Here is a 66004-nt window from a genome sequence, read left to right on the forward strand (position 1 = left end):
AACTGCCACCTGCCACAGCCATCTGGCTGCAACGGCTATGAATTCCTCTGAAGTCTTATGCACACATGCAATTCCCCATAGTAGGAAGTGGTTGTGCTTTGTTATTGAGGCAGAGTGTGCCACAAGGGGTTTTTTTTGTTGTTGTTGTTGTTGTTATTTTCCTTTCTGTTAGCTTTACAAAAGGCTCTTTTCCAAATTCAAATCTATCCAAGTGTAGGAAGAGTTGCTCTTGATGGTCAGTGGGGAGAGGAACAGCACGAAYGTCACAAAAGAACTGGTGTGAGATGCAAAAGCAAACACCTGAGAGTTTTTCAGGAAAGGAAGGGAGAGTTTATGGTTCCTCGTCAATTAATAACACAAGAGAGGGTTTCATAACGAAACCTAGATTGGAGTCACAGAGCTCCTTASGTCCAACCATGCCTGCTCCAAGGAATGTCACCATATTGTTCATTAATCTGATGCTTACTGAAAGGCCATATACGATCCAGTGCTACAAACCAGAGTTGTTTCCCATCTGGTCTGACAGCTACTCTGCTCCCATCTTTGTATGATGGTGAGCATTATGGGAGAAACTCCCTGCAGATCCCAAGATRTCCAGGAGCCCAGCTGGTCCTTGTCTTCCAGCTGCAGCCTGTCCTTGTCTCCATATTTGCAGTACAAATCAAACTAACAGGCTGTAATGGACACAAAGTTTTAGAGAAGAGAGGCCACATTTGTGTCTGTGAAAGGAAGAAATCGTAACTGTGAATGTTATACTCATCAGCTCCTTGCCCTCAGCATTGGTCTTCCCAGCTCTAAAGGTCACCCTGCTCAGAGATGCTGGTTATTTGAGGCTTACTTGAAAGTGCTTGTGACTCCTATATGGGGATCCAAGGTACCAAATGTGTGGCTATGGGTTTGGGTGCTGAGGGACCAAGCAGCAAGGAGGCTTCTTGAGCTGAGAGCTGCACAGATGAGATGATTCACACCCCAGACAAACCAGATGGACATGGAGCAGGACAAAAACTTCTRTGCTTGTGCAGTCACCTACCTAGGAAATCCTACAGGCTATACAGTGGGACAGGATGCTTTAACAGGCAYCAGTCTAGGAGTAAATGTCTAACTCAAGTGGGCTGAGTAATGGGAGAAAACAGCATGAATTAGTGCCGTAATTTGGGGTAGGGGAGTGGGGATGTCTGATTGCTTCAATCSTTGCATTAACAAGAAATTAGAGGGAAGGCACAAGCAAGGAATGGCTAAAGACTGTAGGAGAAGAGACAAGAGAGGTAGGTGCAAGCAGTCTTTAGCACATCTGTACTGCAGAAGACAGCCTCCTCCCAAATCAGCCTTGTCTTGTGGATCTTCACACAGCCCTGTGGACGAAGAAATTATATTTGCAGCTAGGCTATACCTATGCTGCCACAAGACCCCCTAACAAATCTTGTGCTAATGTAGATGGATTTGGAGGCCCTGCTACATTTTGGAAATACTCTGGGCCAGATACACCACTCCTTTCTCTGTCATATACTGCCAGAACAGAAAGCTGGCAAAGACAGCTAAAAAGGTTGTGCCAAGTSGTGGAGAGCATGAGCATGGAGGAGAGATTGGAGGGCTAGGGGAGGACTTTCAGGCAATGCCGTCACTAAGAAACCATAGTAGCTGGCAATGACCCAGGACAGCTGCTGRGCTTCTGACCTAGAGCAACCTTCAGATGACAGTGAGAGATCTGTGGACTCTGTACTGATAGTAGAGTGAGACCTCAATAAGCTCATGGATGAGACTTCAAATTTGCCCTACAGAGAAACTAAAGACCACTTTAACCSTAGACTGTAGGTCTGTACAGGTGGCACCCAATAAGATGGTCACTTCTCTGGGACCAAGAATGTGGCCAACTACATCTAGGTTTTCATTATCATCTCTTTCCCATCTGGATTTCTGTTTCYTCTAATCTCTGTTTTTCGCCTCTGCTTGTTCCCTGCCTTAGCTTCAATGGATGAATCTCACTGTCTGTCTCCTTCACCCTGTTTTTCATAAACATAACTTAAATTGAATTCAGACCTCATTATCTCCAAGCCATTTGGCTGGATGTGTAGTACTGCAGTGAGTTTAGATGGTGGAGTGAAGAGAGCTTATGCTTTTCCCTTTGGAAAATGCAGGGCTGTGTAAGGGAGCTGGCTCCATGCAGAAGCTGGGAACATTGTGGAAGTGGGACACCTCGTGGTGACTAGGCATGAATCCAGACAAGGAAAAAGTCGAGTGTTCAGCTGCTGCATGGCATTACACATCTTCTCTTTTGACTCTGAGTGGTGATATAGACCTGTGACATGTTGGGGGAATATGGGAATTTTTTGAGCTCTTGCAGTGTATAGACCAAAGGTGGGCAGCTCCTTCTTAAAGAATTGTGGGGTGGTTGTAAGAAACAGTGAGTGAAGGTTTTGGAGGATATGGCAATCTAATCATCCTCGTGGTCGTCAGATGGGGTATATCTCCTTTGGTTCTGCAAACAGTCATGGTCCAGGACAAGGCTCCTAATGCTATGTCAGAATCCATGGGTGGTTAGGACAGCAGTAAGAGTTAGGTGCCTGCAGATCTTTCATACAGTTGTCTTTTTGGCAGAAGTGCAGAGACCTGGCCTGGATGAGATGGAGCAAATGCAAAATGCAGAGCTGCCTGCATGGCTGCATCCATCTGGAACAGATGTTCTCCAGCTCACTGATACCATGAGCAACTGAATCACATCACCTATGTCTGGAAAATGGCCTTCATCAGGCATGTTGTTGGCCTGATTTTGCTGAGAGACTCATGAGGCTGARCTGGATGTTAGCGAGATAGAGGACATACTCGGAGGAATAGGAGAGTCACAGGCATTCCAGGTGGTCCCACCTCACGTGGCTTTTGGTGTCATCCTCTGTCACTGTATCTGCTCGGGGTGAGCCTTTCGGAGAGGATGGCAAATGGGCAAGTCTGCGGAAAGCGGTTCAATGTCCGAGTGCTCTCCCTCATGGTTTTACCAGGCCTAGCACAAGCCATTTCCTGAACCCACAGTTTTTCCATTTCACTCTTTTTTTTCCACCTAGTATTTTGCATCTAGGAAAAAACAAAACAAAAACAGAAAACYCCTGCTTTTTTCCTCTCAGCTCTATTTGCAAGCAAATGAATGGAGACACTTCTGATGAAGATAAGCTACAGGAATTTCAAAGGATTTCCAAAAACTTAATTTCAAAAATGGAGAAACTTTGTGCCCACTTAAGCCTCTGTGTATTATGTTACAATACATAAGACAAAGAAGAAAAGAAATGGAAATAACACCATTATAAAAACAAGAAGATCAAAAAGTCTTATCTGGAATTGTAAAGTCTCAATGATTCAACATTCTCTGGRCTTTTTTTGCGGTTTTCCACCAAATAAAATTCCAAGAAAGCCCAGATTTTGCAATTTATTATTATTTGAATGAAGCTCTGTTACTCCGATTAGTCAGAAAACCTGCTCACTAGCTTAGGAAAAAGCATGGGAATTTCCTCCCGCCGCAGTACTGAGCAGATGCTCCTGCAGCAAGTGCCTCCATCCCTGCTTGAATGTGAGTCACTGGAGTCACTGCCAGCATGGACATGCAGCAGAAAGGCCGAGGCTGACTGTGGCAACTCCTCCGGGCCCAGCTGGGGGGTCCTGCTGCCATACAAAAAGTCCTTGCCCAGGAGCAGAGTTGCAGGGGAGTATTTTGAAGCTCATGAGCTCTTTGCAGGTTGGGATGGGGTGCATTTGTGTAAATTCAAGAAGCAAGACAGCAAAGCTGCTCTGGTCCCATCATTTTTTTTCCCCTTCTTTCTTGTATTTGCTATCCTAATKTTATCCTCCAGAGGGCGAAAACTCTTCAAAGGAAGCTGGAAAGGCAACCAGCAGTGAAGCTGTAGCTGATGTGCTGACAGAACTGCGGTAAAAAACAGCCATAATAAATTGCCACAATTGTGCATTTTCTGCCTCATTTATATGATGATGTCTTTGACCCCCGTGCAGGAAGTTAGAGCAATGGGCTGGGGGAGAGAAGGGGAAAATGAACTCCTGCTCAGGGCTTCCTGGAAAGCTTTGGGGATGATGACATCAGCTGGTGCTTTACGTCTGGTGGGAAATCTTTAACCAGGTTGCCCCAGGAGCTGATTCACAATCCAGAAATCCTGCGTGTGGTATGATAAAATCACAATGCCCTCCAAGATGAGCCCTATGCTTCTTTTCAGATGTGATCTGCAAGTAGTTTCTTTGCAAATTGCTTTTGAAAAGAAAGGAACCCACCACCTACCAGCTTCAGAGAGGCAGAAAATCCTGCTGGCTCCGAGCACGCTGGGGCAATCTGCCTGCAAAGCCCAGAACAACAGAGAAATGGTTCTCAGGGCAGCCAGCATTAAAGCAACGGCTAAACTTGGCTCCAGAGGACTTCATGTCCTCATGCTTTGAAGAGCCTTGATTCCTGGGAAGTGCCGAGTAGCTGCTCTGAAAACCAGCTCCCCTTCACAYTTCTCCAAAGGACCTGGAAAATTACGAATCAGCAGGAATATTATACTAGAGGGGAAGTTTGTGGCTCCTTGATGAGGAAGGGCTCCTGAGAGAGTGTGGAGACAAAGTAGAATCAGATATGAGTGATTTGGTGGATGAGGAGACAACAAATTGCGCTATGGAAAATGACTGAAAAAGAAATGAGATTTCTGTGGGCCTCAATGTCTGGAATATTTCAGTGTATGTATACATACAGCTGAGACATACTATAAATATACACACACACACACACACACACACACACACACATATATATATATGTAAAAACACAATTCAAAGAGCAAGTATATACCAGTGTATGTTCATGGTGAGATGCAGAGGCCCCGAGTGAGCTCCCAGGCTGGCTTCCAGCTCTGTGTAGTGGGAGGAAGCTGCTGTCAGCTGAGAGATGCTGCTGCCCAGATTCCTACAACACTCCTCTGACCTGGCTCTGCCACAGCGATACACCAGGTAATTGAATATTTCAGTGTTATATGACTATCAGATCTCATTATATGGCACCTGAGTTATTTTTCTGGTTGAGTGATTGCCTGGAGTCTGCCGAGGCGATGATAATTATACTGCCCCTTATTAAGTCCACAATGATARCCTCAAAGGGGACATTTGATCATCACTAGCACTTTCTTCTGGAGCAACAGAGCTCTCTGAGCACAGTCCCTGGACCAGAGACCTTGCTGCCCATGTCCAGCATCTCAGCTCACCATGGGCAGCACTGGAAAAGCTCAGAGAAGAGCCACAGGGAAGATCAAACAGCTCTTGTAACAAGCAGGTCAAGGCTCTTTAGCCGTGAAAAGAGATGTCTGGAGGGGAAACGTGATGGGGTTTACCAGATCAGGAGGGGACAGACCGTTCACTGTAATAAAAGAAACAAAACTAAGGACATCAGCTGAGGTTGCCAGGCTCAAAACTAACAAGTCAATGTTTGTACAAAGTGTAATTAAGCTGTGAAAYGCCTTGCTGGAGGAAGCTTTGGATGTCAAAGGCTTATCCTGCTCTCTCTGGAGGAGCCTGGCAGTCGGGGAAGAGAAATCCGTGGGAGGTTACCAATATGCAGAAACCAGGTCTGGTTCAGGAGGTCCCCAAGCCACAAATGGTTGGAGACAGGAGAGTTTGCTGCCTGCGTTTGCTGGGTACTGTATACCAGGCTGAGGAGTCTCTCTTGCCTGCACTGCCTTTTTGATCCAATAAATCCTGAATTCTTTTTTGCACGGTCCAGCATTAACAGCACAGATGGAGCAATTATACTGGAATATGCATGACATTTGGACAAGAGGAATAAATTATTCTGGTACCCAGATGCTTTCCTATGGCTAGGACTAGCACAAATATATCTTACAAAAATCCTATCTTCTCCCCTTATCTCTTTTCAATCACAATAATTCCACAGGTCAAACGGTTGTGCAGAACTGACTTGGGTCTACAAAAGAGTTTTTAAAAGTTCCACCTTTTAATTTTTAATTTGAGTGTATCTGACATGAAAAGGGCTAAACATAAGTACCACAAACTTCATGTGTTTCATAGTCACTTCTCGGCGGGTTGCTGTACCTTGAAGTGGTTTGTACTTAATGAAGAAAAAAATGCCAACTATCAGAGAGAAGTAACAAGACTGTTGTCAGAGCAAACTCACCTTCACAGGGTTTCTAAAATGTTTTGGCTTTATTCTTTATTTTGTGTGCATCTTCAGCTTGCTCATTTTGTTTTCCCCTCTTTCTTTTTTTTTTTCTTAGAAAGAATAAAGCAGACAAGATTTTAAACCAAAGAACATGCCGAGATCGTCAGAGAGCTGTGCTAGCAAAGCTTGTCAGTTCCTTYATCGGCAGCTATTCAACCTGACAGTCTCTGAATTCAAATTTTCTTAACCAAAGCCTTGAAAACATGACATTCTGCTTAAACTACTCTAACCCTTTAAACTACTCTAACCCTTTATAGCTGTTTAAGCTGCTTAAGATTCAACTACAGTTCAGATCAATTCAGACGCTAAAGCATTTCAGAATAGCCGAATGCTATAAACACTCCTGGCTTTGAAATGATCTAAAAATTGAGAATGTTTCAACTGGTGGCATTTAAATATTCATTGCTCTAAATCTAAGAAACTTTCTTCTAAATAGGATTGAGTTGTAAGTCTCAAAGAGATTTACAGAATAAAGCTACATTTCCAGGAAGTTAGAACAGCAATTTTAAAATTATTAACTTCTCCATTCAGGATATTCGTCCTTAAGTGGCATCATTAGCAAAAGCTTCCTGAAATTGCCTTTTCTATTCAAAAAATACAAGCGCAATTATTTTGTCTTGACTTGTAAATCTCATTGTCATCTGTAAAATGAGAGATAATTTATCTCCATGACTCCCAGTGCCTGAGCTGAGCGCAAAATCTAGCAGGAGCGTAAAATAGGCAGGTTTGAATTTTTGGTGTTCATTTGTTCAGATTTACTAAGCCAGTTTTGGTGGGGATTTACAGTTATGCATACAGCTAGGCACAAATACACACATGACAAATCCACCGCTGGGAAGAGATCAAGCATTCCCAACTCCATATCTAAGGTTCTCCCGCTGAAATTGCCACCAGTGGTCAGAGGGGGGTGACACAGCACGCAGCTGAGGAGCAGAGGTCTCCAGTGCACAACAAGATACAGAATGTCTGTGTCGAAATTCCTTCCTGTTGAAAGACCGGGAYGTGATTTTCCTGGCTGAGACAGGATGAGATCTCATCGGGTCTCCTCTTCCACCATTGCCTGGCCATGGAAATGAATTAAAATCAAACTTTTCAGATGAATTGATTAACCAGATTAAATGCTGGTGAAAGATGCCAGAACAAAAGTAGTGGAAAGCCTTTATCTGCAGAAGAAGAACGAGATGGGGAGGATGGGACAGACATGTACCTCTCTGGCCAGTGATGGTGGGGAGACCAGTGCCTCAGCTCTCCTGTCTGTAAGCTGGATCCTTACTGGGAGGCTCCTTGTTATGGCCGATGGTGACAGATAATCTTCAAATTGCCCCCAACACACACTTGTGTGACAAAAGASAGCCACTCAGCTCCTGAAGATATTTCCCCAATCCAGTTCCCGCAGCTGATGATTTCCAAAGTACAATTATGTCCAGGGTGACTCACGAGGCACCAGCTTGAAAGCCAGGCAGTAAAGGGAGTAGGTCTCTAATGTGGGCCTTGGGTGAGACATGGCCTAAAGCCGTGAATCAAAACTGAGAAGGGGCTGAGAAGGCCCCTACATGCCACAGTCCCTGCTGATTAGAAAAATGACCCTAATCAGAAAAAAAAAGGTGTTTTGACAAAAAGAGAATCCAAGAAGAGACAACATTTATTCTGGGTTCCCAGCCCTGATCTAAGGGTTGTCYGGATGTTTCTTTCAATGGCCATTTCATACAAACAAACTATCTGAGAGGTTTCTAATTCCTGTCTGTCTTTTTCTGGGGGAGMAATTAGGCTCTGCATAGCTCCAGGGCACTGCCTTGCCTTTGTCCAGTGCTGTCTCTGCCTCATTTTCACCAGCATGYGTGTTTGTTAGAGTCATGCTGCTTTGGGAAATTCTGCCTAATTACAGCTAAATGCAGCTTTAATCRTAAGCATCACTTAATCTTCTCAAATTCCAGCTTGGAATTCCTGCCCCCCWGGCAGATGCTCGCTGCAGTGTCCAGGGCTGTGTGTTCGGTCATGGCACCCGTTCCTGGCTCTTAGTCAGGAATTGCTCATGCTTTGGGGAATCTAGTCTCAGAGTTTTCCTTGAACTTTAGGACTGTGAGGCCAATGGCTCTTTGGGGTATCACAGTAAGGATCTTATTAAACAGGATTTTAACAGGATTTTATTGTAGTAACAGATCACCTGTAGTAACAGATCACCTGAGCTTGCCAAATATGCTTAAACTGGCAAATGCAGGACTATCACTGGTTACTCTATATTTCTTTTAACTTCAGAACAGTGTTTCCTCCATTATAAAAGGAAAGATCTACATGTTTAGAGATGGTGATGAGAASATGCTGGCATTTCAGTTCTGGAAGTTACACCTTGTGCTGTTCTTAACAGAGCCTTGGGGAATGAGAYGAAGGAATGACACTGATAAAATATATTGCAAACCTTAATGCCACGCTTGGGACATTTCATTTTTTCTTGGTGGAGTTCCAGCTATCATGACCACCTCTTTCTGGAGAAAGGTCTTGTCTTCCTCTGAAAAAMCACATAAAATTTATTGCTGTGCAATTAAAAGCCAGAATATGAACCCAGACAACACCCTGCGAGCACTGGAATGTAAATATGCAACATTCATTTTAGACTTGTATTTTCATGTCATTGCAGGGCAGCTCACTGTGAACGTTTCACTATGACCTTCAGTCTGGAGGAAATGTGGGCCCATGTGGAGACATCCAGCACAAGACCTGTGCTTCACTGAAACCCAGTTCAAGCCCTCCAGGGGAGACAAGTGCTCACACATCTTACAGCCTTACGTAAGATATGTTAAATATGCAGTGTTTTCATGAGATTTGGCTCAGAGATGCAATTTCTGATGAAGAAARCTGGTCCCTCTGTAATTAGCAGTGCTTTGTCAGCATGAATTAATGGCTCAGTGTTAAATGCAAAACTTGTTTTCCAGGAGCCCCTCGTACCCTGAACAAATGATGAGTTGTTTTGGATGACTCATCCTGCAGATTCCCTGTACGACTCAAACAGGCTTCCCGTTATGGCACTGCAGCTGTGGAGAGCCGAAGCTGAAAAGCAGCTTGTGGCTACCTGCAGGACTTGGCATCTCACAGTGCTTCCAGATAGGACCTCACGCATCCCGTATTTACCCTGTGGTTACAGCTAGTCCTTTCCTGGTTGCATGCTCTTGGGTTTCCCCAAGACAGAGCTCGCATGAGCCCTGGAGGCAGTTTTTCAGGCAGGTCAAGCTGCTGCACCTACCCTGCAGAAGAGAGCTTTGCGTGGTGCCACAGCCTTTCCCACCGCATGATGACAGCGGTGGCTTTCTCTAGCAAATATCCAGATTATTCTAYGTCTGACTGGGAAATATTCAACGTGCTCTAATATATAAAACAACAGTCCTGCATGCTTTGTATAGAAACTCCAATGGGTCTCACTTAAGAAGGGAGCCAGGACAAGGACTTGGCTAAGGGAAACTGGGAGGGCAAGGAGGAAGCTGACCCTGCACCGGGGGACACCCTAGCCAGGCTTTCTGCAGCTGGTGTCCATGCCCAGAAACTTAAAAAAAAAAAAAGACAGTAAATGAATGAATATGAAGGGGTAAGAAAAAGGCTTACTGAACGTGCAAGGAGGAACCTGCTGCATTTGGAGTCACATAAGGGTCTTGGAGCTATTGACTTGGGTAAGCTATTCTCACCTGCCCTGAGCAGACTCACCAAAATACCTAAAAAGAAGAAAAATTTCTCTAGCTGCACTTGAAATGTCAACTCTATTTTTATTCATGTATTTCATGAATATTTTGATCTACAGCAGGTCACCATCCTACAGCTGCTCAGAAGACCCTTCAGCATAGCTTGGTGGCCCTCTAGCTTGCTTTCCAGAGACAAGGGTCTCCCTAGGATCTCTCTTGGATAGTCACTTAATCCATAAAGGAATGATTTTCTTTGTGTCACAGGCTTCTCAATCATTTAGTGGCAGCCCTGAGTGTTTCTATAGAGAATAAATAAGAATTTAAAATGYGGTGCTGTGTTTTTTGTGCAGAAGCATCCAATATGAGAAGCAAGCGAGAACAAGGATACAACTGAAGGAAATCAACTGGGTGAGGGCAAAATATTTGGATGTGAGTTGCTCCGCCAAAGCCACAGAAGTTGGAGGTCCCTGCCGTGGGCCCGCAGCGCCGTGGAGGCAGGGTGCTCTGGGGACAGTGACACCAAGCAGTCTGGCAGCAGCAGGGCTCCCTGCACAGCAAACGACTGCAAACATTTTTTTCAGCAAATATTGCCTCCTTCCTTTGCACGGGGAAGGCTGATGCCCCAGTGCTGCTCTGACAGGCTGCCGCTCTCCTACTCGGTTGTTTCGTGTGGGCATGCGTCCAACACATATTCCCAGCAGCACACAGTGACTAACCTTCATCCCCAGATGCTGTGAAGCCCTTGTTTTGCTTTGATGCTCAGGATTCGCACCCTGCCTCTTTGCTGAGTTAACCCCCAGAGGAAGTGTTTGCTTCCCTTGGAGGAAGCATTTTCACCCCTGCAAAGATCCTAACACAAACCAGAGGATCAGGTTTTCCCCGGCTGTTGCACGCTGYGGTAAGTGCACTGAAATCAGTGAAGCTGGATGCTATCTTAGGATGCAAGCCAGGTGCTATATTACTGTCTATTCCACCAACACATGTGTATTCATTTAAAATCTGATGTGTTGTACTAGTCCAGGTTTCCCAGAAGAGGTCTCAAAGGGACCGGAGTAGCTGTGGATCAGGGTGTYTGGTGCAAGCCAAGGTTTGCATGGTCGTACACATACCCTGGCACTGTATAGCTGTGCTGCTGGCATAACGTGTCTGTTGGGATGATATACTGGCATGTATTGCTTTGGAGGTGGATGCAGGAAAATCGTCCTCCCAACCCTTCCCATCCCACATCCCTGCTCCGAGGAATGTGTGCCCTAAGGTCCTCCAGGGATGCAGGAATGGAATAGCCCGTGTGAGATGCTGAGCAGGGGAAAACTGAGCAAAATGGGAATAGGAAAGGAAAGTAAGGGCGAGAGGGACAGTCAGAATGAGGCTAATGGAAATGTATATTACTTTTAATTTTCCACTTAAATAGTTCTTTCCCCTCTGCCATGAGAAATTGTCAGGGTATTCCAGAGGCACACTGAGATTGTTTTGTAGCGCATATCCATGCTCATGAGTTCAAAGATCATGTCTGCTCACGTTTCCAGTGATGTGCCGGAATTTGGGCCCAGYCAAACCAGCTTTCGTTTGCCTCTTAGATGGAGCAGACCTTGTAGGTTCGTCCCTCACACTCGTGGCACAAGCGAGTAGCTCCAGCTATCTGACTGAGTGTCACCCTCAATTTAAATCACTGCGGGAGGGAGAAGAGCCAGGGCTATTCTGTGTTTATTATATTAGTGGTCCTAATTCCAGGCTAACGGTAAGCGTGTTTTGCAGAGGCTCATATTGTTTATCATAGACAACAAATCCTGACTCAGGCTCTTACATAAAATTGATTTTTCACAATCATTGAAATTTAAAAGGGCTGAATTAGTCCAGACAAGAAGGTCTATTTAAGCAAAATGAAAAAAGTAAGCAAATGCAGGTTGGTAATGAAGGTTCTTGCTTTCAAAAGGGCAAATTGATAAACTRTGTTTATCTTCATGGAGGGAATTTTGCCAGAGCCTTGCCACAAATCCYGCTTATGCGAAGACAGTCCCTGGCATGGTTTTGGCCTGGGAAAACTTGTCCCCTTCCAGATGACTGCTGTGCTCAGGGTTAGCACAGGCCATCAGCTATTCGCTATAGACATTTAGATGGTGCCACCTTGCTTGAGAGGATTAATATTTTGGATGGGGCAACACTGAACAATTTGGCCTTGGCACTGGTTTGTTTATTAGCATATATAGTCCACAAGATTGAAGTAAAGTCAGGTGGATCAAATTGCCTGGGGACTTCAACRTGGAGAAAGCCTGTTTTCAAGTCCAAAACGTTAAAAAGATCAGGAATCTGTCAACAGCTAATATACTGCAGGAAAGGCTTTTGGGTCAAACTAGGTAACTAACCATCTCAGGGAAGATATTCAGAACAACCAGCAAGTCAGTAAAGAATTAAAATAATAAGGATTTATTAGCAACTGGGGGCCTTCCTTGGATATTGACAACTGGAAGGAAAAGGGGAGCAGCCGGAAGTTGAGCGCATCAAAACAAATAGCAAATCACTGCAAGAAGGAAGACCTACTGCACCCTGAAAACAGGTAGAAATTAAAAAGAATCCAGCTGCAGCCCCAAAACAGTGGCTGTCATTCAACAAATACTTAAGCTCTTAAACTGCTATTAATTGTCCTAACTCAGCAGAAAGCAGCAGGAAAGAGGAACGGAGGCTGCAGGAACCAGCCGAGCCCTCTAGCCCAGTTGCCTACTAGTGCAGGTTATTTTGCTTTAGGGACCTGAAGCAYTTGCCTCCCTATGGCTATTGGAGCTCCACTGCGTGCATGTCCACTGCGGCCATGTTTCACCATAACGCAATGGCCTGTGAAAGGCCAAAGGGGAGGTATCTGGGTGGAGGGAAGCTGCAAGGAACAAATCTCCAAGATCAGTGTGGAGACTGATCTTTTTTCACCTTGCATTAATAATGTGGCTGCAAAGAGGAGCCATGGGCATGAAGCTSTCTCTGTGTATTGGATGTATCAAGGGCAATGTTGACGTTGGGAGCAGAAGTACTGGTTGCATTTGCACCGTAGTGTTGAGCTGAAACTGGAAGGGTCCCGGAAGGGAATGGCAGACCCTTTCACACAAGGAAAAGGGGGGCTCTGATTCATGGTTTCTGCTGGATTTAGCAGTGATAGCTGGAGAGACACCTGCCTCCTTCTSTCCAGCTCATCACATCTTGGACTGCTCAATCTGACAGCACTCATGAGTCAGAACCCTCGGCAGCCGCTGTTTATGGTTAGGGAATGGAAATGAAATAAAATAAAATTAAATTAAAAGGGATGGCCAATATCAGCTGATATCCCAAGCTCGTAATTGCTGTGATGAGGAACAAGCTGTTTTGCTGCCTCTGCTACAGGGGTGATGAAAACTTCTGGAGGGGGAGAGCACACRTTTGGGGATAGGAACCTCTTGAATGACCAGCCCTCGTGCCTGAAAGCACTAGAGAAACTTGGCTTTCTGAGCCCAGCAAGACGGGGGAAGAAAAGAGAGGGGACAGGGTCATGATTGATAAATACCTTCAGGRGGGAGCTGGGAGGAGAACAGGAAAGGATAAGCATCAGGCAGSGAAAATATTTAATTTAGCTAAAGGACTATATTGGCACAAGAGCAAAACAGGATTATCTGTCCTTGACCATATTTAATTAGAGGAAACTTCCTGGCCATTAAAGCAGAGGAAAGCAGAGGGAAAAAAAAATAAATAAAAAAATAAAAAAAAAAACTCAACAAATCCTGCTTTTAAGATCAAATGTCATAAGAAAAGGAACTACGTAAGGAGGCAACTGCAGTGATGGGGGAAAGGGTYGATGGCCCAGTCCTCAGTCCTGACCATGCCTAATGTCTCCTTTATGTAGTTAGAATGTATCTGGTCTGGTAAATTAAACTTCACTCTCCAAAATATTGATTTTTTTCAGTRTGGTCCCCAGGTTGATTTTGGCCAAGGCCAGGCCAGCTAGAAGGCACCATGAGGCATTCATCCCATGAGCTGAGGGATAAGCGAATGAGGCTGGGGCCGTCCTGCTGCCTGCCCTGTCCTTAGCATGACTCCACAACTTGAGGGTTGGCTGGACCAAGCAGAGAGCCAGGATGTCCTGGGGTATCCTTGTTCTCACCTGGGGAGCAGAAAGCCAGAGACTTCCCCAACCAGCCAAATCCGGACCATGACATGAGCTAGGACACTACATCTCCTGGTGTCCTTCCAGGCGTCCTTTCCTTTTCCACACCAAGTGTAGCAGATGACCGATGGAAGTAAGGCTGGAAATAAACGTCAGCTAGAGGCAGAGTTTCTTTTTTTATGTGTGCTCCTCTTATCGCCTCCCCGCTGTGCCTGTTTACCTTTGGGTTAGACTCCAGCAAGGTGAGGACACGGTGGCGCCAGCCCCACTCCTCCACCTGCCACGCGGGCAGTAATGCCTTCCCAGTGCAGAAAAGATTGCCAGATGGGGAAGGTGGGTTCCTGGGAAGGCTCCCTCCAGCAAAAGGGAGGAAAAAAAAAGAAATTGCTCAGCTGAAGACTTTATTTACTATGCTACCTTTCAAATGCATTAGTTCCCTTCTCTCCCTTTTTCCCCCTAAAAATGATCAAAAGACTTTTGCTGCTCGTAGCCRGCTGTGATTAGAGATCTCTCTGTGCGAATCTCCGGGCCATGTTTAGAGTCCTTAGTTTATAAAGTGAAGAGCTGTGACTGCAAATTTGAAATCTTCCGGCGTATTCTCCCGTTGGCAGTCACGCGGGAGCCACGGCGGCCCCATGCCCTTGGTGGGGCAGGGCAAGAGCCCACCCCAGCTCGGGAGAGACTGAGCAGGTCGGGGCAAAAGGCAGGGGCGAGTATTTTCCACCTGAGGGGACTGGGGCAGGGAAAGGCAGATGGGACTGTTGAACCAGCTCTGGGGCAGGCTTTGAAGTAGTCGGGGCTCCCACCGGCGCCAGGTTTTCAGAAGACCTGAGGTCCCTCTCAGGAGTGTAAACCCAGGCTGGCTGGAGCTCTTGGCACGCTGGTGGCCGGGCTGCCCCAGCYTGGGCGAACAGAGCTGACCTCGGCCCAGGTTCCCAGCCAGGGGCTGCCCGAGGCCTCGCACACAAAATCGCTTGTAGCAGCGGAGGAGGCGAGGMGCCCGCGCTGGAGCAGTAAGCCCAGCCTCGCTCAGCACGATAAACAGAGGCACGGGTTTTATTTCCAGCTTGGTAACTGGTTTAATGGGCAAATTAATTAATGGAAAGAGTGGTTTGGTAACACTGGATTCAAGTATCTGTTTTTGCTGTGGCTCTCACACCAGCTTAAAAGTCCAGCTTTTACCTCCTCAAGGGAGGCTGTTGCAGGACCTCACCGCTCTGGAGGGGAGAAGCTTTTCTCCAAATTTCATCCTGAATGTGTTTCCGATCAGTTTTCTGATACAGCKTTTCACCTCTGGGCTTCAGTTTCCCCAGCTGTAAAATGACACTTAGGCCACCARTCTCCTCTGTAAGATACTCTGAGATCCACTCACTATAAGAAAATCAGCAATTATAATAAATTAATTGTAATAGTAAAAGAGAAGAACAGGTTGCCATGAAAAGTTTTCATCAGCCCATGGAAAGAGCAGTGATTTAATCGATCTAATCCTTGCAAAGTACTAGCCTGAAAAGATCTGATCTGCCGGAAACAAACTCAGTCAGATTAATATCTTGACCACAAGTCCTGGTTTCCTGCCGAGTCTGACATGCCCTGGCAAAAGCTACCATACCCAGAAATTTATTTTGAGACTAGCATGCTTGCATAGTAATTCATTCCCTTCAAATTAAATTAAGGTAAAGTTAATCTGGTGTCAACTGCAAACAGCATGGACAACTGAAGCTGACATTGCAGCCAAGGGGTCCTCATGGGGCTCAGAGGAGAAGAGGAGAAAATAAAAAGGTATCAAGGGTGCAGATGTGTAATGGGGTTTTCCCCTGCTCTGCTGAGCAGGGTGAAGCCCAAGAGTTTGGGGTGCAGCGTAGGAAGACGTGCTGAGCTGCCAGATAGGCCCACAGCTGCCAAAACGAGCAGATCTCTCATCTGCCTCCTGGCCCTACGCTCCTGACTGCCCAGCAGGAACAGGAATCTGCAGTTTCAGGGAGTTAAACAAGCTCACCAAAGGGAAGAGAGAACCGGTGCAATTGAGCAGGCTGGACCATTCAGCCAGAGAGCTGAAAGGGGAGGCTAAGCAAAACTTAGGCATGTATGCACTGAATACCTTTACAAATCTGAGTCTAACAGCTGATGCAAGAGGCAGAAAGGTCCTCCAAAGGGTCCAGAAGAAATCGTCATGGTCCATTAGAAACTATATGCACAAAAGCTAACCTAAGAAGATTCAGTCCTTACTTTTTTTAAGAGATTTGCTTCTCCTAGGAGCCTTGGGCTCCTACCACTTCTGTGGGTCCTCTGCACAGAGCACACACTACTCTTAATGATTTCCTGTGTGTTGGGGCTCACACAAAACAGTGCCAGGACCTGACTGAGGCCAGCTGGCATAGTCTGGCCATGTCCACATGATTTAACACTTTCAGTCAACCCAAACTGGGTGGCCACATCCTGGCTGCCTGGTGGGATCATCTGTGGTTGGTATGTGCTCCCATACTGTGCCTGGCAGTTRCTGGGAAGCCTGGGTTGTGTAGGGACCCTTCCATCAACACTGAGGTTCAGAGGGGAACACTCTCTGAGACTGCTTCATTTGCTGTGATACATGAGCCTGGTTCCCTCATGGTGAAAATCAAAGATGTGAAAGGCTGCCCAGGAAAGATGTGGTTGTCCATGCACAGAGGCATTCAGCTGGACATGGCTCTGAGCAACCTGACCTAACTCTGAAAGTTAGGTCATCCTTCTATAAGTTTCCTCTGCTTTGAAAAGGAAGATGGACCAGGTGGCTTTCAGATATCCCTTCTAGCTTAAATTATTCTTACGATTCTAAGTTATCCTGTTATCCTAAAGTACTGGGAGATGTTTAGAAACATTTTAAGAACCTAGAGAATTATTCTCCTGATATTCGCACCGTACTTTGACTTCAGAGTTGGAGCTGATTTATGGAGTTTCACCAGCCTTCTCCACTGTCCCTCATGCCTTCTCTGGTGCCCTGCTCCATGGACGAGCCACTGGTTTCCTGGACTATCCACCCTCTCAGCTTGCCCTTGCACCATGGAGGTGAACTGCACCATGGAGGTGAACTACACCATGGAGATGGGAAAGTGTGCCCAGGAGTAGGACATCCTTCAGCTGGTTTTGCCACTGAAGACACCATGCTGTGAAACTACTGCTACAGCATATACCCTCCAGAAATACCCCTCTTAGTCACAGACACTTTTCTCTTCTTTAATACCATTGCTCTACAACTCAAGTGATTACTCAGAAATCTCAGCTGCCAGGTAAAAAAAAAATTCACACCTCTTAACCTACAATAAGAAAAAGCATAAATGTTTCAAGATTCCCAATCTGGAAGGCAGAGGAAAAAAAAAGAGAGAGATGATTAATTTATTGGACATAAAAAGGCCTAATGCGTGGTTGAGGTGAGTGATACAAGGTGGGTGGCCCCAGGTCCAAGGACAGACAGTGCTCTCCTCCCAGCATTAATCAGCTGCGTTTGTGCCCTGGGGCAGGCAGCGAAATTAAACCTCTTTTGTAACATAGTTAACAGGCATTTTGCTGCCCAGCAGGTGTGGATGCTGCCAGGATAATGCCAAGTTGGCTCCTGAGTGTGAGCTGCACCTTTTTTATCTCTGGGTTCCCTGCAAGATATCTCTGGTTTTCCTACTCCAGATAAAAATCCCTCATACGATGAAGCCTGAGGCCCTGTTCTTTTATGAAAGAAACACAAAAGATCACTGCTGACTTCCAAGCTGAAAAGTCAGTAGGAGACCAAAGTAAACTATCTTCCAGGAAGGGTGCTAGTGGTTTCTTTTACCTCATGATAATACTCAAGAGTCAAGCGRTTTTAAATTAAGAAAAAAAAAATTCTCCTACTGGAACAAAAGATCAACATTTTTAAAGGTTTTGCAGATTAAAAACTCAGAGGGAGGAAATGCTGAATTAGGCTAATTAAGGCATTTAATTCCTRTAACTGGAAAATATTTAATTTCTCTGTCAACTTTTATTATTTTTATAAACTTGATTTTACTATAAAAGATACTCTGAAATAAAAAAAACAATTCAACCTGAACAAGTAAATATTTTGGAAAGACCCAAATTTGACATTTTTGAGACTTTGTAATTGGAAAAATAGTTTAATATGATCCTCCCTTACAAAGACATGTTTTTGACATCTCTATATTTTCTGACCCCCACCAAAAAAAGTGTAATGAATAATTTCCTATTTCCGTATTTCAGGTTCATATTGCTAGAAGGTGCCTAGCCACTTCTTCTGAGCCACTTCTTCAAGGCATTCAGGGACATCATGTTATGTCCTGATCCACTCTGCAAACTAGCAGCTCCCAATACTTGGAAAATTCAGGTGAGAGCTCACCTCTGTACCYGGCTCCCCACTGTCTGAATTACCTGACAGTCCTGGATACTCTTGACAAGTGTCTTGGATGCAATGTCCGTGGTGGTGGTGACGGTACAGAGATCTGCACACATAAATCCCCAAATAGACCTTGTGCTACATCACCATCCGGAGGCTCCATGAAGTGAGTGAATCTTCACCAAATTTAAACCAAAACTAACAGGACTGCAGGACAATTCAGGTGGCAAGGGACCTCAGGAGGTCTTCAAACCTACTTCTTGCTCAAAGCTGGGACAGCTATGACAACAGACCAGGTTGCTCAGGGCCTTATTCAGTTGCATCTTGAGACCCTCCAAGAATGGAGATTGTACAACCTCTCTGGGCAGCCTGCTCCCTTGCCTGATTGTCCTCATGGTGAAAAAGGTTCTCCTTACATCCAGCTGGAACCTCTCTTGTTTCAACCTTCCATGTAGTTAAAGACTCTCACACTCCTAAAATACCATGTCAAAAGAACCCAAGCTTGCTATCAAAAAGAGAAGAAATTAAAAAAAAAAGAATGTGCCTGATTTTTACAGTAAATTATGTCTTTCACCTCAGTGTTTTGAAGTTAGTGATGAGTGAGCCAAAAAATGATCATCTTCCCGACAATGGGAAAGGTACTTTCCCCTCCTGTGGTTGAAGCTGGGTCCGTGGGCTTGCAAAGATACAAATTTTCCAGAGAAAAACAAAAGGAAGCTGCACTTCCCAACCTAGTGGTTTGTGGATTCACCCACCTCGTGCTAAGGAGGGCCTAAATGCAAACATCCCACTTCCTCCACCAGTGGTCTAACCACTAGACTGTTATGCAAAACTTTGGGCAAGAGCCCTGCCCAGCTTGGCTCCCCACTGTGGCCTGTTCCTGCTGACCAAGGAGCTTCTTCCTTGTGCTCAGGCTGGAAAGTTAGGAATAAAAAGGGTGCAGCTCAGGCTTTTTAATCCTTACTGCCACTGTTTGCCTAAAAGCAGAAAAATCAGAGCAATAAACAGCCCCCAGAGGTCAGGTCCAGCCAGAAGGGTCTCTCAGGAGAGCCCCGAGGAGATTTAGTGACCAGGGTGTTTTTCCCCACTGTGTGGGGCAGTTTGGTAGAGTCATCCTTGAAGCAGAGGGTGTGTGAGAGACGACAACCATGCAGCCGGCTGGCCCTGCTTGTCCAGCTGAGACCAGAGGTGCACAGCTGGCCCTTCCCCAGCTGCTCCCAGTTTGGGGCCCTCATACGCCTGTGGAAAAWAGGCCCACAGGGAGAGTGCAATAATTCATGCATTCATGCCCATAAATACGTGGCTGTGASTTTAGGGCGCAGGTTGCAATATTTAAATCATGCCTAAAGCAAGAGATTTCACTTTGTGCCTCTGCTTCAGCATCAGGCCCCAAGAGAAAAATTAACACATGTAGGGTTGCGACATTTTATAATCTAATCAGATTGAGCTGTATCAGTGATAGTTTTATTGTTCACCCCAGCCTGACTGCATTTTATTCCTGTGTGACGTGTAAATAATTATGGGACTGCTCCTGCAGTGCTGGGCAATGGGGCAGAGACGGAGCTGAATCCCCTGAGCACAGCTAGGACCCACCGAGGGTCACCAGCGGGCTCAGGGCACCAGGCTGTGCTGATGGCAGGGATTCAACTTGGAAATTTAAGGCTTGTTCAGTGCTCTGTGTTTTCTTTTAAACAGTTGCATTTAAAGTAATGATAATAATCTAGCGAGATAGGCTGTTCTGGCTTGTCTTTTCTATTTTGGAGAAACACAGCAGCAGAAAAAATAAGGGGGGGAAGAAAAAAGGAAGGCTTTGGGATGAGGGCTGCCTGCAACATTTTTAACTGGATTGTGTGACAGCTGCGCCAGCAAATCTGCTGAATGGAGGAGGATCCAAATTTAGTCTGTAACAAGGTGGACTGGAGAGAAATGGAATAGGGGGAGAGCTGTCGTGGATCTCCGTCGGGGGGGGCAGAAGCGACCTCGGCCGCAGACATCAGCCCAACAGCTAAAAAACCCCCATGTCATCCTGCCCTCAGGTCTCCCATAGCTGCTGGAGGACAAGTAACCCCCCAAAACATCAGCCCTCACCGCACTGAGGTGTTCTGGGGTGTTTCACTCCAACTCTACAGAGACATGCAAGACCCAAAATAGCACTCCTAAAGAGAAATCTCAGCCTGGCACTCCCAGGGCTGCACTGGGAAACTTTATCTGCCGGTGAAACTGATGCCCTGCAAGCAGTAAAGTGGCTTCATAAATGTTAAAAAATAAACTGGGTGAAGCAGAATAGGAACCATGCTGGGAAAGGTGGCTACTGCTCCTTCAACTGACTTCACTTGTTCACTTTTTGTGAAATAACCTTGCTCAACACAGAGTATGATTGGTCCCACTGTATTTATTTTCCCCCCGCAGAAAAGAAAAAACARAAATCTTACTTTTTCTGATCTCTGTTTTCAATGTTATTCTATTTTCACTGTTCTTCAACAATGGTGGGCAACAGACACCACCATGGCTTCAGCTCCCAGTTTCACAYTATGACTCCAAAAATCAGTCCCTGCCCTTGGGACCTCCTGAGTTACAATCCCACACTCTGGGGGCATAGGAGGTAAAGCCCTCCAGAAGATGCAAAAAGAGACCTCCTAATCCCTTGCGAGCCATCMATGGAGGAGGATGCAGGGTCACCCAGCCTAGCCTTGATACTGCCCTTGGTGCTCCTCCCGGGCAGGATTGCTGGGAGTCCAGGGCCCAAATGAAGATCTGCAGGTCAGGTGGCAGGAGGGTCAGAGGAAGCAGCTGCAGGTGGCAGGGCTGGGGGAAGGCCAAGGACAGCAACGTCTGAGGCACGAGCCAGAGGATTTTAGCCAGACTGTGCCAAGCGCTCCCAGTAGGTGAGCCCTAATTAACCCTGGATGGAGGCCACTGGGAAACCATCCCAGTTTCCAGCYAGCCTGGAGATACGAGCTTCTTGTCCTGTGCATCCACAAGATAAAATGTAGTGATCWTCTAAGAAACTACCAAATGCCATGAGTGGGAGATGGCGTCTGCCCCGAGGCCAGGCAGAGAAGAGAGCAGCAGAGCCAAGAAATCACCTCGGGACACCAAAACTGGCCTCTGACCTTCCCTGGTGCACTGGCCAGTGGCTGTCTGCCGCGGCGTGGCTGAGAGGTCTTGATGCTCCTGGCTGAGCAGGAGATCTTGATGAAGTTAAAGAAGAGCGAGCAGCGCCGAAGGACAGCGGGAGAGCTCGTGTCCCCTCTCCCTCCTTCCCAGGGCCTCACGTGGCACCGCTCTTCACTGCGCCTTCGCCCGTCCCTGCTGTTCTGCGTCAGCCCGAGGTCACAGCGCTGCTGTGACGTTGCAGGAGCCGCTGAGGTCGGGGAAGGAATCGGCAGTGTATTTTTTCAGAAGAGTCTCTGGCCCTGATCATCCTTATGCACTTCATGAAGAATGAGGAAGGCCACTAGATAAAGCACAAACGGCAACAGCAACTACATCTAAAGGCTGAATTTCCTAAAAATAAACCAGCAGCAGTTGTCAGTTGTGGCTGATTTTACACCAGGCTCTGGGGTCCTTGTAGGACACGCACAAATACCGGGTGACAAGAGGCCTCAGACCTCTTTTGCTTGCCCACACTYATTTTACACGTGTGCATACCTAGGTAGGGTGGGTAGAGGGAGTTTGCAGGGGGCATTTCAGGACATGGTTAACCRGAAAGGGCACCGACCTCAAAGCTAACTGTGCGCAGGACACTATGCTGCCATGTAATTGCCTTGACCCTGTGCCCGAAGAAGCACAGCTCTTCTGACCCGCGAATTCGTCCGGGCACGGCCCCGCAGCGGACACGGCTCCCGGGCTCACAGAGCGGAGCAGCCTCACCTGAGCTGTTCTCAGTATCTTTCCTGGAAAACCCCTGCTGATCTTGTCACGGGCACCCACGACCCAAACGAGACGTCCTGGGTTCACAGGAGAACACACTGGGAAACTTCAGGAGTGACTGGGAAGCAGTGGAAATGCTGTTTCAAGGAGATGGTGAAGGACAYTGGTCAGGCAGCCCCAGGCGACGGCTCCAAAACTCGGCCCCGGCCACCCTGGGCACCCTCCTGCGCGCTGCCACGTTGCTCCCAGCCCTGCTCGGCTCAGGGTTTCACCAGCTCTGCGAAACCTGTTCACTGAGCCTGGCACAAAGAAGATGTCGTCCATAATTTATGTCGTGTTTTACTTACAGCAAACGTCTGCAGACAAGGGCAATCTCCAGCAGCCTTGCACAGCGCAGCCAGCCAGGGGAGGCACCTCGCAGATGGGCAACCACAAGAGAGCAACGGTGAAAGGGCCAGTTTGCAGAGCCGGTCACCACCTGTGGTGGTAAAGGGGGTCATCCTAAGGCTTAAGGCAGCCATGTAGGTTGTGTCTAGCTCGGTCATGCTGACAAGGCATAGGGATTTAGGGGAGACCAACGCTATGAGAGACATCRACTTGCAAAGAGGAAAACCTAAAATACCTCCAGATTTGTTTCTGGGAGGAGCAGCCCGYGGGCACAGAGAGCACCACGGTGCCTTGGCCCCCGGTGTCTCAATGCAGCTTGTCTCTAGGACATTAAATTCCTGTCTGCCCTTGCCCAATGCAAAGTTTCATTACCAACATGTGACTGAAAGGCCAGCGCTCAATAAATCAACGCTTGGGGCCCTTCCTCCCCTGAGAAGAGGTGAGGAGCCCCAGGAGAAAGCACATCCTGACGAGGCGACAAGCAGCAGTTTTTACAGCCAATCTGCTAAAGAAATAGCAAAGAAAAATGTGTTTCTAGACTCCCAACATGAGCAAAACCACCTGGGGACTCGCCGAGAGACCTAAGCTAGTGAGAACAGAGCAGAGCCACTGAGTAAATCCTGTCTTGCATGTGGACTACCCTGTGCTCATGAGCAGCAAGTCTCTCCCAGCCGCACTGACAGAATATTACTCTAGCCCTGCATCTTTTTTCCTCCAAGAAATATCACAGGGAAAAACTAGCTTCTGATCTGGAATTACATCCTTATCACTGACTAATCACGCAGCCAAAGAAATGCCCCATGTGGCAGCCGGCAAGGCAAACCTGAAAAGCACGGAGGGGGACGTTTCCAACGCTGCTTAAGTGACTTTGAAGCCAGATATTCAAATATTTGGGCATCTATAGGAGGAGTTGAGAACCTCATTAGGCTCTGAGGGCGCCTAAACTAGCAGGAGGTTTTAGGCAGCCACGCTAGGAAACCCCATGATATCCCTGCCTCAGCTTCTGACCAGCATCTTCACATCTGATCCCATGTTATCTGGCTGCTTCCGCCTTACTTTTTACTCCCCCGCCCCTGGATTACACTGATTAAGAAAAGGCTTGAGGAAGAGATTGAAGCTGGAAAGACAAAATTAAATTACAGTTGGAAGGAAACAGCAAGCAGCCTTTCTAAATGTCAGCGCAGGGAATTGGAAGCCTGGTCCTACAGGCCAGTTTGATAAAGCAGCCAGGAGGTTGCCACCACTAACCAGTAGTTTGATGAATACACAAATGATTACTTCTCTTATTTCTACTTCATCTTCCTCTTTCCTACCAGTCGCCCTGGAAACTTCCTCATTATGATATTCACAGGAGCAAAGTCCAACAGAAGCAAACCCAGTTAAAACGGCTTTGTGACGGTTAAAGCTCCCTGCAAAGATGCCAGAACATGATTATTTCAAAACGAGCCTTTTCCATGTGAACTTGCCACAGCTCCGAGCATCCCTCCCACATGCCGCAGAGTTTGTCCTGCCCATGGACAAGGTGCAGTGCCTGTGTTTAACCTCATGCTGCATGGGGGACCCGGGTGGTTTCACCCTCCTGGGCTTCCTCGGGCAGAGAGGGGCCATCGCAGTGGCATGACCCATCTCCAAGCACGTTCTTCATACAAGGACTGTACACGTTACTCCTCCTACATAGGGACAGCATTGCATCTCGCTAACGAGATGACATAAAACCTGTCTAAAGGCTGAATATCCTCTCGCAGGACACTGGCTGCTTTTCGAACCAGGTACGTGAGCTTGCTTATAACTGCTTCGGATGGTCATAACTAACCCCCCAGCAGAGCAAACTCTACGTGGGCCAGGGAAGAGGCAACATGTTACCCCAGAGTGCAGAACGTGCGAGCCTGACAGCCGTGCACTGCACCATAGGGAACGCCGGGCCGGAGGGATGGACACAGCCCTCAGAACAGCAGGTTTTGTCCTGGGGAATGTGATGATCTGGAGGTTGGATGCAGTTTTCACACCTCTGGCCCAAACCTATCCCAACTTGACAGCAAGCCAGACCAGACCAGCTGGTGGCTCGCGTGCCCTTTAGGAAGGACCTTTCAGCCTGATGCAAGAGGCAGAGCAGAAGTGGGGAGGCTGCACGCGCTGCCACCCAGCACCCAAATGTCCCTTCCTCCTCCTCCTCCRGCCAGCCCCACGCAGGCGCAGCCAGCGGAAAGTCAACCGTCCTGATGGCAACTCAGGCCCACGAACCTGCGTAGGGAAGGACGCAGTTCAGATCCATGCCTTGCGGTCTCAGGAAAAGCCTTTAAATTAAATTCCTGGCTTTGGTTTGCTCTCTCCCCTTCGGCAAGCACCTCAGCAGCCCCGTCACACCTACGATGATGACAGACAGTCTCTCCCCCCAACTATGCCTCTAGGCCACCAACCCATCAATCCTATCTGGCTTGCTTATAAGACAGCTCACAGGCAGAAAGCGGCCTCAAGGTTTGCAGCTCCTCACACCTCCCACATCCAGCAGCCCCAGGAAATACCGCACGTGTACAAGGCAGGATGAGTGCTCAGCTGCTCTCACACGTCCCCTGCACACCCCCGGCCCCTGCATGCCAACAACGGCATAGTGCAAAGGACAGCGGAATAGGTTGGGAGCACAAAAGGTGTATCTAGATCTGTATCTGCAAAAAGATAGTTTTATACATATAAATTTATTTGGTTTATGAAAATTATATATGCATACACATATATATACACACACATATATGTACTTGTGTGTGTATGTGTGTGTGTGTATGTGTGTGTATATATATATATATATGTATGTAATGCACACACCACAGTGCTGTTTGTGGGCCACAGCTAAGGAGGAGGCAGGGAACAAGACCAACAGTGAAGTCCAAGCAAAGGAGGGAGCAGTGCAGGACTAGGCGCTCCYAGGTCAACCAAGCATTCGCTAAAGATAATTTGAATCAGGCTGGTTGTGCTTAAGTGTGGTTGATTTAGTACATCATTACATGCATTTCCATATGCGTAGTTTYTCTTTCCTTGACCTGTCCAGGCAGAATGACAGCAAGTGACACTACTCCCAAAATGGAGATAAAGGCAGGACTCCAACAGGGTGATACTGAGCTCCACCTTGAAATACCATTTTTAACAGCCTGGTGCATGCCAGGCATACAAGCCACGCTCACTATTTCTTTGCAATGCTTTGAACAAAGATTGCAGCCACCGGGTGCTTGTTCCCAGAGGAGGAGGATCCAGCTCTGCTAATGAAGGTTCTTGCCATTTTGCACTCTATTTCCCTCTGTCAGAGGTATTTCATCTGTCCATGTGTTGAAAGTTCAATCCTGTACCTATGYATATTCTCATGGCATGAATTTTCAATGCCAGACAAAGGAAAAATACAGCACCCAGGTTAGCAGAAAACACTCTGTGAATCTAAGTATATGAAGCAACAGTATTATAAAATAGAAGCATTTGTCCCATTAAGGTTTCCATACATAGAACAGAATAACAAGGAATCTCTTATCTGGAAGCAGAGACCATAAATAAGGACATAAATAATGCAACAGGGCAACAGAAATGCTGCAACTACAGACCTTTGCTTAAGAGCAAATCAGGGCAGTAGCTGCATCCCAGGCAAATTAATRCGTCAGCTCCCCAAATGTCTGCAAAGCCTTTTACAGAGCTGTTCTAATTGCAAAACCCAATCCTGGGGGTGCAAAATGATGTTTATAACACAAGGCARTTACATCTTTGCAAGTCTCAGCACAGGCTAAAAGAGAGACCCCCTTACATGCACTGAACCCCAAAATCCACCCCCCCCTTCATCAAGCCTGGGGCTCCCCGAACAGCCCCTGCTCCAACCACTGCCTCCCCGAAGCCGAGGCAGCTTTTAAGGAGGTTAACACAGAATCATGTCAAGTAACAAACACCTAGTATTTATTAATAAATTAGTACACTGGAAGGCAATGTTTCAATTCATTCCCCTCTTCCCCCCCACTCCCACCCCCTGCCAAAAAGGTAGCACATGCCACCCTAATATAATTTCTTCAAATTGAGCATATTACAGACTGTTCATTACGGGAGCATAATAGTTGCAAATATAATCAGACAGACTTCTTACGATGCAGCTTCCCCCCCCCCTTTTTTCTTTTAATAAAAAGTGAAGTGTGATTTGAAGAGACTATTAAGACCAGGTAGGGTCTTCAGAGAACCTAACCTACTGGCCATGTCTGTATAAAAAACAATAGACACAAGTGTAAAAGCATAGCTTGGTAAGTCTTACACCACAAGGAGAGCAGTACCACCAGCGGTTGCCTTCAACTCCTAAAGTCCAGCACCAGTGCTGATTGCAACAATATATTTAGGGCCTGCTGTTCTCTTAAGTTGCAAGGCAAGATACACCTTGCTTGGGTTACATTCGGCTGCAGGCAAAGGACCATTTGATAATCTCGAAGGTTGGTGGAACTAAACCTCTTAATTTCATTAAAACACTTCTGCTTTAGCTTAGAGGAGCACAATGCATTGTCCAGGTGAAAACCATACAATAAATAATCGTGCTAGTAAAATTTCAGCAATGAATATGAGCTATACAATAGTACATTAAAAAAGTCAACTTGGGGAAAGCTAGATGCATTAGAGAAGGTAACAGCAACAATCAGTTTTGCATGGTTTACCATTTACCACTCCAAGGCAGAAGGGAGGTAGCAGGAGAGTCATTCAGAATAACAGTTTTGACAGAATTGAAACGGGTTACAGAGCAATCCCAGATTCAGCATAGAAGTTACACCAGATTTGTGGTCTTCTAGTTCATTAACTGCATTTTAAAGTGCATTGACTGATCCGACTGGAAGGAGAGCAAGAAAAGAAAGACTCAGAAGGGGGCAGAGGGTGCAAAGACTTTAATTGAGCAACAGAGTTAAGGTTGAAAGGTGCAATGCTTGCGAACTGTCCCCCTCCAGAAACCAGACACCTCAAAGAAAATACTGGYCATGTACTCTACAACAAAACCTGCCTGTATGTTGTCGATCATCTTAACGAGTGCCAAGCTAGTTCTAGCAGATATTCAGAGTGCGTAGTGACCGATGCCTACAGTAAGTCAGGAAGGTGGCTATAGACAGAGTCCAGGAGGGTTTGGCTGGCTTCCTGGCTCTTGACTCCGGCGATCTCAAATAGCCTGTCCAGCTTGTCTTCGGCTTGTGGTATTTCCTCTATCACGTGGAGCTCCTCGGGGTTGAGGATGTGCAGCATGTCGTCAAAGATGGGCTGCAGGTCGCAAGGGTCCAAGCGCACCTGGCGCAAGACTGTGTCCTTCTTTTCTGTGGGAGGAAGGAGGGGTTGGGTGTTAAGAGGCTAATTCAGAAGACCCCTGTTAACTAGGRCTTGTTCTCCCTGGACACCTGGGTCCATCCCCCGCTGTCACCTCTACAGGGTGATTTACCACAAAAAGAAAYGAGGAAAAAGGAGAAAGGGGCAGCATGTGTTGGGCCTAATGCTGTAGAGCCACCTCACCCAGTATCYTGCTGAAGTATTTAGAAATGCTGCATGGTCAGTACTAAAAAGCTAAGAAGGGTGGAAGGGGGCCAAAAAGGCTGAATGCTGGTATTTTGAGTTATTTTCATTGGATCARGTTCATTTCTGCAAAGTATAAATTAAGTAAATTGGCTGAGCTTCATGTTTCACCTTCATCACAAGTTAAAGATTAAATGCAGCAAATTAAATGCAGCAAATTAACAGTGATTTACATCGCAAGTCACAGGCTGCAGTGAGCAGGACCATGGGTGAAAAAAAAAATCAATCTTGAAATCATGCTTTTCTGTCTTAATCTCATGCAAAAAGCCTTGGGAGAGAAGGCATTCCCTTTCAGAGAGCTTGGGAGACCKCAATAACCCAGCACCGTGGTTAACGCAGCAGCTGGGAGTCAGGAGAAACCCTTCCCTGCTTCTGCAAGGGAAGCTCCAGACATCTGGGGACGCTACGGTTCTCCAGCAGCACCTGAAAGAGTTAAAAATCTTTAAAGGTGTTTTCCCTCTCTACTCTACATTATGTTATTACCAGGATATTCATCATCTTGAATCAGGATGCGATAAATTTTTCCGGAAAGTCCGTTTTCCCCAGCTATTTACCTTAAGGATATTACGTTGCCGCTGCTCACTAGGCAGCTCTACCGTACTTCCTACGTGCGCTGACCACCAAGGACGTGCCCTGACTGACCTTCAGGGATCACGGCTATTTCATCCTCCCGCTCTCCCCCGCATCCCAAGCTGATTTTGGTACCTTTGGTAATAAAAGAGCCTGTTCGGCTGAGCGCAGAGGAGCCGCTGGAAGTCGAATCGCAGCGCAGGAGGGGCTCCGACTCGTCGACGAAGAAGCACTTCTTCTCTGAAGGAGAGGGCTCCACGGTGAGGACGGTCGCCTCGGGTGGCTTCGGAGTGGGGCTGGGCGTGGGGCTGAGTGGGCTGGGGTTCACTGGGAGCGCCAGTTTGTCAGCTTCCAGCTGCAAAGAAGATATTGGAAAAATTAACTCATAAGGACGTTACACAACGAGCTCACATTCAAAGCCATTTCCATCCCAGCAGGAATTAAGCACAACAGCAGCATTGAGGCTTTCAAATCCATCCGAGCCCATCCTTGGAAACAAACTCCCCTGAGCAAACGTCGCGTTTGGATAGCCTCCTCCAAGATAACCTGCAGTTGCTGATCCCCACAGGCCCCTTCTCCAGAGTCTGCACCCCACAAAACAAGCACCAGAGGGGAGTCAGAGGTGGGAACTACTGCTAGTGTTCAGCACACCACCATTCAACAGGCAGGAGGGTAAAATGACCTCGGCTCTTGATAGGATGACACATGCAGCCACAGCAGAGTATTTTAACTTGGTGTTTGTTCTTATGCTCTGAAAAGGTCACTAAAGCCTGAAGTACAACTRTTGGGGCTAATGGCCATGATCATCCAGCAGATAACCCTCCCTGCAGCCTCCCAAGAGCATTCTGGTGTTTTCATGCAGTGGAGTACAGACATCCAGCTCCAAGTCAATCTCATCCTGATAGCCCTTATGCCCACAGTAAGAGCTGGTGAGGGTTAACATGACTCCCTCTTGTTCTAGACAAGTTATTTCCACCACATCATCCTCTAACATATGCTTTGGGGAGGATGCAAGAGCATGAGAAATCCTCCAGACACCACCTTTCATAGTAGRTGCATTCCCCTACCACCACCTCTGCACACGAACTCATGTCCCATTGCTCCCAGTAACACTGCTACACAGGCCAAAGAGTGGATTAAAACTGTTCCATATTTATCATTTCACAAGTGTGAGACACGGTCTGGCCTCGTTGTTTCATCCGATGAGAAACTTGGAAGGTRAGAGACGCAGCACTCCTTGGTTATTTCCATTGCAGCGTGCTTGGTTTGCGAGTGCAGCACTGTTGAACTGCCTCCAGCAGTCCACGACTCCAGTTTTCCATGCGTCACTAGGATTGGAGCTTTCTTTGGGGCACAACGCTCCYGAGTTGCACCTGCCTTGTAACACGCCAGTGCAACCCAGCAGGGTTTTGGTGCCAGCGTGCCCGAGGAACAGAAATGATGTCATCACACATCTCCTCAGCTGCACTTAGATCAACCACAGCTTAATCCACTTTTCAATGTTGAGCCACGTTTCAAGTTAATAATTTGTTTGACCYGTCTCACCCAGGCTCCCGTAAGCACATGGTGAACATGTTACAGAGCTCTCCGTCCCACCTGACTCAGAGGTTATGGTCAGAAAGGATAACTTGGGACACATGTCAAGGACAGCATCAGCTCAGGTCCTTCAGTTTTGCCCCGTTATCCCTGAAGCAAACCCAACGCCCTTCCAAGCCTCTCAACATTACCTTTGGGATGGCAAACCCCAACCATACAGCATTTCTGGTTTCCACCATCCCACAAAGGTCTACAGGCAAGACAGACTTGGGACAATATTGAAGGTCACCAATCCATCTCTCCTGCTCTGAGCAACTTGCTCCAAGGAGCATCACCGAGCGTTCAATCTCTTCCTAGCCTCGCTTGATCTGTCCAAGAGCAGAATTAAGAGCCACTTCTGCATGTAACCAACTTTCTCCTAACCACTACATGGTACTGGAGAACACAGCGCACCSCAAATGCATACCCCCAGGAAAACAGCTCTGCTCTTCTCTAAGCAGAAGCTCATAATACACAATGATGTTGTCAGAAGCAGCCTTAAGGAAGATAACTGCTCTCAGCAGCATCTCACAACGCTGTCTTCCCTTCTGGAGRGGAAAACTAGGCAATTTGTGTCTGCCTGCTTCTGCCGACAGCAGAGAGATCAAATGCAACGCTAGAATCAAAGGCTGCGCCGGGCAGGGAGCTGACGCGCCGTCCCGCATCGGCAGGTGGACGATGCTGCTGGTGGCAGCTCGCGCCTCCGCGTCCCCTGGGCGCACGCTACCTGCGGTTGCTTCCTCCCACCCATACCGCTCTGCTCCGCGCTTGGGCGGCTCCGTCGGGCTCCGCACGGCTCTGCCGCGCTCCACCGCGCGCAGGGACGTCATCGCGCGTTCCCCGTCCGCGTCGAGGAATTTGCCACCCACGGATCATGTGTCCACCGAGACGCCCATTAGCTGACATTAAGTTAACATTTCAGGCTGCTCGCGGTGGAATAAAAGGGTTTTTTTCAGCTGAAAATTAAAAGGGAGGATTTGTTCTGGTTCAGCATGTTATGTAATATGCAYAGCAAAAATACAAACCAGTGTTAATGCTTAATTAAAAGCATCTGCTTTCTCTAAAATTCCCTTCTCAATACAATTCCTCGACAAGAATTAGACCATTGTCATTAACAGGGAAGAAAGCTGCAAGCAAAGAGCCAGAATAGCAACTGGATACTTCCCACGTGGCAATACACTGTGATTTCCCCTTTAAAAATAAACAGACTTGAGAGGTTAGTTTTTCCCCATGCAACCCAACCGTTTACTCTCCAGCCACAACKCAACTCCTGATCTTCTAAAAAGGCCTGACCAACGTGGAAAAATTACCTAAGGGCTTGAAAAAACCCACTGCCCTTGCCTTGCCTTCCAAGCAGAGGGGAAAACGCTTCCCAGAAGAARCGTGCAAATTATTTCGCGTTTAATTAAACAGCTGCTAAAGCATTCTAGAAAATCACCTGGGGTTATTTCTCGACTGCAGGCGTCCTTGGAGTCCAAAGCGTTCCAAATAGCTGAACGTTTGTTAGTTTATTAAGCAAAGTAAACAGGATGCTCGAATGGGTGTTAATATTTAAACCAGGAGAAGAAAGCAAAGGGAATGGTAGTGTTTTGAAAGGCCAGGGAAAGTAAAAGGTTGCTCTGAGGTAAAGCCTAGTGCAAAAACATTATTAATAGCTTGTGACTCATTTGCTTGAAACCACCATTGCAAATATTTTTTTTTTTTTTTTTTTTTTTAAGAACATCAGCACTCGAGCAAAGTGATGAATGCCCCCAATCCTGCTGGAAAAAGCCTCCTGCCTGCAGTGCCTTTGCAGCACTGACCCCTGAAGGCAGGAGGGCAACGGTGGAAAGCCATCGATTTGCATCTCCTCCAAGGCGAGGCTTTCTGGAGCTTCCTTACTTCTCACCTGACGAGGGGTAGGGGAGCCCTGCATGTGCCACAGGGGCCGTATTTGCAACTGGGCACACAGACACATAGAGGGCTGTTAGGTGCATCGCTTGCACCGAGTACACCAGGACTCCCTAGCCGGTCCCGAGGCAGGAGAGCCTGCAAACGCTGCTGCCTGGTGAGAAKTTATGGATTTCAGCCTGAAAACCAAGCACGCAACGGGCTCTGACGCACTGGCAGCCTCCTGCAACGAAGCGCGGATCAATCGCGCTGGGGCGCTTGGCCAAATTTTTTTTGATCACTGCAGCAAGCGGTTTGCAAGGCTAAAAAAAAAAAAACGTAAAGGCTCCTGCGTATTCACAGCCCTTTAGGATGCAGGTCCCAATGGCAACATTTTGGCTCCTAAATGCAATGTGGGTTAGGTCTGGAAGGATGCTCTAAGCAGGAGAATTTGAGAAGTCCCTTCCTAAAAGCCTTTGGGGAGGGAGAAAAGGGGATGGATGCAAAAAGAGGACATATACTTGAACTCGTTTTTCTCTTCAYGTGACATTTATGCAACTGCCCAAGCACAAACTCCCCCGCCGTTACATCCGGCTGGGGAACAGATCCACGTGCTGTCCTCACAACTGCTCCCGCCGGCTCCTTTGATTTGGCTGGTCCCTTATTTTGACTAAAAAGTGCTTGTCTTGATTTTATTGTATGGCAATAAAAGATCAACCTGGACAAACAAACTGCAATGACTGTGCTAACATTAGGAAGGATTGATTGTGGGAATTATGAAAAAAATCTCCCTTGGATGATACTTCCTAGTCATTCTTCCCGCAGTAACTGTAGCGAAAAGCGTCACGGTGGGGATCGAAACCCAACACCAAAAACAAAGCAATCRGCGAGGGTATTGGCAGGTCTCTCTAGCTGGTACCGCATCAGTTCAAAATAACCCTTGAAAGTCATTTATCAACCCGCCGAATCGATCTTTAGAGCAAACGCTGATGAAGAGGAATGCGTTTGTGTTTGCTCACTCAAGGCGATCTCCGGCGAGCTCGTGATCGCCGTATCTAAGTGACTCGGCGTCAGGAGTTCAGCGTCCTCAGCCGCGGGAGGACCGAGCCCCGAGCGCTTCTGCAAACTCGAACCGAACGAACCTCGAGGCAAGCGCCCAGAGCTCGCCCGCGCGGCTCCCACAGCCGGAGACCGGGAGCTAGCGGGACGAGTTTGATGGGCTGTTGCCGAGCTCAGCGCCTGCCAACTCCCGCTCGCTCACGGCCCCGAATGCCCCGTTCTCCTCCCTCGCCCGCAGCAAAGTCAGTTTTGGCAACCGGGGAGTTTAGCAGCTAGTCCTAGACTTCTCCCCACTGAAGCTTTGCATTACTCCTTGAGCTCAGGAGCAGCTGTTAGAAGCACAGGTCAGAGCTATCACCTGCAAAGCGAGAGAAGATAACCACGAAACAGCCGTTCGAAGCGCTGCTGGAGACATCACTAATTGCACCAGCGCAGGGACCTCGTGGGAGCCCTSCGGGCACACCAGCAGCCGGCCAAGCGCTCTCGCACTGGTGCTAACTCCAGGCTCACCACGTATTTCCCAAACAGAAAAAAAAGGGAGATTGAAAAAAAAAAAAGAAAAAAAAAACAGCATCAAGGCTTTGCAAGTGAAACAGCGGGGAAATGCCCCAATAAGACGCTGAGCTCGGCCGCYCAGTCCGGCTGCGGGGCGCGAGGGAGCCTCGCTCACGGCCGTGCCCAGCTCCGGAGCGCGGACCGCGCCGCCTCTGCTGCCGGGCGACTTCAGGCCGTCAAATGCACTTCGATACCGCGTTAGCCGGGCTTCGGGCACGGCACCAGCAGAGCAGCAGCTGCCGCCGCTGGCTGCAGCAGGTTAGTCTTCTTGCTCAAGCCAAATGCAAATGAAACGGCTGCTATTTTTAAAAGGGGAAAAATAGCAGGGGGCTGTGGTCAGAGGAAAAATCTCTCCGGAGGGAGATTTTATAGTCACCGGGTCGGGTGGCCATGCAGCTTGCTGCGCACCGCTTCAGCGGGGGTTAAGTTTAGCACTGAGGTTGCAGTTTCCTGGATTCCCTGCAACAAGATTACACAGCTGACACCTGCCCTATTTCCAGGTTCGTTAAGCCTCCATATGGGGCTCCGGAGGAGAAAAAAGGAGGAGAAACGCCTGGGAAGGCTAGCAGCACCCAGGGTACACTAGCAGGGACCTTAGTGCGAAGACGACCTACCTAGATGAGCAGCTTTGTGCTCCACTCGTGGTACAGTTTTTCTATTAAATGGGATTGTCACCTCCAATCAGCTCTCTCGGCAGAAGCGTCTAGATTACCTGTGACAGCAGGGGCAGCTGGTGGGGTCACCAAACGGGTATGCTCCGAGAGCAATGACAAATCCTGTGTAAAACCCTTAAATACAAGTTCCTGCACAATACCTTAAAGGAGAAACCCACACAGAGCGTTCCCTGGTGGTCCTCTCCATTTCAGGGACTTGGACAGTCTCTAGGTCGTTCCTCCAAGGCACTGTTGTGTTTGGGGCCAACATTTACAGCTGAACAGTCCTCTGAAGCCCAAATACCYTTCACCCAGGTGCAAAGTCTTACAGAGGTCACAAAGACCAAGTGACAGTCTGCAGATACTGGAGAAACATGCTCCCGTTATTCTCCTGGACTGAATCCAAGAAACGAGAAAAACGGCAAAACCCCTCAACCAGATGGATGGGAAAGGAGCAGCCCCAGGAGCGGTCACTGCCTGCACATCAGATGGTGCCAGAGATGCACTGGAGCCAAGATGCCACCCAGATGTAGCAGCATTTCCTCTACCACTTCGTTGTCAGCTTGCCTCTATCCCTATGTTGACTAATAATAGCCAAGGTCTAGCTGGTGGATCTTGCCTGAGGCAGGAATCCCACTTTTCATGCTCTCCAGTTGACACTGGTACATTTTGCACAGACACAACTGAAGGTAGAGAAGAGAAAGTCCATCACTTCCCTGACAGGGCTCACACCTTTGGGGAGGGGAAAGACCTTTATCTGATTTCCCATGGCACAGGAGGGTGCTCCAGCATCCAAGGGTGGGGTGGGAAAGCAGAATTGGCTTCCTTGGCTTCACTGGCCACATTTCCAAAGAGSACTGGCCACCGCTACACTGTGTGCAGACCTGGAGTCCAACACTTTGTAAGACAGTCCTGGAAAACAACTACTAAAAAATCGAGTCTCATGTTTTCGGAAGAACACTTAGTCTGGGAAATCATGCTGGAGTCCAGAAGTCAGCTAGATACCAAGACCAAAATGCAGCCACTTTGCATGAGAACTATATGAGTGCTTTCCCCATCAGCCCTGGTGATTTGTGGGTCTGGTGCTTCTCAAAATAGGAGATGGTGCCTATACGAAAGCTTCTGGTGTTTTTTTCCTCTCTATGAATTTGTCCAGTCATTTTTTGAACTCATACTTTTAGCCACAGTCTCTTGTGGCAAGGAATTCCCCAGCTCGATGATGAACAAATCGGTACCTCTTTTTTGCTTGCTCCAGCTCCTCCACTTGCTAGTTTCATCTTACGCTCCTTAGCTCTCTGTACTGGATATGACATAGAGAGCCCAAGGAGACACGGCCACAAATGTAAGGAGACCCCAAATACAACTGTGCCTACTATAAAACTGCATTTGTGTTCCTTGTACATCCTCCACGCTCGTTCAAACCCACAGTTCACTGGAAGTCAACCCACGGCTTAGAGCAAGCCTGCCAGAGAACAGCCAAGCTCCTCCATGTCACCTTCCTCTAGACTCTGACCAATTTATACTACARCTTAGTACTGACAGATGGTTAAAACGGTACAGAAACCGGAAAGGAAAGTTGCATGCAAGCTTCAGCCAGCTGCCTTAGCGTTTCAGAGCCCTGCCCTCGGATGGGCAGCGCTCCGTGTCCAGTGTCCTGCCGTGAACCTCCTGAGAGAGAAATCTGTGTAGTAACTTCATCCTCTTTCCACCGCTGGCATTTTAAGTTAAGATAGCACAAGGCAGATTAACTAGTCCAGTCCGGTTCTGCTTTGTAAAAAGAGGAAATCAAGCAAGTCACTCCTAGACTAGGAGCCTGACGCAGCCCAAATTTTGTGCTCTGCTTGAAGAGCGCTGCTCTAGGCTTTTAACCCAAAGGTCAAAACCTGCGAAAGAAGAAGTAAAGGCACAAGAGGAGCTTGCAACAGCTGTCTGCCTACTTGCAGGACAGCTTCACACAGGGCTTTCACATCCTCTTCTCCTCCAGCCCCCCCAGGAGGAGGAAACTGCGCAACTGAGGTTCATGCAGGACACAGCCCCACCAACAAGCTTTCCTCCAACATATCTGCTGATTTACGGGATCAAGGACAACATGCATTTAGCCACGCACTATATCTCGCTGGGCTCAGGGCTGCAACATTTTCAATCCCCACCACCACCCGCCTTCTTAGTTTATTTTTTAGCTTATTCTGAACGCTCTAAGCAAGCCTGTTTGCTTCTTTCTGTCAGTACCTTAGAATATTCTACCTAAGGCCAATAAAGCCATAAATAAAAGAGATAAGAGATTAAAGCACTGCTCATGGTAGGGCGCTTACAGCGGTACCAGCGGCGAGCCGTGCCAGGAGCGCTGCAGCGGCGACGATGACGACACTCAGGGCTTGGCGACCGATACAGCCTTATGTCAGCACACAACTGCAAGAGAGCTTATCCCCAAGAGACCTCGCCAGCCTCACTCAGCTTTTCCACCTCTACCCCAACTATTAAGAATTGCAGATTCCAGTCCAAAAGCCATCTTTTGCCCTCCCTTTTTTTTTATTATTTTTTTGAGTGCCAAAAGCACTAATTTGGGGTGTGCCCATGCCCGCTAGCATCTGGACCTGCATGCCGCTGCCTCCTAAGCCACCCGTCTGCCCAAGCGAAGCGTGCCTGGCAGGGCAGAGACTTTGCAGAGCTATTCCCCACCGCGGAGACGAGCCGGAAACACCCTCGCCGTCGACACGAGAGCTGCGCGGGAGCTGTGCCAGCTCAACACACCCCAAGCTTCTTCCCGCAGCTGCTCTGCTCTTCRTATTTTCTGCATCAGCGACTAGGGCAAAAACCAGCAAAGTGATTCAGAGGGCTAATCCAGTTTTAACCTAAATTTGGTCAACGTGAGGTAGAACCAGCATAATCTTTCAGGGCTAAAAAAAGCCACCGAGCATTCAGTGGAGCTTTTCTTTACCCAATGGAAAGTGCTTGTGCTGTACACTGTAATGCTCCRGAGACCTGCCTTAATTCTCAATTCTTGAATTATCAGCAGTTGTAAATATTTATATGCTGGAGCCCAAAAAGCTTCTCTGTGAATGGGACAGGACCAGAGGGTGGCTCTGCCTTGCAGGTGTCTCGGTCTGAGGACAGGAAACAGGGGAAGGCCACGGGGATGCAATCTGCCGCGAAGGCAGCGGCTGCAGCAGATCTCTGCTCGGGTCCGGCCGGTGTTTCACCACCGGCGCAGACTCGCCGATGAGAGCGAGCCCGAGCATCTCGGCAGCGGCAAGCAGAACAAACTAACCCCAMATCTCCCTCAAAGGGGCAACAGCCCAGACCTTGCACAACAAAAACCTGAATTTCTGCCTCCACGCAGCCTCGGGCCCAGACCTCACCCCCTGCAGCTCGTTCCCAGCCAGTCCAGACTAAAAACCTGAGAAACCCTCGGGGCTCTGCCTGCAGCGGGACACCTCCCCGCGCAGCGATCGCCRCAGCACCTTGCTGCCAACGCAGAGGCTTCTGCACTCCAATGCATCCGTTTTGAGACAGATTTTTCCTCTCTCCTTCCCCTCGCCCCTTCGGCGGGCAGCGGTTTCCTGCAGGAGAGGGGAATTTCCATGCTTTTCCTAACACCAGTTCACCAAGCACTCCTGCAGCTCGTTCACATGCATGCTGCCAGCAGCTGATTCGCTCTCCCGTGCCCAGGGGGCTTCATGCAGTTAGCTGTAGGAGATGCATCAGGCAGGTGAGCCAGGAAGAAGGCAGCACATATTTTGCATAGATGAAAAAACCCCAAACACTCAACATCTGCTCCCGGCATTTAGCAATAGGCTCCCCTGCACGTTCATGGCACTTCGGTTCACGCCGAGCCCTGTGCTCTGGACTGCAGCGTTGCAAAGCAGCTGTTTGCTCTAGGCTCGAGGGCCACGTTCACCTTTGCACCAGGCGCTTCCCACAGCTTTCTGCACCTCTCCCGCAGCGGTCCCTGGGCTACTCCATCTCCTGGGGCCTTTATCGTGGCTTTCGTCGAAACGCCAGGATCTGATAAAGGAGGGAAACAGGCTGCAGCAGGACCGAACCTTGCCAAAACGCACTGCGCAGCCACGTCAAATCCACACTGGGGTGCTTTTCAGCTTTAACGTCCCACGCACCGCTTCAGTGCGGTAACCAGCCTGGTGCCTTCAGGTGACAGACACCACCTAAGAATAACCACGTGCACGATTTGCCCTTACAAACAATATACCCTAGAAAAGGAAGACCTAGAGCCATTACCTAGGTCAGCCACAGTGGCAATCTTGCTCCAGAGAAATACAAGCATTAGGGCTTCTTGTATTTGTCATCTACCAGCTGACTGTCACCATTTCCACCAGAAAGAYAAGCACAGGTATGTCTGTGTTGCCTCATTGAGGAGGCATAGCAGAAGAGTGAAATGCACGTGCTGCTGATGTAGAAGACTGCTGGCTCCCGTCCACCAGTCCCCAGCAGGAAGGCCAGCAGGAGAGTCATGGGGATGGCGGCTKGAGGAAGGATGCACACATGCAATCTTGCTGCAGGACTGAATTTTCAGCACTACCAYGGCAGCTGTTAGAAGGTGATTAACAGTCTAAGCTCACTGGAAAATAAATAAATACTACACAAAGGTAAAAAAAATCTTTTTTTTTAAATAAGCTTCAACAGAAGAGTGGAACACACGCTTATTTTCCTTTTAGCAAGAAGTTTAAGGTTTCAAGTCTACTGAGATTCTCGGAAAAATGGAAGCTGAACACTTGAGCTATTTCACATTCAAACTCTAGTAGAGAGGAAAGCTTTCAGTTGCTCACAAAAGCACCCATGACAGCATTTCCAAGTGGTGAGAATCAACTCCTTGACACCTTCCACCAAGTCAACCTGATTAGCCATGTGCTCCTCCCTTTGGACAGAGTCCATAGGATTTCATCCGAAAGGGCTGAAAGTTTATCCAATGCAAATTTTCAAACATCTGGCTGAAGAGGTGTCACACGTCCTCCAAATCCAGATTTTAAACAACATCCAGAAAACCTGTACTCAAGAATCTGCAAGATTTGGGTTTGCTTATTTCCAGAGACATTTGTTCTGATTACTGGATTTTCAGAATTAAGAACYACATGTCTAATGTAAGCAAACGGTTAGTTGTTATTTAGTCACCAGAAATCAAGCATCTTGACAGAGCACACTGTAAAACCTAGCTCCTAAAGTCATCCTCCTCATTTTTTTTTTTTGCTGTTTGAGAATAAGCGCCCGATATTCTTAGCTGAAACAGAAAGCAGCGTTCAGGAACATTGAGCATCGCACAATCTTTCCAACTTGGTTAATTAGGCATTGTGCTGACAAACAAACCAAACCTTTTATCTGCTCTCCTAGCCCTAGCGTTTTACTCCGGGATTATTCAAAGTCAAAACAATAACCAGGAGAACAGAGAGTTTACAACCCGCTCAAGGAGACCAAAAGGACATCATGTCCTTTCGGCACAGCGTGCATAATGGAAGTTTCATACACATGTGCAAGCCACGTGCGAGATAACACTTTTTTTCTGCTTCTCTCTTTTCCTATAGTTTTGTTTCAGGCTTTTTTTTTCCTCCTCTCCCATTTAGATGCACCAAGATACAAAAAAAAAAAAAAAAAACACCCCACCTTTGGAGCATGGTACAAAACAAGAGAGCTACATACTACTTAATTACTAGGAGTTTGAAGGAATAAAAAGCCTGTGACACAAAGCACACATACTAAGCTGGAATAGGAGCTCGCACACAAGCCTGTTCAAAATTTGTGTATAAAAAAGATGAGGTAGTGCTCAGTACACAGAACGATCGGTGGGATTACAAGGAGCTGTCAAAGATGCAAGTCCAAGAGTCACACAAACGCATGCATGCGAAAGCTTGTAATTCTGCAGCAGGCTTGTAAAAAACCAGAATGTTCAGTACACAGCTGCATGCTAAGACTGCAAAAAAAAAAAAAAAAAAAAAAGAGTAAATGGTAAAGCCACTGCAGTCCCTGTGGCAGCGTGGGACAGTCCTGCCTCAGTGACAGGGTTTGGCACTGAGCTGTCCTGATAGTGCTCTGCCCCACAAGCTCTTACACAGCCACAAAAAGTTTCCTCATCAGCGGCACACAAACACCAAATAGCGGTTCGTAGGTACCCGCTACCACTTACTTCCTTTTGGGTGAAAATCAGTTTGAAAAAGTCAGTGGGAAATACTTCACCAGCTGGTTTAGCTCCCCCCTTGACTCCCCTCCTCCATCCATATATTCTCCCACTGGCCTCCACATTCAGCGCCCACCCACCGCATTTATTAATTCTTCTAGATGACCACAAATTAGCAGAGTCAAAAAAAAATCAAAAGCATGCTAAGAGCTAAGGCAAGAGGAGGTCAAAACAAACCAAGGCGGCGAGCGTGGCAGGAAGCTGTCAGAGCACAAAAGCCCCAAAGTTTACACCATGCTGAGAATCTGCTGCAGGAGGGGACAACCCTGCACGGCATCAGGAACAGTCAAGCACACCCAGACCTTCCACCTTCACGAGGGCCATGTGCTGCACACGAATGCTTGGCCAAAAGATGACTTAAATACAAGTACCTGAGAAGCTCTGGGGTGAGACASAGCCTGGCTACTTGACTATGAGTCAACCTAGAGTCTCAACCTGGTATCATCCTCCCAAGCACTGGCCCTGGCAAGACAGATAGCATTAYAAAAAGCATCTCTGTAACATTAGCATCAAGATGAGCCCCACGTTACCGTAGTGGTGTCTTCCATCAGGCCCCTGATCTTCTCCACCACGTCGTTCCGCCTGTGCTGACGCAGGGCGCTGATGAGCTGGGCAAGGCTGGCTTCAGGCCCGCGGATGGTCCAGTGCTGTAAAGCCGCGTAGGCCCTTTCGTGATCGGCTGTGTAGCCGTTGGAGAAAGCTGCCACCTCACGCTCGCTGGCGTTGCACAGGAACTGGTAGATGTCCTTCCACTGGCTTCCAACCTGAGCTGCCACAAGCTTCAGGATGTCTATGCCTGTAGGACAGAAGAGCTACAGATGAGGCAAAAGTGGTTTCCAGGCTTGCAGCCTCCTCTTATTTCATACCTTTTCCATTCCCTAGATGAATGGGTACATTTTTTTTTTTCTTTAATGATTTTTCATTACATAGATCAAGCTGCTTACCACTCCAGGCTGCAAGRAGCTCRGCGGACGAGCTGAATGGACCTTCCRCAACATGCCCAAACACTTTTAACATCTACTGTGTAAGTTAAAGTTGCTTAATCCGAACATACATGCCAGYACAAGAACATTAAGATCACTCTAAAATCAACTGCATAGTAGCATGGCACATTTGACATGAAAAATATACTCAAATAGCCCATCATTCCATGTTCACTTCATCTCAGGAGAGAAGGTGCAAGCAAAGCTTGAACTAAAAGAGTAACAATCACTTGTCCCCTGCTTTGCAATAGCCTGTTTTTCAGCAGCATAAAAAAATAAAATAAAAAAGTAAGTATGCAGCCCTCAAAACAGGCAGGACTGCGAGGCTGCAGGAATAYCTCCCCAGGGAGACTTCAGCGAGAGACGACAATGTGCTCGCCCTTAGACTTGTATCAAAGCTAATCCAGCTTCTGTTCAAAGCCTTAAAAGATGACTCACTGAAGCATCTCTATGAAGATGAACATATTTCCGTAACAGAGAGCATCTATAGTAGTTATAGGCATATTTAAAGTCGCTTCTGATGCAGACCTAGTAGAATGACTCAGGTGTATGACAGAAGATGCACATCGTCTGCATCAGAGAACAGTTTTACATTAATAGAAAATTTTGAATGGGATTTGAAGAGTACAAAGACAGATTTCCCCCCAAATCTCTGCTCCCAAGCCTTTGAGACACATTAGTTCAAGACTATAAGGATTTCCTCCCTGAAGCTTTGGGAGCAATTCAAACAGTACACTTGTCCYTGCGTCTACTGGAGGTCAGGAGCCAAGTCTTCAAACGAAGCCACGGCTTCTCTTCACAAGAGCCAATTAAGCCTATTTTACCAAGCTGAACAACGCCTCTTTCAAACCACCATGTGAAGGGTCAACAAAAGCCATCCAAACATCTCTGTTTTTCAGAGATGTTGCCACATCTCAGGTTTCCTCATGAGCCAGCACTCTTCCATTACTACACAGGCTATTTCTTCTTCCATCTACAGTCCCAACACCTGTGTCAGCAAAAACTGCTGCTTACAGAGAAGTATTTCATAGCCCCAAACTTTCCCACAGCTGCAAAATTTAGCAGCTTTAATACTATTTAGTCCAACATCCCAAGTACACCCTCAAGTCTAAGCCCCAAGAGTGTCAAACTATTTTTGACAAAGAAAAGCTTATCACAACTGCTGTATAAAGACATGTGTTTTTTTCCAAGCTACATATTCATTTGTTTTCCAGCAGTCATAACCCTACCATGCTCAGAACATCTAAGCTGATAGTCAACCTGCTTGATAAACAGAGTCAACTCATTTGTTTTGCATACTCCTACTCTCCTCCCACCATAATGGAATAGAGGGGGAAAAAAAAGTCTCTGGAATAGGTTCAGTGCAATATGCTCAACTTCCCCCTTGCAAAATTGGGCCACACTTATCACTGASAGAAGCAGGTAGCACCTCAAAAGCCTTTGCATGTAATATCTCAGCAGAAATCAAAGGTATTTGAGGGTCAGTGTTTCTGGCAGACCTTGCCTGCAGCCAAACGCAACGTCTCTGCCCACCAGCCCAGACTGGGGGACTCAACCCGGGAGAGCAGCAAACTAGCGCTGCGTTAGCGTTATTCCCGGCACGTTGGGACCTAAGGCTCTTGCGGATGCTGCGAGCGTGTTGCTAACACCTTCCTCTAAGCCTGTGCGCAGACGAGGCGGAGCAGCTGAACTAAYGCGATCTACAGGAACGTTCACGCTGTCTAGGGATGCTGCGTYGGCAGCCACACGTTTAAACCAGCACGTTACAGGTGTTCACCAAGAGTCCCCTCCGGTGCAGCGAGAAAACACGGAGATTAAAAAGCCRTATTTAGAGCATGACACATAGCCAAGGGGTTTAGAGGGAAGAGCTGCACCACTGAGCAGCTTCTGAAGCAGCTTCAATCTCAGACAGTCAGCAGGACRAGGGGATGCTTCCCCGGCTCCGTGCTCAGGAGCCAGAGCCACGGGGCTCGGTTTTACCTACGGGAAGGTTCAGAAAAGTTYGTTATTCAGAATAAGCCTGAGAAAGAAAAACGTCCCCTGGCATTAAAGAATAAAAAAGGGCCGTAAAATACGCTATTGTGCTTTATGATGGGTCTAATACCATCCGAGGCACATAAAAACGTTATTACCCATAAAATTTCAACGTGCAGATGCTGGCAGCTGTAACAGGAATTAAGTCTCATCTTGTTAACTACTCCGGTTACCCGCACAAAGATCYGGCTGTCCCTCGTGCTAGTCGACACAGATAACTCGCGCGCTCCCAAACACGAGCCAGGCCCTCACCGCCACTGCCTCCGGAGCCGGGAAAGCCGTCGATTCTGCACGGAAACTACATACACTTCAAACTGCCCTGGCAACTAAACCATGGCCAGCTACACCCCGACTAAACTTAAATGCCTTTGGACATCGCAGACCTATGCTTAGAAAGCAGCACATAAGCAAAATTGTATTAAAAAAATAATAAATTAAAAGAAACAAGACGACATCGATCTTTTAAACTATCAAATTCAATTACTTTTGGTATAAACGTTGCAGAACTCTAAGTTCAAGCCCCCCCCCCAAGAATAACATACTGCAAGGAGTCCAGGCTCATGCGGCTGCAGTACAGACAACATTCAGAAAACCACAAGCAGGAGAACAGCTCGTTCACRCAGCCAATGCGCTTTTAATTTCTTCCTTCAACATGGAACAGAGTAAACCTAAATATGAAGGTAGGAAGGAGAAAAAAAAAGAAAAAGACAAAAACAACAACAAAAAAAAAAACACTCTATGCCTTGGTGCACCAAGGTAAGAGAGCTGTGCCAGGAAGGATAAGCCACTTTGGCGCTACTCATTTATCTACAAAACAAGGCAGAGGTGCTGAGCAGACATTCACGCACGTGTTGTTCTTCGGAGATAAAACAAGCCAAATAGGGAGGTTCTTGAGAGTGGAGAGGAGGAGAAAAGCAAAATAAAAATCAAAATACTTTCATAAAGCTTTCATAACAGTGTCACTTTCCCATTGAGTTCARTAAGATTTCATTCAGTCTGGTGTTTCAGCGAGGAGAATGAGACAATCCTTGCCCTGTATCAGTTACGGTCTGCAAGTGCCAGCCACCTCCAGGACCCTCGCAACAAGAGAAGGTGAGACAGGGCAAGATGAAGCATTAAAGCTAGGCAGAAGCTTTGTTTGTACCAGCTCCTGCTCAAGTCAGTCATCCAGAAGTGTTAAAACATAATTGCTATTTTATGACCCTGTGGAGAACACTCAGACCGCTGCGGAAAGGAAAAACCCACACAGCATCTGCTCCTATCTACGTGCTTAATGCTTATAAACTCCAGTGTTTATAGCTGCTGCAGAGCTGAGGTCAATCTTCAGTTGGTCCGAACTTGATTTACATCAGTTTATACACACTGACACGGTATTTAGTCCTCATGTTCTCAAACAAAATTTGMAACACAAAGCACGAGAAGTCCTACTGACGTTTTCAAATTTAGTACAATTAATCACATAATTCAATAATTTTTTTAAATTAAATTCTGCCTTGCACCAAGTGCCAGCACTTTAATGGTGATATCCTAAACATCTTGATATCATTTGGCAATAATATTCCACGGCACCAGAACGCACCACATAGTAGAGAACTTAATGAGGTRTAACAGTCAGAAAATAAATGTTCCATCAAGAACAGAGTTGGAAATTTTTACATTGATGCTCTAAGAATGTTAAATTTGTTCTCCTGAAACTATTAAATGAATTTAAACCCCATATGTTCACTATATCCACTCAAATGTTGTGCAAACAGAACTCCAAGAGATGGAAAATAGAGACTTGAATACAGATTTGGCTTGACTCAATTGGAAAACCATTACTCCCTCTGTTCTGAAAAACAAGGTTAAAACCATTACATGACAAGTTGCTGCTGCATACTGCCAAGTATTACTGATCAAGCCATTTACAGTAACTTAATTCACTTGTTCAAGACTAAAATAAAATGGTAATGCTTATAATAGGCTTACAGTCATATTGTTTCCATATTTCCAGAATCCTTCCAAAATTACTCTKCAGAGTACTAAGAGTGTCACAGCTTCCAGTTTTGATGGGAAGGTGCTCTTAAGGGTATATCACATGCTTTTCATTTCATCTGCTCGAAATMTGTTTGTTTTTGGCAGTGTGTCCCATTATGAGCACTTAAAGCAAAAAGCCACAGCTCCACCTGAATCCCCAGGTCTTCCTCACCCACCACTATTTTCTCAACTATGTGGACATTTTTCCACTAYGCTCGTCTGAACACTAAGGCCAGAGGCAATTCATGAAGCCTTCAGAGCTCAAAAACCACAATTAAAGCCATTGAGCTGTCATAGGAAGGCGCTTTGGTCCACCCATTCCACCATTCCCACGGTCACAGCCACACAAGCACAAAGCTAACGAGGTTCTGAGCTTGCCAACAACTAGGAAATGTCCAAGGAGACGTCGTAACCAGGCTGAGGCTGCAGCCGCCCTGCACTCACAGGAGGAAGGCTACAGACTCTCTCACCACGTCTCCCCCCGACCATCTCAGCTCCCACCTTCACCCCTCCTCTTGCTGTTGCTGTAARGAGGGCCCAGAACAGCAGCACCAGGAGAGGCAGCTCCTTGCTGTTAATGCAGCAGCCCACATCGCCTTCTCTATCACCATCATTTTAGACCCTGTACATTACCTCACTTTGGAGGACACTGAAATGAAACAGGGACAGTCCTTGCTCTGAACTCACAGCTGGCATCAGACTTACACCTGCAACTCGTTTGGCAGAACTGCATATAAACCCAGCAGGGTCAACTCTGGAAGGATCTAGGAGATCCAGGCATGTCTTGGTTGACATACTACTCGCAGAAATGCCTATCTAAATACTGTGATAGGCTACACTAGGTAATGACCTAATGTTTTGAGGTCATAACAACCCCTGAATGCTATGTAAGGCAAAGCTCTTCAAAGAGAGCAATCTAGTCAGTGCTTTTACTATTAGGATAAAAGYGGAGATTTTCTGCACAAACTTATTGTTATGTGTTTAAACTCAGTATTTAAGCTATCTGCTATGAAACTGCATTGGTATCACTTAACGGAAGAGGTCTTCAGTGCAAAAATAGAGGAGGAAAAAAAAAAACTTGTGGAGGGATGGCTTATCCAAAGTTACTTCAGGGTTGCTACAAGAATGCTGCTGCASGACAAAGCCTCCGTGAGATCACAAGAAATGTTCACACGTGGGTAGGATGAAGGTGGCTTTTTCTCCCCAAAACAGGCTCCCAGCTAGTAGCACAATGCAAGCCCTTAGCATCAGTTAACCTGGAGCAGCTCAGACCTCGCTGGAGACTTTTACCTGTTTGCAGGGCTGTTTTATAGCTTCGGACACAGCACCCCGGGGCTTGGCAGGACTGTGAGCAGCCAAGCAGTGCTGGTGCCTGTACTGCTCCCASCCACGGGGCAGTGCAGCTGCTCCTGGGGCTGCGCCACGGACAGAAGGGTGAGGAATTCCCTTTATAAAGCCAGGACCAAGGCTGACACATTGCACGCAGGTAAATCAAAATCCCGAGGGCGTAGACGCATGGGAACGCGGGCACACCCAAGCACATCTAGAGTAAACCCTGCAGAAAGCAAACAGAGACAGACCCACTCCCAGAGGGCAGGGACCAACGGGCGCCGGCACAGCCATGCAAGCAAAAGGCACCGCTGAACAAGCGCCCAGCGAAAATACACTACAAAAACACCGAGCTGCATTTAGGATCTTTGTGGAGAGAAGTCCAGAGACAACGGCACGGTTTCTAACCTCCAAGCACGTTGCTTTGGCAACTCCACATCCCGCCTTCAAGTCGCCTCCCCCCAGTTTTTCCCATAAAGGCTATTTTGCCTGCATGACCTGACTTCCAGTTGCTTGTTTATTCTGAATAGTGTTAGAGACTTTTCCCATCTGTTTCCAGCTTCTTTGGATGTCTCCTGCCTTGCCAGTGAGCACAGAGTTCAGCTTAAACTTGCCTTGAACCGAGCGGTCACTCATTTCATTCATGAAAATCACTTAATTGGTCATCAGACAAGTGCGCGGGACTTGTCTGAAATGAGCTCAAAAAGTCATTAAAGCACAAACAAGCCTTGCTTGTCTCCCATAACCCTGGTACATACAGGTTGGAAATGAACTGAATTCTCTGGCGATTGTTTGGCCTCAAACAGARCAAAAAGCCAGCGCTAAGCAGAGCTATGGCCAGCCGTGCTAGCACACATGTAGCCCATTTTGGTAATACCTACAAAAAGTCGTTTCTCTTTTCTGCCATTGCTTGTTGATATCTTCCAATGAATCAAAAATCAAGTGGGAGAGTTACCCTGCCAGATGGCTACATCCGAGCACCTGACAGCAGATACGGGAAAGTCAGAAGAGCCTAACCACAGAGGAACGTCAGTTCTTTCCTCACCCCACCCTCTAACAAAAAAAGCATTCATGATTTTCATTTTCAGAGCTCAAGGCAAGGCTCACTTGGTACTTGTCAGAAAAGCAGCCTTCTTTAATGGCAATCTCATATTTCACGGTCTGCACAGCTCTCCCAAGACCAGCATGAAGGAAAGGGTTAACACAGCAACAGGTTAAGTGCCAGCCATCTTATTCGGTTGGGAAGGAAAGCCCTGGAGATCCTACCTGAGCCATGGCAAACCTGATTTTAGAACCTGCCTCGTACATCAACGCAACCATGGCCTCCCAGAAGGAAACCTTTAAAATTCATCTCTYTTTCTCTGCTGAAAAGTTAACTCTTCACCACTACTGTATCTTTGTCAGACACGTGGCATGAGCACATGGCACCACATGGGGTGACATAACCTGACTGTGTCAGGTTGGCTGGGTTCTGACATCTGCAGAAACCCTGAGGATTAAATATCATGGGTGGAGAGCAAAGCAAAGCTGAGGTGTACCCGGGAGTCAGATAGGAAGGCTGTGGTGGTGATACAGCCCAACCCTTTCCCACATTCAGATAACAGCTTCAATCGCTGCTAACTGAACTCTGCTGTTGAGCTCATCCCACCTACTACCTCTAAATATCCTCCTGACTCATGTGAAACACAGCCACAGCAGGCTATTTTTACCTCTGAAAACACACCAACAGAGATGAAACAGAGCCAGGATGCGACAAATCCAAACTAGTTGTCAGGACATCACAGCTTGGCAATTTTGGGGCTTAAGAGTCCTAAATCCCTGATGCAASAATCTTCTAAAATATGAAAATTTCACCCTTTACTTTGGGCTCACTCTGTCTCAAAGATTTTGYTGAAGACTCTCCTCCCACAGACAGACATATATTTTGACTCCTAAAGAAAGAGGTTTGGAAAAGGTGCAATTGAACAAGAGCCTCTGCCCAGACAGAAGAGGGTGCATTTATAGAGACGCATTTAAAGAACGGTGCTTTGCTCATTCTTCCCCGTGGAGGACAGTTCGGGTGTCAGACCCTCCCAGAAGTTAGTGATTCACTTCCTCAGTAAGCACTGTTTAGACAACAAACCACTGAAGGGTGGGTTTTTTTGTTGTTTTAAGAAGAAACAAGAAATCTTGCAGGGCAGGAAATGGATTCCTGACRAACACTTCCCACACACACTCTAGAAAATAACTCTCTGCAAGACCAGACAGTCAAAGAAGGCTTAGGATGAGCCACTGCATGGTTAAGAACATTTTTAACCTCAGGGACTTAACAGACAGCACAAGGAGCAATGATGGACAAGCTGGGCAGCAGTCCTCATGCTACAGCTCTGGGATTTCCCTTTCATCCCACAGTACACTGAAGTCACCTCTACTATAGCACTCAGATCATCACTTTTGGTTCAAAACTCCTGAAAGCCATGTGAGCTCCTGTCTACCACCACTGGAAACTCTCCTGGTGGGTGCCTTCTCTGCCCAGACTCTGCAATGCCCCAAATAACAGKGTCTAGATAGACCCTCTCTCTTTAGCTGGTAAAGGGAACAGTCAACCAGCTTAAACGTTTTATGCAGTTATTAAATTTTAAACAGCTTTTGTAGAGGTAATCTTCATAACTATCTTGGACAGACTGGTAACCCTTAGCAAACAAACTGCTGCAGCCAAAGCCATCTAAACATCCAAACAGGAACAGATGCCAGCCCCAGGATTACATTCACCTCCTGGATTTTTCCCACATGAAGCAAGGAGCATCTGCCTTGTTACTCAAGCAGTTTATGTGCTAGAGCCTTACAGACATGAGAAACCAAAGTCTTCCCAAAGCAGAAATAAACGCAGGATTTCAAGAATCTGGCAGCACATTTTTCTCCAAAGGTAACCATCCTCTCCCAGCAGACTCACTGTGCCTTAGACATCAAGCCTTACCATAACAGGTGAGCACACACCCCYTATTTAATTAACCCAGGTGCCATCTAGCATTTTTGATTGCATTTCTTTCTTTCTTTCTTTTTTTTTTTTTAAAAAAAAGCAGATTTTGATTTTGTAGCATGTGTGCCACCTCCCAAGGTCAGCATCGCACAGACCTGCACATAATGCAGACAGATGGCTCGTGTAGCAGCGCATATTAAAAGTGATCAAGTACCAGTCTTCAGGCCTGCTAATGCAATAAGGCCCAGGAACAAGATATAATAAACCTGCATTTGATTAGGTTTCCCTTCCCCAAGCAGAACACCAGCCTTTCTCATTTATGTTTTCCAAGGCCTCCTTTCACCATGAAGCCTGGCTCAACTCGTGCATGAGCCCTTTGGAAACTGCACAGCTTCCCAAAAGCTCAAGGATGGATTTGGCCCAAAACACAYGTGCTGTCTTTGGGGCTGGCCACCTCCAGCAGCACGGCCACTGCTCTGGCTGTCTCCTCCACGCTGGCAGGTTCCCACTGCAGACTAAGCGGCTGGCTATGGGATAGGTTGTTTTTAAYCCCACAGCTACCTCAAAATGAAGAGCTCTGCGTCAGAACAAATTTAGCACCCAACATTGCCTTGCGCATGAGCAAGTCTGGATGAGAGCATCCCACTGGAGCACCTGGAGACTCAGGAGCACAACAGCACCAACAGGGCTCACAGCATCAAGCGTATACCTACCCTTTCCAATTTAAGAAGGTTAAAATCAGGAGGCAACAAGGCAGGAGGGCCCAGACGACATCTCCATGGGATGGGGACCCCATGTGCTCCTATCCATGTGCAATTTCCACATTAGTCCACAATATCAGCTCCAACCCCACCAAAAAAAAATAAAAAAAAGAAAAGAAAAAGAAAAAAGAAAAACACAGCTTGAGAGTATTCAGCTCTGCTGATCACGGGAAGTTTCCGAAAGAGGAGGAACACGAGACGTTTGCACAATGCTGGCGGCGGCATGCGACGRCGGGGCCCCGACACAAAACCCTCACGCTGAATAGACCGACGCCGGGCAAAGCATTCAGCTACTCGGCTTTTTCCAGCTCTTAAATGAGCAGGCTCGTCAGAGGAGGCGAAGGCGGCTACGCCAGCCTCCCGAGCGAGGGTCGAAGCCAGCGAGGGCGCGAGGTTAGCCAGCRGGCACAAAGCCGCCCTGCTCCAAAGGCGCCAAACACACGCTACCCACGGCCAAAAAACCAGCACCTCTATAAACAGCCACAGGGCATGGTCTTAGGAAGGGGAAAAATAAAAATGAAGAAAAAAAAAATCCCCCAAACTCATCCTATGGTGGCAAGGTCCGTCCCAGGTCAAGCAACACTGTCTCAGCTGCGGGAAATTCCCAGTGGAGAAGCTTTGGCCCTGTTGAAGGGACAGTTCAACCAAGCAGTAGTTGAACTGAACTATAAAAAACTCACTGAAATACCACTGCTACCATTTCTGTCTGGATCTTATTTTGAAGAAGGGGACAGGCTCGTATTAGAGGATCAGAACAACCTCTGCAGATTATTAAACTGCAGATGCCAGAGGAGAGATTGCTTTTAAACAAACCCTCTGCCTCTCCGTTTTGGCAGGTGGACAGGCATTAATCCCTGATCTCGTGTGCCGCCTGCCAGAGTCATACTTGGACYTACGCACAAGCACGGGGTTGTTCCTCCTCAGGAATAACAGCAAGTATTTAGCAGCAGTGGGTGTACCTGCCCTCACCAGATACTGCTGGCCATTTCTATGCTACCTGAGGCCTGGGCACAAAACCTTCAGGTCATGGGGGGTGTGGGGGGGGTTACTGAGAAGCATCTTCAACACAACACATCCGATTTCACAAGCCTGCACAACCTACAACGTCCTCAACCCATTGCCAACACTCCCGTTACYGCTAGATTCGCTCTGAAGAGCCTCGCAGTGATGAACTGCGGTGCGGGGACAAGCACTTGTGGCCACCCTGCTTTCTAGCGAGGATCTGTCCCTCTTCAACACCCTCACCTGCTTGCTTTGACGATTTTGCTCAAAACAAGATCAAGTCTAGCCTTGCCCCCACCGCAAAAGAGCTGCAAGCCAAGCGCTATTCCTGGTGAATCACCAGCTGAGAAGATCCCAGCTCCCAACACAGCAACTGAGCAATCAAGACCATGAAATCCCACCACTCTCCGTTTTTCCAGCACCACCCTTTAACTCCCTGCTCTTTCCTTTCGACAGAGCCTCCAATCCTGAGCCATTTGCCATAAGTGCTCTTCTACCTGCCATCACAGCTCAGCTACCTCCTGGCTGTAAGCAGCTTTTTCCAAACAGCTGCYTTCTTGCTGGTTATTTAACCAGAGGCTTCCTAGTTTCACCCTTACCACCCACTGCAATAATATGCCATTACCAGACTTGAAAAATAATAGGGAAGTTAGAATATCACTCCAGCCAGCGCTGTCAAGATCTGTTCTTCAGTCTTTCAAGTCAAGATTACCACACCTCTTCTTGYATGCCATTTCAGGATGCTTCTATAAGTGGCTTTACATGCACAGATAACTTTTTACATGCTTCATTTCGGTCTATGCCTTCCACCCTCTGCTACTCAAAGGGTGGAAGTCAAAGCAACACTATTAGCAGTTTCTGCAAGATGCGTTCAAGCCCATCTTCTTGTGTTGTACAGTTTGACTCAAAATTTGTCATTTCCGAGACTTACAGAAGACTTCAACTCTCCATATTTAAAAGGACTCTGCTGGTTCTATTTTTTACCTTTGGAAACACCTGAAGAAAGGAATAGGTATTTGCCAAAATGAAAGGATTGCTTAGAGGAAAATAAAGATTTTTCAATACRCAGGCTGTTCTGAATCCTCTAAAAGAAGCCAGTCATACAAGGTTAAAACCACTTCCCTGCGCAAGGAAAGAGTAGGACTTACAGCACAGTCACTGCAAGTTTAGACACCACAGTTATACTGAAAATTAACCACTRGTTTCTTTGGGAATCTTGGGCAAGCTGCCTTTGCCCTCAGGATTTCCATCTGCAGATCTAAAAACTAACAGCAAACCGAAATGGCACAAGACTCAACATCTCCAAGCACGGTCTCCAAGCACGGCAGCACTGCCAGTGCTTCGTCTTCAAGATGAGATGTTAGGGCTCTTGGGGAGAGCTCTAAGGAGACCCCACTGTTTGGGGAAACACAGAGGCAACCCAACCATTGCTCCTTTTCTGAGGGCCAGGGACTTTCCAGCATGCCAACCCTGCCCTGAGCTCAGGTCATTAGTCATCGGGAGCTCCCCAACCCTCCGAACCGTTTAAGCCTTTCAGAATAATCAGCATTTGCCATCTGAGCTGGACCACGTCCATATTAAGGACATGGGTCTCATTTTAACACCAGCCTCCCAACCTACTACTAATTTTAGGTTTAGGCTGTTATTTAAGGCATGTGTTATAACTACAGCAAGAGCATGGGGCATAACCACCAGCTCACAGGAGGATAAAGACAAGTGAAACCCTCCACGGTAAACCATAGCTGTTCAGGGTGACAAGTGCATCACAGGTATGTCAGCAATTCAGCATGAAGCGCCGTCAGGAACCGGGCACGAGTTTGAGCCACTGCTTTCACTGAGGTCAGTCAAAGGAGCAACTACAATGTGCACGTAAGTAATTTTTAACGCTGCAGTTCCTTGCACACGGCTAATTGTAATATTCCACAAAAATGCTCTTCCAAACAATAAGCCCTTACAAAAAACAAACAAAAATCAGCCTCTCAATTCTCCTCTTTTGGGGAAGAAGCCTACCCACCACAAGATGTCTTTGCTCCGACTCTAAGCAGTGCTACCGCCTCTCTGATTGTGCTTCACTTAGAACCAGCAGGAACAAGCCAAAAAAAAAAAAATCCCTCCAAAAGTCAAGCTGTTTACTCAAAGGATTAGGAGGGAGGAGGCAGCAAACAGAAGTGAGGGGGCGGTGGGGCGGGGTGGTGGCTGTGCGTAACAGTTACGTCCATGCTTCACGGCGGCGATAAGCACACCGGGCACCCTGGCACCCTTGTCGGTGCAGCCACCGGACCRTCAGGTCCCACCACCCCCTGCAGACACAGGCAGGGGAGATCACACAGAGATCGGTACACCGCAAGCATCCAGTCCCTTCACCTCCGCCCAAAAAAGGTAACTTGCAYGGTGCATTGCAAGTGTAACTATAAACCAGGCCCTTGCACCCAATCTAGGGGCTTGGTTGTGGCTCCCTACCATGCAGGGGGCTGAACTAACGTAGGACAGAAGTCTCCTCTCTGGAAAGCCTGGTACCTCTGTTCCCAGCCAGATTTGCCCACGTCTGAAGTACTGTTTTCAGTGACATTCTGAAAAACGTAGCACCTCGTAGCCTTAGGGTCAGTTAATAAAAAAGGCCAATCCCTTTTTGCTATGCTTCCTATGTGTTTCTTGTAAACAGACTGCTAAGAGCTGGACCTTTCAGTAAGAAAAGCCAGAGAGGGCTTCACAGGTGGCCTTGCAGAAGAAAGGTTTCACACCTGATGGGCCAGCACAATGCCACCAATTAGGAGCTAACCAGCAGGGCTGCCCCAGGCACATCCAACACAATTTAAGCCACAGCACACCTGCACTTAAAGTGGGACAAAACACACTTAAAGTGGGACAAAACAGCTGGTTTATGCTTGTCTTGCCTTCACCGTTGAAGTTCAAATGAAGGCATCTGATGGCAGAAGCAAGTCATGAAGCCATCCAGGCACACAAGCACCACTGACCATCACAGAAATGATTAGGAGTGAGGTGCAAAACAGTCAGAATTTGGAGAATTTGTGCCTCTGGATTGTAGAGTCTGGATCAGATACTGGGCCAGTTTATTAGCTAAGTGCTGTTGCTGCAGATACATCCTGTGTATTTCCCAAGACAGAGAGGAAACTTTRCAGGACAAATCTCATGCCATAGCCAAATTCAGCTATTAAATGAAGACAGAGGGAAGACCAGGAGCAATTCGTTTTGGAAAGCGCACAACTGCATGCAGATTAGGCCGTCCTCTAAAGGATGACAGGATCTGGGAGGTGGGGTTACACCTAAATGATCTTAGCCTCACTGCTCACCATACCTTATCTTATCTGTAAAGTCTCTCTAACCTGAATTATCCTCACCGATCTGAGGCCCAGCCCGGCCCACAGCAGGAGCTCTCACACCTTGCAGAAGGGCCACCTGCAGTGCACGTGGGCTGAAACGCCGAGTTAGGAAACATCACCTCTAGCATTGGATCTGCTTTGTTACACCCATGCGGCCAACAATGCTTCAAGATCTTATGGCTGAATTAAGTCCTTTCAGGAAAAAAAAGGTAACTAAAAGTCTACCCACTTAATCCAGCCACATCATCATTTTTGCTTGGTACAAGCCTGGGGTTTGATAAAAGTCTCATGTCCCACAGTAAGGGACCACAAGAGAGACTCCTTCAGCCTTGCATTATTCCTGAGCACTTGAATTCCTTGKGCGCCCTGTAAACATCTTCAGCTTCTCAAGCTTGAGTCACGGACAAGTCACGGACATCAGCAGAAATACTATTCGCAGGAGTTCTCCTGTCTGCTCAAGACAGCATGCAGTAGTCTCTGAACTTGATCACTGCCCAAGCTGCATAAATTCAATCCCTGCTCTGAGATGACAGAATTCACTGTTCCCAGAAAAGGAAAGAGTGAGAAATTCAACCAACCCAGGGAACTAGTAATTAAGGTCTTGGAAAAAAAAACACTGAGTCAGTAATAACCAGTCATTTTTGGCCAATGAACCATGGCCGAATCAATGAACCTTAGTATTTCTTAAAGCAGATACAAGTAAAACTGTTTAATAAGGTTCTGTGGCCCTGTTGCAGATCACTTACCACAGCCTCAGGGACCAGYTTAGCCACCACAGGTTTAAGGGACAAAGGAGTACAGAAAATATGGGAAAAAAGTTATTAGAACTTGTTGCAAGGGTAGAAAAAAGCCCAAGAAACTGCAATCTAAGAATTCTAAAGAGACAGAAGGAAACTAATAGCACAAACACAAAAGGAGGCACAAAATTAATTCCAACAAGACCTTAATTGTTCTGTAAATACACTAATGAGGAAAACAAAATGGGGGGCTGTTAATCAGCAGGAAGGAAAACCCAGTACATGGCAGAAGACACTGTACTTAAAGCCTTTGCGTTGTACTTAAGCATTCAAGGATGAATTTCATCAAGGACTGATCTCTTAAACCTTTAAATCCTTTTTTTCAATCTGTTCTGTCTTTTTTGGGGTCCCTTTGTTAAACATGCTTTTCTAAAGGTTAACTAGAAATGAATGTTTAAGGCTGAGCAATCTGAACCTTAAGGAACTGCTTGCCAGTACTGCCTGYGCAGGGTAAGATGGTCAAAACTGCCACCGTCGCTTTGCAGAGGCAAAACTGTGCATCCCTAGGGAGATCACAACTCGTCATAGCTAATACAGGTTGCTATACATTAATGATTACATCATTAGTGTATAGCTGATTTTTAGAAGTCTCCATTTACGAGTATCACAGTTCACCTTCAAGTCTCATCACAAAGTTGACAGCAAGTCATCTGCCTAAAGCACGGGAACCATTAAAAAGCAAGCTTTCCAGGAAGACCTGTTCTCCCTAAACATATGAAGTAGGATATGTACATAATACAGCCATTAAGGATAACCTTTCTCACTCCAGCAAAGGAAAAGGGCAGAGAAACCAAGCTGGTAATTTTTTTTTTTTTTTTTGGGGGGGGGCAGGAGGAATTGAGGCACAGCCAAGAAGCAAGGGATGACTCAGCCTTCCAAGAAAAAAAAAAATGGTGAGGGAAAAGAGGAGTAAGACAAATCAGACCCATGCCTGAGTCGTGAAGAAAATAAGGAGGAAGAGAAACAGAACCACCATGGAAGGAGAAAAAGAGGAGTTTTTCAGGATCCTCCTAGCAAGTGGGTAGGTAAGAAAGAAGGGGCATGGACAGGAGCTAAGAAGAGCAGGTAACATTCCCCCCATTAACCACTCCTTCAGAAACAGTTAAAGCAGGAGCAGAGAGATGTCACGGGAACAGGAATGGGGAGATAGAGGATGTGAAGGAGGAGCTGCAGAGGATTAAGAGATAGTTGAGGAACTACAATATATGGGTTTTAGATTACTACAAAGCCCCCAAAACTAGAAAAGTAACTGTTTACTAGACACAAGGGCAGCTCACCAAAAGCACCAYCTGACATCTGTAAATGCAGAGAGGAAGGAAAAGCTTCTTCAAAATCTGRAGGAGGACAGGATACTATTCACACTAAGCCTGCTGCTGAGTCTCCTAGTCGTTACTACTCACCATGCCCATTGCAGTAATAGATCCACTTCTCCCTRTTCTGTGTTGGGGTCGTGGATTTTTTCATGATAGCTTTTTCCACAATGGCACTGGGATCTTGCCTAGGTCCCTTCTTCAGAGTCCGTGAGCTCTTCCTGACACTGCAGACAACGATAACCACGAGAACCAGCAGCAGGAAGAGGACAATCATCCATGGCAAGTGTTCATTGATGTCRAAGTGCTTGTGGGTACTTGGTGGCCCTCTCCTGGGAGGCCTGTATGGGATGCTGGACTTCTCACTGCTTGTCATCTCCATTGCTGGCTGCTTCTCAAGGGGCTGGCTAGTGTGTTTGTGCCGGTAGTTCTGCACGTGGCTCATGGCCCCGGAGTCCGCAAGGATCCCGTTGGCACCGTCCGTATCGTTCACTGATGTTTCGTTGTAGTATCCTGTCACGTCCCCTGTGCCGTTGTATGCTTGTGGTGTGGGAGAGGGTGCAAAACCGGGAACTGAAGAGTTCAGACCTGTGAAAGGAAGAGAGCGTTCAGCGTCATGGCACCGGAGACACAAAACAGCATAATGTCATGGTCTAAGAACTGTCTGGGCATCTGCTTGGCCAGGAGACCGAAATTCAATGCCACGTAGATAGAGGGTAAAGAGGTTAAGTTAAGGTTTGGATCTAAGAACAGATGGCTACAGTTACAGAGTTAAGTTCAGGATAAAACTGACCTTTGCTGGTTATGGTTAGTGGCAGCTTGTTAAAAACTAATTGATTAAAGGGATATTGTCAATCTGTATTTGAGCCAAATTCAGTATTTTTTTTTTTAGAAAAACACTTCTTTAAAAAAAGAATTAAAAATTTATTAACATTACTTTTATTTTGATTCTTGGAAGCTTGGTACTTGGGATAGAAACACCTGGTGAAAATTTAGAGGCTTATTATCTCTCTGCTGAATACTGAAAGGAGCTGAGGAGTTTTCTTAAAGAAGCATAAGCATCAGCTCAGCACCTCAAGTTGTTGCAGAGGTATCGACTACRTTTCTGAAGTGACATGAGCTACCTAACCTTCCCTTAAGATCTATTTCTGAGTTTTCCTATCAATAAATTATGCTTTACTGACAGCTCTCGAGCCCTACAGAGCCATGTAACCCAAAGCCTGGTGAGAAGATGAAGGGCTGCTGCAGCAAGAACTAGTGCAGTCTTTGGAAACTAGGCTTTCAAAGATTGTCTCTCATCCCAAACAAGACAGAGTAGGTGTAACCATCTGTAAAGTGACTTTGCCTTGGGCTCAGTTACTCAAAACATTCCAACCAGGACATCAACAGGGGGAAAAAAAAAAGCAAAAACAAAACAAAAAACAAAACAAAAAAACCTCCTAACTTCTACATAATTGTCTGTTGATTTCAAAGTTCAGAGAACATCCTTCCTTCCTCTCCCAATGAYATATCAACATCATATCAAACTTTGAGACCTAACAAATTAGAAATACCAAAGCTTATTAGTGTCAATACCTCTCTGCAATTGCATTTACTTGCTGAGGCATGAAGTCCACTAGAAATTACATTTTGTTGTTAAAATGCCCCATTTGAGACACCTTAAAGAGGTTCTTTCTTTGAGAGTGCTGAGGATAGTCTTCCAATAAAGACTGTGATGATRTATTATTTCTAATTAAGCTTGAGAATGTCAAGTTAAATTCAGTTTTCCCCACAAGTGATAACTAATGAACGTCACAGAGTGTAAAGAAAAAAAAACACTATGACATAGTCTAGGTTCCTCGATCTCTGTTCTGGCAACAGTTCCAATTAAAGCCGATATGTTGGCACAGTACAAGGAGCGTGTGGCAGGGAAAGCACGGGCATGAAAGCAATGAACCCATCAGGAAACCAGGCCAGTGGAGAGAAGCTTCCCTCTACTCCCCCCCCCCCCATCTTCTCTGTTGCACCAGCTCCCTTCTTAAGTTCAACAAAAACGCACAAATACTTGTGCCAGCACAACATATAGATGRGAGAAGTGGCTGGGGAAAGTGGTATTAATTTAGTCCAAACAGTAGCATAGCCAAAAGGCTCACCATGACTGAAGTCTCAGTGAAACTGATACACTCTGGAGTRTGCTCTGGCCAAAAACCAAAAGCACCATGCACGCTCAGATCAGGTTGCCTTTTAATAGCATAAAAATATCTATAAACAGCAGCCTCAACTAAGGCAAGAATGCAATCGCATGATTAAAAATATAGCCATATTTCAGCACCTGACATTACCTTTGGGAAGATAAGCAGTTGATGGAACTTCRTAGGGCTCTCCATCTGCTTCTGGGTTTGATGAAGATGAAGACGTATTAGGAAGAGATGCTGGAGGACCACAGACGTTATCGCTTTCTTTTGTCCCTGGCTTTATCACCACCATGTTTTTCCCAAAGCAGTCAGTAAAAGTTTTGCACTTCATCACACTAGAAGGCACATCAGAAAAGGTACCACGAGGGCACGGCTTGCACCTAACGTCTTCTGTCTCAGTTCCTTTCTTGCGGACGCCCCAGCCCACTGGGCATACTGTATAAGGGATGCAGGTGTCATTAGTCTGAAACGTACCAGACAGGCAAGTGCACTCGCGGTCACTCAAGGCAGTACAATGAGTTTTCTCAATCATTGGCAGTTCACAAGGTTTCCTACAAGCGTGGCATCGTTCTATACCGTTCTCATGCTTAGTAAAGGTCCCATCCGGACACTGGCTGCACTCTCTTAAGGTACTCTTTGTACAATGCTTAGACACGTAGGTTCCTGCAGGACATTTGTCGCAGATGAACTCTTCGTTAGTGGCACGGTCGAGGTGGCGGTACTTGCCAGAGGTGAGGCTTATGGCATTCTGTTCGGAGGTCAGCTTTGACTGAGCATCAGTAGGGCCAAGGARCATGAGCAACTGAAAGACAGAGGCAAAGTATTAGTCAACAACAGCAYGCTAGTGGAGTCCTCCCCGCCAAACACATCTCCTGGAAAGCGCATTGCCAATTCCTCGCAGGACTGTCAAGAAGAACATCTCAGGATTGTGGAACCAGGAAGAAGTTCTTGCACCTAGTGCAGAGAGCTCATCACCATCAGGGTGGAGGAGAAAGGGTATCAATGACAGCACACTTCCCGGACATTTAGCCAGAGTCTGGATAGAGAGTTTGCTATGAAGGCATTAAGAATTGACTGAGATTATAGTTCTTAAATTTGATACCAGGCTTCTCAGCGAGACTAAGCATCATYTACTGTGCAACCCTGCCAGGGCAGTTAATACTACTAGCTGTGTTTCAGCAGTAYGTGCTGCCTGGCCACCTCAAGAGAGTTCAGAGCAGCTTTGTGTTTCAAGGGTGAGAGGTTCAGCAGGAACCCAGTAACAGTCAGGCGTTTGCTGATAAGACAAAACCCAGTGGTGGCAGTTCTAACCTGTAAAACTTTCTTCCTCTATATTTAGAGGTTATACTTAGTCTGCTGCTTTCAAAGAGATATCTTGTAAAACAAGGCAAGACAGAAAGGAACTCAGACCAGCACGTTACCAGACTATCTCTCAGCTCTACCTTCCTCCTACCTATATGGCACCACTCAYGCTATCTATACAGTGGCTTCCACAGTTCATAACTTTGGCAAGGCTGCAAGATTTTCTGCTTTGAGTTTCCAGCCACATCAGTCAGATACTTCAAGCTGGATGTATTTGCAACAGAAGAGGAAAAAAATGATGCTATTCTTAAGCTCTTTTAGGGTCCCTGTTGCAATGTAGTTCCTCATTGCATCATACACCAGTGGAAGGTCTCYGCCTCATTTCTTAGGCAACAAGCCAAGCTCCTGGACACCGAACTGCACCGAATTGGGTTTGGCTACATTACAACCAGAGAACTGTCTGTCTCTGTACTTATTACCAATTCCATGGTATTATTCCCCTAAATTCTTTTGCACTGATTCCAGTAGGCTGCCTAATCTCTCCAGAAGAAGCCATGCCTACCAAGCAAGACCTCCAGTTCCTCCAGAAAACCTCTACTCTACAGATTTTACATCATTTATGCCAGCAGGGACAATATCCTGAGRACAAATGGCACATCAAGGAAAGGCTGTCACAATCGTTACCTTATTCAGCAAGCAAGGCATTAGAAACACATTTTCAAATAGCTGACAGCTAAGATTTAGGAGAGGGAGGGGRAAAAAAGGGGRGGGTGAATCAGCTAACATTACCTTGTATTTCTAAAGGTGATTGCTTAGACTGAAAGCAAATAAATTTTAAAAGAACTTGTGATCAAGACCAAAGACCCTAATGCTTCTCTACTGACTAGCAGGGGACACGAATCGCTTTGCTGTGCTATACAGGACATTGGTCTTGCTCTGGCACCTATTCTGGGATACCAGCCAAARAGAATATATTCAGAAAAGCCTCCCAACAACATGACTCTGCAGAACACACATAGCAGCAGGGCAGTAAGCTGTGCCGCATCATTTTTGGTGCAGTCACTTGCTTCCTGGAAACACATGCTCTGGCAGCACATTGCTGTTTCACCTGCTAAATAATTTATGGCTCAAGATTTGTACAAAACACTACAAATATTTTTTTTTCCTGAAGCAGCAATTAAAGAGCAGACAGAAGCAGACAAGCCTGCAGGAGCTGACACTGATCCTGCAGTAGCCAGGCCAATTACTGTACGTTATTAACACAAAAAGAGAGACTGCGCTGGCAGTTTGTACAAAGGCGTGGGTGATGCATTTATTTCCCCCCTCCCTCAAGACATAATTTATGAAGTGCTTAGCTAGCTCTGAAGAAACCTGCCACCCATAATCTCTGTGACGCAACCTCAAATTAGCAAGTCAGATGCAACAGGATTCAGTCTCCGGAGGGCTCGTACAAGCCTCTACCCATGGGTGTGAGAAGCATGGGCTGTTTCCTGTAAGATCAGCAGCGTGGAGAATGCTGCAGGGCTTGTGGGCCAGCGGGTGCTCACCTACTTTAGCCCACCTCCGCAGCTGCTTCTGCCAGCAGGAGACGGGCAAATCTCTGAAGTCGGTTAATCCAAGAAAAAGCTGCTGGCCAGGAACCCTTTGGGAGAGGARCAGCCCAGATTTCTGCTCCAACACTGGAATGCAGACCTTAATTGAGATGCCAACGAGCCACTCGCTGAACTGAGCGGGATGAGAGATCGGGAGAGTGCTCAAAGCAGCAGCAGCTCTCTTGCTTGCACAGCAAAGGAGCAGCTGCATGCCACTGGCCCAGGTCCCATTCCTACCTTTGCACAAGCCAGATCCTTGGGTAAAAAATAAAAGAAAGAAAGAAAGAAAAAAAAAAAAATCAATGTTCAACCAAGCCAAAGGTTCATACCACGGAGCTCCATTCTGCTCTCCAACATGCACCATTTACTTCCACCCCTGGAGACTTCCTATATATCATCTCGGTAACTAAAGCCATAACACCACAATTCCCACAGAATGGTTTTTGGATCAAAAATGCCATTGCAACATGGGTAAAAAGGCTCCTTTCTGCCCCTACCACACTCAAAACACAACCTGTCCATCAGCAGAGGCTCTCAAAGAGCGCTACAGAGGGCTGAGCTCCACATACACAAACACCCTCACATCAAGCAATACACACCCCAGCACCTGGGTTTATAAACATCTCCAGATCTTCAGCTGCATTAGCACTTCCAAACTTAGGGACAAGAGCAAGTGGAGGAAGGCTATACAGTGTTTGGTTAAGAAAAAAAAAAAAGTCCAGCTGCTCAGATTTTATAGCTGTCACTACTCAGATCTCTGAAAGTAACAGGAGCAGGGGGACATCTTCAATAAAAAGTATGTCTGCTGATTAGATCCCTCATTTTCAGGGCTGCTTACAAGCACCAAAAAACAGACCTTCCTGGCTCACCTGCCTAATACACCCAGTTTCAGCAGCAAAAGAGTAACAAACTGAAATCCAATGGCTAACTACAACCCATTTCATTACTCCAACACCAAAGAAAGTACATAGGGTAGCAAATAACAAGAAAAAAGAAAAYCGGTGCAAGACAACACTAAGGAGCACGTCTTGTTTCAAGCAGCTTCAGCACTGCTCCCCACATCCACGGCAGACAGAGCAGCTCTGAACATTAAAGCACTCCGCAGCGAAAACGCTCGGCCAGGACAACCACGCTCCTTCTGCTCCAGGATCTTGGGGAGCAACTCCAGGTCCATGGTGATGCTGCGTGCCAGAACAGCACAGGTGACTGAAAAGACATCCCAGAGGTCATAATCTGCTCCACCACGTGCAGTCTTTACAGCATGGGGAAAGCAGATGGGAATTCTTGGAAATAAATAACGTAGGAAAAAGAAAAGTGCCAAGATCTCAGGCCAGCTGACGCAGCCATGACCCATCTTACGGCCACCGAACTTGATGACTATCTTCCCCAGGCTGATGATGAGAGGTGTTTTACCAACCCTCTTAAACAAGGCTTGCTGTTGCCAATTGAATGTAACATTGGGTCAAATGAGCCCAATGGACAACTTGCACAGCAAAGCATTTTTACAGGGCCGTGAGCTCCAAGGCGAACGCACAAAGGATGACCGCGGCAGAGAACACAACAGCCCCAAAAATCACTCCCGACCCTAGTAAGCCTGGCAGCAACGTCTACGCAAAACTGGCAAAACAACAGGAATCCACAAGTCCTGAAACGGTGCAACACCTCGAGACAGTCATCATCTCGGTTGCGTACGGTGCCACCCCACCCAAGAGTCCCACAGGCAGGATCAAGGCAACTACAGCCTTAAAAGAATGAAAAAGAAAGGCAACAGCCAGGCAAACCCCAGTGGAGAAAAAAAAATGAAGCACAGGCACAGAGAGCTGCAAGTGCACAGAGACCATCAATGCTGAACTGACGCTCTGGGAATTGTGTCCAAGAGAAAACAGCAAAATTCCCTGACTCTCGGTTGAAATCGCAGCGCTTCTCATGCCCAGGGAAATCGTGAAGAGGAGGAACGAGACATCAGAAGAAAGAGCAAGTCACTTACTCCCAAAAAGTTGACCGTGACGAGGGTCTCAAGACAAAGGAAAATAATTTTACGCTTCTTTACAAGAAAGAAAATATTTCAGTTGGTCTGGGGGTTTAATGGAATGACGAGCCCAGGGCTTAGCCTGCTCACTAGTCCCTGCGTATGTGCCAAAACGGCAGCAAAGGCTCATCTGGTCTCCATGAGGGAAAATTAAGCAGCTGTACTGACAGATCCCTATTAAAGAGGCAGCTATGTCTACAGCACTTCAGCTAAAGCAGCCCAGCAGCACCCAAAAGCACCATAAATCGCAATCATTTCATTCATCTCGCTAAAAAGCTGACAAAATTCCCAAGGCTTTGCAAATCCCACAGAGGCGCTGGAGAAACCAGGCAGCGCTGATTCTAGCTAAGGAAATAGGGAGAAAGGAGAAAACTACCTCGGTGAGACCAGCGGGCGCCCGAGGAGCCTGCAGCGGAGGAAAGCCATCTAAAGACACTTTTCTCCSTGCCGAGCAAGGTAAACAGCTATAAGCCGCCGTGTTACACAATCATCACCCCAGCTGCCACTTGAAAACCCAGCAGCCATCCTTGCGGTTTGCAGTCGCCCGAAAAGGCCCACCAAATACCTATTTCCATGCCCTTTGTGTCAGTCTTTAAAGATATTAACTCCTCGCAAGTCAAAGGGAGCAATCCAAAATTTTGCCGGTGCACCCCGTATTGCCCAACGGAGCGTCCTCTAAACTCGCAAGCCTGCGGGAACCACGTTTTATAGCTCATTTGCTCACGCGATGGGTGGATGGTTTGGGCGCAGCACGTGCAGGCGTGTGCGACACGTGTGCCTGCCCGAGTTGCTCAGATTCTTAGCTTTATTTTGGAAAACTGCTGTTGCATTTACCCACCTACACACATGTAAGTGGGTAAATGCACTTATTTATATACGCATAAACACACACACACACTTTTTTTTTTTTTTAAATGTTGTCACCCCATCCTCTCTTTAAGGACACTCTAGACCCAGAATTTGAGACCAACCTACGGGAACCCAAGCCCATCAACATCTCATTTTTCAGACATGCAGCAGCAGCATTTGCCTCCCTCCGCGGGTCAAAACGTGATCCTGCCATCCAAGCACCGAGCAAGCGCCTTGCACGGGCCTCGGCCGCTCTCCACCGCCGGCAACGTAGCGCTGTGCAAAGCAATGCTTCGGATTCGATTCCCGGTTAATACGCTCTCTCTCCCAGCTTTAGATTATTTTTGTTTACTCAGATTCCTGTCGAGCCAGCATCAGCTTGCAAAAAATCCACCTTGACTTCAAGAACAAGCACGCTCCTTCGTTATACAATTCAATTAAGCCTCGGCCAGGTGCTGGTAACCACATTACGTGCATGACGCACCAAATTACGGTCGCTCCCAGAAAAAAAAAAAAAAAAAAAAAAAAAAATGGGGGTTTAAGCCCTGAAGCGGGAGAGCCCTGCACGGGAAGGTAGACTCGGCGCGGGGACGAGTCCCCGCCGACAGCGCGATGCTCCGCGGGCGCCTTTCCCTGCTGGCCCAAGGGCTGCAGAGAAAAGCAGCCGGCGGGAGCCCCCGAGGGCCGGGGAGCCCGCGGCGGGCGAGGCGAGGCCACCACCGGCACCGCCACCACCAGCACCACCGGGAAGCGCTCCAGGGAAGGTGTCGCAGGGCCCCGGAGGTTTCTCCCGGCAGCCGATGCAAACGCCGCGCCGCGGGCGGGGCGGGCAGCCAGCACCCCGCACGCACCCCGCACGCACCCCCAGTGCATCCATCCACCCCCCCCAGCCCGGCGC

At 47.1% G+C, this 66004-nt stretch overlaps 1 protein-coding gene across 1 annotated transcript; it reads right to left on the bottom strand.

Moving 5' to 3' along the window:
• Positions 1–26603: 26603 nt before the first annotated feature.
• On the bottom strand, positions 26604–60132 carry TNFRSF21 (TNF receptor superfamily member 21). Its single transcript, XM_085320353.1, has 5 exons — positions 59482–60132; positions 57251–57748; positions 41159–41424; positions 28869–29088; positions 26604–27910 (listed from the first exon to the last, which is right to left on the bottom strand). Exons 1-5 carry the CDS (start codon positions 60128–60130, stop codon positions 27681–27683), a joined length of 1863 nt encoding a protein of 620 aa, XP_085176479.1. The 5' UTR covers positions 60131–60132; the 3' UTR covers positions 26604–27680.
• Between the last annotated feature and the right edge of the window lie 5872 nt (positions 60133–66004).

This window comes from Rhea americana, unplaced genomic scaffold (genome assembly GCF_003343005.1).
Source record: "Rhea americana isolate MKP2758 unplaced genomic scaffold, rheAme1 scaffold_63, whole genome shotgun sequence".
NCBI lineage: Eukaryota > Metazoa > Chordata > Aves > Rheiformes > Rheidae > Rhea > Rhea americana.